This window comes from Saccostrea cucullata, unplaced genomic scaffold (genome assembly GCF_032062105.1).
Source record: "Saccostrea cucullata isolate Sc308-1 unplaced genomic scaffold, CSIRO_AGI_Scuc_v1 ctg335, whole genome shotgun sequence".
In the NCBI taxonomy this organism is placed as follows: Eukaryota; Metazoa; Mollusca; class Bivalvia; order Ostreida; family Ostreidae; genus Saccostrea; species Saccostrea cuccullata.
This window is the reverse complement of record NW_026923229.1, coordinates 2,716-74,804: the sequence shown is the minus strand read 5'-3', so window position 1 is coordinate 74,804 and position 72,089 is coordinate 2,716. Positions and strand designations below refer to the sequence as shown.

The 72,089-nt window shown below is 31.8% G+C and overlaps 3 protein-coding genes and 1 long non-coding RNA gene across 6 annotated transcripts; all 4 read left to right on the top strand.

Annotated features, from left to right (window-relative positions):
• Nucleotides 1-16,135: 16,135 nt before the first annotated feature.
• LOC134263485 (uncharacterized) lies at nucleotides 16,136-28,431 on the top strand. Its single transcript, XM_062745835.1, has 4 exons — nucleotides 16,136-16,237; nucleotides 17,461-17,631; nucleotides 26,701-26,825; nucleotides 28,235-28,431. The coding sequence occupies exons 1-4, from the start codon at nucleotides 16,177-16,179 to the stop codon at nucleotides 28,400-28,402; spliced, it is 525 nt and encodes a 174-aa protein (XP_062601819.1). The 5' UTR covers nucleotides 16,136-16,176; the 3' UTR covers nucleotides 28,403-28,431.
• Nucleotides 28,432-36,893: 8,462 nt separating this feature from the next.
• Nucleotides 36,894-43,330, top strand: LOC134263483 (uncharacterized). Its single transcript, XM_062745834.1, has 5 exons — nucleotides 36,894-37,015; nucleotides 41,701-41,883; nucleotides 42,090-42,363; nucleotides 42,457-42,547; nucleotides 42,764-43,330. The coding sequence occupies exons 1-5, from the start codon at nucleotides 36,971-36,973 to the stop codon at nucleotides 43,317-43,319; spliced, it is 1,149 nt and encodes a 382-aa protein (XP_062601818.1). The 5' UTR covers nucleotides 36,894-36,970; the 3' UTR covers nucleotides 43,320-43,330.
• Nucleotides 43,331-47,407: 4,077 nt separating this feature from the next.
• On the top strand, nucleotides 47,408-62,771 carry LOC134263489 (uncharacterized). 3 transcript variants are annotated; one of them, XM_062745840.1, is made up of 8 exons: nucleotides 47,408-47,508; nucleotides 55,226-55,330; nucleotides 56,520-56,675; nucleotides 58,698-58,825; nucleotides 61,107-61,248; nucleotides 61,653-61,754; nucleotides 62,075-62,152; nucleotides 62,292-62,771. In XM_062745840.1, the coding sequence occupies exons 2-8, from the start codon at nucleotides 55,279-55,281 to the stop codon at nucleotides 62,525-62,527; spliced, it is 894 nt and encodes a 297-aa protein (XP_062601824.1). In that variant the 5' UTR covers nucleotides 47,408-47,508; nucleotides 55,226-55,278; the 3' UTR covers nucleotides 62,528-62,771. The 3 variants fall into 3 exon arrangements, with proteins under 3 accessions (XP_062601824.1, XP_062601825.1, XP_062601823.1); XM_062745839.1 differs by lacking the exon at nucleotides 47,408-47,508 and adding an exon at nucleotides 53,476-53,623; XM_062745841.1 differs by lacking the exon at nucleotides 55,226-55,330.
• An 8-nt stretch (nucleotides 62,772-62,779) lies between these two features.
• Nucleotides 62,780-67,423, top strand: LOC134263490 (uncharacterized). The gene is made up of 3 exons (XR_009991276.1): nucleotides 62,780-64,869; nucleotides 65,415-65,535; nucleotides 65,935-67,423. It is a non-coding gene; the product is annotated as an uncharacterized LOC134263490 (long non-coding RNA).
• The last annotated feature ends 4,666 nt before the right edge of the window (nucleotides 67,424-72,089 follow it).

Genomic DNA, 72,089 nt, shown 5'->3' with positions numbered 1-72,089 from the left:
CTTCCTATCAAAGTGCAGATTTGAGCCAAAAATCCATAAAAAGTATTTTTTTCTCTCTTAGTAAACGATCAAAACTTTTTGTTTGTGTATCATTTTGTACATTTATAAGACTACTTTATTATGTGTGAAAATAAGAAAAAGTTAAATATAGGAAGCATATGAAAATAGCTAATATATCCTAAAAAAATTAAGAAAAACAGAGAAAATTCGGATTAGCCAATATCCGATTAACTTAAATTATTTATGTAAATTTGGTAATATCATGCTATAGACCCGATATAGTAATATGTTTTTATGCAAAAAGAACAATCATTAAACTTTTGAAATAGAAGTAGGTATCACATGATTGGCAACAGTTTTTTTTTTATTCTTAATGACAAGGAGAAAGATAATGACCTTGACCTGACCTTGCCTCTAAGATAAAACGGTCAAATTTAATTTCACTGATACTATCACTTACTGATATTGTCTTTTGATTCTGTGAAAATTTCATTAATTTTCAAATATTAGAAATATTAGAAGAATCCTACCTATATTGTCTTATCCGCAATTAGTACATGTGTACTTTTTTCCGTTTTGGCAATTGATTTTCATTATTCCATATACCAGTAAATGAAATTAACAGTCCAGACCCCAAGCTATTATGTTATGTTTTTAAAATTTAATACCCACTAAAAAACATTTCAAAGAAATTCTTGCATATTCTCTATTCAATAAGCCTTTTTTCATAATTTAAAAATTCAGGCTTAAAATAGTTAAATTAATACACATGTGTATTTTATAGACTTCCTTTTCCTTTCAAACAAACAGTAATTTTATCGCCAACTACATGCAGAAACACTGATGCATCATGTACATTGTTAAGCGACTTCACGTATGTTAATTCTTAAAACTCCTATTCACTTTACTATTAATTTGCTAAAAACCAAAACAAATTATTATACTTCTGTTAAAATGTTTCCTATATAAAGTTCAGAAGATAAAATAACTTCTAAAATAACTAATAAAATGTCTTCTATAGTTCTCGCATAGCAAAGCTTTACCCCGTGGTATGGTTTTTGCTATCCACCATCGGAAAATTTTCATGCAATATTTGCCGCCTATTTTGATTTCCAGCAATAAATCTGTTGAATGATGATGTCAAAGTTACTTCAGTAGCATTGTGACGTCATCAGGATTTAAGATTATTCTTGTAGTATTTTCTTACTCCGAAAAAAATTAAACCTCAAAAATTATATCATACATCAGTATATTAAAACGCTTATCCACTGTTTGTGAGTGGGATAGCTCTTTTATCAAACCCTTGCCAGGGACTATTCCCCTCGGGCAAGCCATCGGGGAATAGTTCCCTGTAGCGTGTTTGATAAAAGAGCTATCCCACTCACAAACAGTGGATAAGTGTGTGATATAACCACTAACAGAACATCGACGAAAACAATATTAAACATCAAACTCTTCAACAGTTTTAACATTTCGAAAAGCCTGCACTATTGAAAATAGTTCGGTTACAATGTGCATCCAGCAGCGTATGCGCACAAATTCTTACATCAAGATTATCCCAATAAAGCAAATATATAATTTTTCTTTCAGTTTAATTCTCAAGCAAAAGTAACGATTATTTACTTTTCCATGTTAAAAATATTTGTTTGAATATCGTCTTGCAATGGAACTATATCCAGATAGCAAGCTTATATTGGCCCAACATTGGGCCACTGTTGTCAGTTACGTTGGTCCAATGTCGGAAAATTATATTGGGTCAATGTAAATTTGCTCATCGGCGCAATGTTGCGACATATTGGCATTGCGTTGGCCCAATGTCATACATTAAGGTCAAGATCTAGTAAATGAAATGTGCCTACAGATTTATCAAATTTGAGAAATAAATTCCTTTATTGATGCTTTACAACTTTAGCTTGGTCAAATAAGGTGTTTCGGGGCCTAATTTGTAGGTAAACAAGATGAAAAACTGTATTTATAACTGTCATTTTCAATGCAAAATTAAGAAAACCAGTCATAAATATAGTTTTTTATATTCGACAAAGGAAATGTATCCAGATTGCCTACAGTCTCTCAGAAAACGGTAATTTATTTGTTCATGGCCTCTTCTTTATAATAATATCAAATTTAATATAGGTATCCGCTTTACTTTTCATATGATTTCAAATTGAATGTCATAAAAATACCCTATTTTCTACATAATTCTGCTTAAGCCGTAAAGTACGGGAAAAAGAAAGTTGAAATTGATTATGACGTCATAATGGATCTAACACCAAAAATGTAGTCTAAAGTCATTTACTAGATCTTGACCTTAATAGTTCTGATGTTGACCCAATGTAGGCCCAACATATTTATGCACCTACATGTAGGCGCTACGTTGGCCCTATGTCAAACAACGATAATTCTTATCTTGGCCCAATGTCAAACAACGATAATTCTTATGTTCGTCCAATATTGGTCCAATGTGTTTGTGCACCTACTTGTTGGCTTTACGTTGGTCCAATGTCAAACAATGATAATTCTTATGTTGGCCCAATATATTTGTGCACCAGGATATTTGGAAATCTATGGAATTCCATAGAAATCTAAGAAAATCCAGGAAAATACAATGAAAACTGAAATGATAAATAAAATAATTGGTGCTAAATAATTATACAAAAAATGATAACATCACAATATTTTACAGATCAAATTTATATTTTCAAAATAAAAAAAAAATTTTCGTTTCTTTTACAATGTGTTCTGAGGCAAGTATTACATTTACACTTAGATTTACACTTAGCACACTTTTTCAAGTATTCTCACTGATTGACATTTCTTGGTAATAAAACAAACTACATTTAAAAGGGTATACAGTTACAATGAACTTCCAGTTGTCCATGAACATTTACCGTGCAAATTTAATGTTTAGACTAGAGTGACAAACACATGTATTAAGTACAAAATATCTACTACACAACTATATTAATATAAAGGTCCAATAAAATCAACACATGCTATGCATTCCCCAAACATGCCAAAGATTCTAATAAACGAAGATCAAAACTTTTCAAGTGTCTGCTTGAATTACTTCCTCACTGATATTCCATGAAATTCACAATAATAAATAAATAAAAGATGGCGTTATGTTCACTGGTAGCCTGATTATTGGTGTCACAAACAGATTCACGTTTAGTAGGAAGGATCAGTAAGTTCGATGTTGATCATTCCCACAGACACTTCAAACTTGTCTTGCACAATTTCTGAAAGAAAAAAATGACCATTAGGATGTATTATTTTTTATATGTGTTTCATATAGAAATATATGACATATAATAAAGTAAAGCTCTACAAAACTGTCAAGAAAATTGTTTCTTACAACCTGGCAGATCAGTTAAGTGTAGAAAACAAATTCACTATATTGCAGTTTTTTGTTTTTGTTTTGTTTTCTTTTTGTTCTTTTTTTTTTAAATTGGGATAAATTCCGATTCTAAAATATAAAAATCTCAAAAGTTCAAAGTTGACAGTCGAATACCAGACACTGATCAGAAAACTCGCTTTGGCCTTAAAATGGCTCAGGTGAACTAAAAAGAAAAGTTTAGAGCTAAAGCTCTAAATCCTGACTAACATTGAATGCGATATGATTTCAATTGATGTGATTTTATTGATTTAATCAGAAAATTTAAGAAATCTGACCTTTGTGTTAATTTTGATACATGTACAGCTTTTGTTCTTCTTGTGAGCGTTCAGATTCCTTTAAATAATGCTTGTATAATTGTGCATCATTGAAGATGATAGCTATTTTTAATAATTCATGCTTAAGTACATATATTTAATGTAAAATAATTATACATAGCTGTGCAATGTATAGCATGTTTAGATTACCTGTCAGAATCCATTGCTATGTATTATTAGGATTTAGGAAATTAAGAATATAAACCTCTTGTTTACTTGGTATTGTTGCAATATTTTTTTCTTAAATTGTATGCTAAAAGATTCGATGAATAAAAATAATGTAAGTTCACTTGTGTTAAATGAAAATTTGAGCTGGTTCTCACCATTTCCAAAAGCTGATGACTGATTGGCTTAGCACCTACATCATGTACATCTACTTTCATCAAACTACTATACTCCTGCCCTGAGGGAATCGTCTCGGGCACAGTCCACTGCAACTATAAAATAATCAAAATAAGTGCTGAAAATGATCATAAACATGCATTAAAAAATAAATATAATCATGTACATTGCATAACATACTCTGTAAATATTGAAGAAAGGATCACTTAAACTCTTTAATCTTAATTTACACCAGTTCTGGTTAAAATCCATCTTTATGAGAGATGTGTAGAAGTGTTAAATTATTGTTATTTACAAAATTGAAATAGCGCTTGCCCAAACGATTTTACTGCCGGTGATTTTATGTGTAGTGCCCTGGCTAAGGAACAGTAGCAGAAATAATTATTCATTCAAGGACACCTGATAAGATATTGTACATTGTACCTACCAGGTCGTAAAGCATGTAAAATGTCTTCATCTTCTGTCAAAACAGACATTCCATCCAAAGTTAATCATGTTTCTCCTCTTCGTGACACTCTCTTTCGAACTTTCCTTCTCACTACTGGACGAAAAAAGTGCTGAGAATCCCAAATTTTACTGATAAAGTTTGATAATTACTGATACTGTGCTGTTGTTGCTGATAAATACTGATATTTACTGTTATTATTACTGTTGTTGCTGATATTTTTTGTTGTTTCTGATAAATACTGATAATTACTGTTGCCTTTTACTGTTGAGTCTGATAAATACTGATAAATACTGTTGAGGTACTGTCGTCGCTGAGAATTGCTGATAATTACTGTTGAGGTACTGTCGATGCTGAGATTTACTATTAATTACTGTGGTCATTGTTTTTAACCTGGTAATTGGTTTAAAATAAAACAGAGGGCTATAAAAACCTTCAATTATTACTTTCTTTTACTTGAATTATCATGACAAAATTTTCATATTTCTTTAAATGTTCTGCTTGTAACAAAATTACATGACTGTACGTATGTATGTATGCTGATCTCAATTTCTACATAACGTTAACTTTGTGAAAATTTTGACAATAATCAAATGAATTATTAATAGAATGAATATATAGAAATAGAATTAATAAAAAAAATTAACTGCAGAAAAAATGGAATTTTACTTTTGCATAAGATCTTATTGAAAAATAAACTGTAAATAAAAAGAAAATTATGCTATCTTAAAAAAGATCCATCGCCGCCTTTCCTACTCCCTAGAAAATTATGTAGGGAGATCGGTGATCTTTTTTTTCAATAATAAGAAAAAAGTTCTTAATGGATGGAAAAAAAATCGGGATAAAAAAAGTTTCTTGCAGGTTAGAAAAGTTCAATTTGTTCCGTTTTCACTAGGTCAACTGGTCGAGTTTGTACAACATTTTGTTTTTGAAGACCTTTTTTTCTCGGAAACAATTATATTTATCTTGTTAAATGTTCAGTTTTCTGGTCTCTTTTTGTCGAAATATTTGAAAATTTGCTCGAAAATTAGAAATTTTATCCCTTTTAAAAGTAACTAAGAGGTGAAAACAGGTTTGAATATGTTCAATCTGTGGGCACTGATTTTAATTAATAATTTATTTATTTATTCTTTTATTTTAATGTTATGTAGACGTCTGTAGATCGTCCAAGAATTAAACTCCTCCACATGTACATATGTACAAGTACACACTGTATGCATGTGCAACCGGCAAATGGGGCGAGCTGATTAAAAATTAGAGGTTAAGAATCCCTAGTACAAAGGTACATGTGTTTAGTTTGTCTCTTAAAATTTAAATACAAAATCATTTTTTATTTAATCAGTTTTGAAATCTCATTAATTTTTTTTTATTTGATTTTATGGAATGGGAAATAACCCTAACAAAAAAATACTATAGTTAACTATAGTTAACTATAGTTTACTATAGTTAACTATAGTGATAACTTTAACACTTTGAAAACTTTGATTTACTATAGTGATAACTTTGACACTTTGAAAAACTTTGACGAAAACTTTGACACTTTGACGAAAACTTTGACACTTTGAAAAACTTTGGCGAAAACTTTGACACTTTGAAAAACTTTGGCGAAAACTTTGACACTTTGAAAAACTTTGGCGAAAAACTTTGACACTTTGAAAAACTTTGGCGAAAAACTTTGACACTTTGAAAAACTTTGGCGAAAACTTTGACACTTTGAAAAACTTTGGCGAAAAACTTTGACACTTTGAAAAACTTTGGCGAAAAACTTTGACACTTTGAAAAACTTTGGCGAAAACTTTGACACTTTGAAAAACTTTGGCGAAAACTTGGACACTTTGAAAAACTTTGGCGAAAACTTGGATGCTTTCAAAAACTTTATCGAAAACTTTGATACTTAAAAAAACTTTATCGAAAACTTTGATACTTTGAAAAACTTTATCGAAAACTTGGATGCTTTAAAACTTTGAAAAAGTTTATTGAAAACTTTGACACTTTAAAAAACTTTATCCAAAACTTTGACACTTTGAAAAACATTACCGAAGTCTTTGATACTTTGTAAAACTTTATCGAAAACTTGGATACTTTGAAAAACTTTGGCGAAAAACTTTGACACTTTGAAAAACTTTGGCGAAAACTTTGACACTTTGAAAAACTTTGGCGAAAACTTTGACACTTTGAAAAACTTTGACGAAAACTTTGACACTTTGAAAAACTTTGGCGAAAACTTTGACACTTTGAAAAACTTTATCGAAAACTTTGATACTTAAAAAAACTTTATCGAAAACTTTGATACTTTGAAAAACTTTATCGAAAACTTTGATACTTCAAAAACCTTTATCGAAAACTTGGATACTTCGAAAAACTTTATCGAAAACTTGGATGCTTTAAAACTTTGAAAAAGTTTATTGAAAACTGACACTTTAAAAAACTTTATCCAAAACTTTGACACTTTAAAAAACTTTATCCAAAACTTTGACACTTTGAAAAACATTACCGAAGTCTTTGATACTTTGTAAAACTTTATCGAAAACTTGGATACTTTGAAAAACTTTATCGAAAAATTTCACTCTTTGGAAAATTTTGTCAAAAACTTGGATACTTTAACACTTCGAAAAACTTTATCAAAAACTTTGACACTTTAAAAAACTTTATTGAAAACTTGGATACTTTCACAAATCGAAAAACTTTATCAAAAACTTTGACACTTTAAAAAACTTTATCGCCAAACTTGGATGCTTTGAAAAACTTTATCGAAAACTTGGATGCTTTGAAAAACTTTATCGAAAAGTTTGACACTTTGAAAAGCTTTGGCGAAAACTTTGACACTTTGAAAAACTTTGACGAAAACTTTGACAAAAACTGACGAAAACTTTGACAAAAAACTTTGACACTTTGAAAAACTTTGGCGAAAACTTTGACACTTTGAAAAACTTTGGCGAAAACTTTGACACTTTGAAAAACTTTGGCGAAAACTTTGACACTTTGAAAAACTTTGACGAAAACTTTGACACTTTGATTTACTATAGTTAACTATAGTAAACTATAGTTAACTATAGTTAACTATAGTATTTTTTTGTTAGGGAAGAACTGAAATGAGACTTAATTTAATATGTTACTATTAGTATATGATCAAATTGATCGATTTCAATTTTGCATGGTAAAAAGTTGAAAGGAAAACACCTTTAAATTGATTTCAATTGATCAGAAATCGGTGATCGACCTGTGATTTGGCTGTATTGTGTACATATCTTCAGCCCCGGGGTAGAACGGGGTACAACTTGTATATTCCATGCAAATTGTAGTGTCAGCGTAACAATGGGCACTAATTACCTATTGTTCTTCGTCTGCGGCTACCGGTGTTTTCAATAAACAAACTACCTACACTGTACATGTACTCGCTACTTTGGTTAATGGTCGCACGAAAAAAAATTCCGTAATATTGAATTTGATGACGAATAAAATTGATAGAAAAAATATTTAGAATAGAACACTTTGGTACTATAATAATAATAAAAAAGATATATACATGTACATCATGTACGTTGTACAGACTTATTTCCATTATTATTTCAATTCTCAAAGATCTATCTTTCTTCAGTATTTAATTTCATTTTTTAGTTTTACGCATATGTCTTCAATCAATCAATCATTTATTTGAATCTTCTTACCATTTTACATTAGTATACATAGACCACAAAAACAAATAAAATGTAGGTGATTTTATACATAACAGTAGGTCTAAAAGGCATGCGTGAATAAGAATTTCAAACTAAACAAAAAAATTTTGTAGGTTGCTATAAATGCGAAGTAAGGGAATTTAGGCCGGGGAGTATATTTTGTTTATCAGATAAAAGAATATCCCGGGGGAGGTGGTGTCATGTATTTTCAGTTCTGAATCTCTACTAATGATGGTTTGGGGTCGGTAAATACGTAGACGAGAAATTGACTTCACTTTTTAATAATAAAAAAAGTGTGCAAAATATACAATCATATAGATATAAAGAGAAAGATTGTTTAGTGAAGCACTTTTTTGAAGTAATATTAGCATGAATTGTTCACAATTCAGATGCAGGGAAACTCCACTTCGCTTAATCCGAGAAAAAAAAAAAACCTTAAATGTATGGATTTTGAATGTCAGAAACATGGCGTTGTGTATCGCACTCATGAATAAATGTTATAATTACTTCAGTTCTGAAATTTGTATGGTTCATTGCAATTGATTCTCTAAAATAATTTTATTCATGCATATAAAAAATTCGATAAGTATAATATCATAACTTGCATGACTTTTAAAACACTCAAATAAAGAACAGACCTTGCCCTATCGGCTATCACTTAATTAAACAGTATTTCACCCCCTCCTTTTTGTGCTACAATCAAGTAAAATCATACAAATAAGCACCAAGTCTGTACTGTTCGTTTATACAAATGTCTCGGACAAAAATGGAATTAAAAAAAAATTAAATCTCTGCACAAAATTCTAATTTTACAAAAACGCAAGCCGTAACGATATCCCTATGGCAGAATGTACTAATAATTGACCCGATTCTAAAACGAAAGTAGAACTTTTACACGTGGTTGACATGTATGTTCCAGAACAAGCACAAAGTTTGCATTAATGGAAAAAGTTAATTCAAGTTATGATTTATTTTATTTTGTTTTTTAACTGACTTACCGCATATAACATGTTAGAAGCCATATGCCCATAGACTTAAAACTGTATACAATGAAAAAAGAATTAGCCTAAAGAAAGACGTGTATTTCATTGACTGAAAATCACACTGCATAAGATTTATGTCATGTAGTGTTAAGTATTATTATGTAGTGTTAAGTATTAAGCCTTAACAAATAATTTAAAAGAGAGTGAGAGAGAAAAGGAGAGAGAAAGCTAGAAAGTGACACGATATAAAATTCGCAGGGAGGACATCGGAGAACTAGAGCGCGCTGTCTACATAATATATATATATATAAAATAATTAAAGATGCTTCAATTTAATTTTTTAACCCTGTCACATTCTTCTATAAAATAACAAAGTGTATGCTTCAAGACTAGATTTTATGACAACTATTTAATACTGTCTTGTTAAAATGAGAGCTTAATTTAAAAGTAAATGGAAAAGGGGGGGGTGTTTTCAACTTAATGTGCTCATGCATTTTCAGTTCTCCACACGGTAAAATAAATTGATATTTACAACCATTGACTGTATTGAAGTATTAAAGATACCCACAAAAAGCTTTTGATGCCAGTACACATACATGTGAGAAAAAATATGAAATGAGAATTTTTTTAACCTTTATGAACAAAAATTAAACTTTTTGAAAAAGTACTTGGGAAGAAAAACCACTGCAAATTCAACAGAATAATTTTCTTCAGATAATGTCATCTACGTGTAAGGAGAAATTTAAAGAAAAAACATAAGCATTTATGAAAGCTTATGTTAACATTATGGTCTAAAAATAATTATAATGAAATTAGCAGATCTATGAAAACTGAAAACAAATTAATAAAATGTGACTTTTTTATTTAGAATAATTTATTTTGTAATTGACGGTAATGAATTTGTTAAAATACTTAAAAAAAAAACAAATAATCATTTCTCAGGCTATTTTAATCCATTCCCAGGTTAAAAACAATGACCACAGTAATTATCAGTAAATCTCAGCATCGACAGTACCTCAACAGTAATTATCAGTAATTCTCAGCAGCGACAGTACCTCAACAGTATTTATCAGTATTTATCAGACTCCACAGTGAAAGACGACAGTAATTATCAGTATTTATCAGCAACAACTAAAATTATCAGCAACAACAGTAATAATAACAGTAAATATCAGTAATTATCAGCAAGAACAGCACCGTATCAGTAATTATCAAACATTATCAGTAAAATTTGGGATTCTCAGCACTTTTTTCGTCCAGTAGTGTCTGTACATCAACATGGCTGCGTGGAACCCCAAACAATTTTAATTTCGGCGCGGTGAGTAGTTTAAATAAATTGCTTATCGAGCCTGACTTTGATCTCTATGTAATTGTACTATTAGTCGACAGTTTTAGAGAAAAATTTTCCTTCTTTTTAAAAATCTACATTTGGATAAAACAATTAAAACTAAACAAATAAATAGAAATTAAAATAAATTAATAAATTTCAAAGAAATGTTTTAACAAAAATTTACATATCAACATTGGTTCAACAATGTCGGGCCAACATTACAACGATGTCCATACTTCAACATAAAACATAAAAAATAACAATGTCAGCCTGATGTTGGAACAATGTCAATGCACCAAATGTTGTAATAACAATGTTGGACCGATGTCGGTACAATGTCAATGCACCAATTGTTGTAATTACAAAGTCGGACCGATATTGGAACAATGTCAATGCAACAACTGTTGTAATGACAATGACGGACCGATGTTGGCCCAATATCGTTCTGCCAACCGCGATATGTAGCCGATCTACCAACCATATACCGACATCGGCCCAACGTAAGCTTGCTATCTCGGTATTTTGTTTATCGGAAGCATCTGCTTTGACGCTGTTTGGTTTTTTGTTGACTGTGCTATTTAGTAGACAGTCGATCGTGATGCCAATAGCCAGGACTTTGCTTTCAGCAAAGCCCGGCTAATAAAAAATAATACATGTATAATCTGTATACATTAGTCACATGATTGTGTGCTTGCTTTTATTAGTTATTAGATTTAATCTCACTGAAACAAAAGACTCTGTATGTCAAGTTTATCAAAAACAAGATTGCTTTTTTAGGAAATCTGTTTTTTACTTGTATAAATACATTTACAAAGAAATTCAAATACGATTTATAATATCTGACAGTCAAAATGTTTTCAATCTGCATGTCGAACCCATATAGCGTTCGTGCAATCTCCAGTGGTTTCATATACATGCAGCTCCCTCTGTTTTGACACATTGACATAATTTGACCTAGCTTCAAACTAACCTCATGCTTTTAAATTGTTACATTTGATTTTGTTCATATGTGTGTGATTGTTTGTCTAGATACATAATAAGAAAAAGATGAAAGTTCATAACTATTCATGATTGAAATGTATCTACATAATCACTGCGTACATACGAGGGGTTATCAAAAAGTTCGTGGACTGAGGCTTTAAAATTAGTACTATGTAGTCTGTGCTTTCAAAATTTATATGGAACATAAAACAACACAGAATAAAGAAATGTTGAAAATTTCAGCCTGATACGTTCATTTTTTACCAAATTATCATAAAATAAAAACGACATTATACGATCACCCGGCGCTGTCGTCGTTTATTTTCATGACGTCCGATAACGTCATTTTTTCCAATGTCCTCTTCTCCTACCTCATACACTTTTTTGATGAGATTCCCTGGAGCTGAGTAAGGACTTCAACCGTTTGTTTGGACATTCCGTGTAAAATTTACAATAAAATTTCATAGGACTTTCAGAATGAAGTGAAAATTTCATATTTTATAGAACAATTGTGTCCCGACGCATACCTGAATTAACGGGTTTTTTGGTTGTCAAATGATCATATCAAAAGAGTTTTTCTCAGTTACACATAGGTCAATAAAACGTCGTTTTTTGAGGTTGCGCCGCCTGGACATACCATTGCTTACAAAAACATTACTAATTTATCTAAAAATAAAATTCATGATTTGTGGTTTATTCTTTGGATAGAAAAGATGATGCTAACTAGATATTTCAAAATTCATTGATGTACCTTAAGCGGTTTTAATTTTATGGCGCTAGTCCACGAACTTTTTGATAACCCCTCGTAATTGTATCTAAAAAATTTAAGTCAATAAAGTTCGGAAAGAGGTAAATGCAATCGCTTTTTAATTTACAAAAGAAAAAAGCAGAAAATTTTCAGCGGATTTAAATAATTTAGTCAAATCAAAGAATTAGTTTAAAAGTGTAAATTTCAAAGTATAGGTACCGGGGTATGCTCGGTATAATATATAGGTCCTCTATACACGGAAACATGTAGAAATGAAATATTTGGTCATCTGAAAAAGATTATTGATTAAAGATTTTTTTTTTTCAAAAGAGGCCGTTTAAATCAAATTCTTGTCTAGGCCTTTTTTTTTTATTTAACGGCGTGATATTGGAAATTTCACCTCAAAAATGCTTACACAGAAGTAACATGAAAATATAAATATAAAATAAAACTTTGTTGACAGAATTATTATTAATAATTCAGTGATTTACCAGAATTAAGACTTTCTATTAAATTCAAAACTCAATGTCAAAAAGGACAGGGTAAAATTGTGCCCTACAGTAATGTACAGTAATGTGTACTGTGAAATACTGTTTATATGTACTGTAATGTACAGTATATGTGTGCAGGGAATATTAGTAATGTACTGTGAAGTACAGTAATCTGTACAGCAAAAATCTGTGACATACAGTGGAAAACAGTGACTGCGTACTAGGTAGTATTGTAGAGTACTGTGATGTACAAAGGAAATGTACTGTGAAGTACAGTGATGTGCCAGGAAATGCAGTGATTCTGTACTGTAATGTACTGTGAAGTACAGAGGCAAGTACAGTGATTTACAGTGAAAGTACAGAGTCTATCAAAGATTCTCAGAGAATAATCAGAATGTCAGGGAATTTCAAGTCCAGTAGTGAATCATAATAGACTACTTTTTTTTCTTTATCCTATAGAGCTCGAATCTGACTATGCTGCAACAAAAATTGTGTGAGGGTGGGGGTTTCAGGGTTGCATCCAGACTTTCAATGCCCCCTCCCTAGCGATTTTACAGCGACTGGAATGGCCAATATTTTTCTTTAAAAGAAGAAATATTTGTGGTTGTTTATTAATTCCTTTCCTTAGAGTCATGTTAGGATTATGATATAAACAGTATCTCGATTTCAGCGAAACTTTAAGAAATTAATGTCGTGATATGCAGGGTATTTTGATTCATGTATCATTTAATTTCTATAAAATACTTGATTCTGATTGGATAAAAAATTCTTTTGATAACTGCATCAATAAAATCTAGAGTTCGGTTGCACTAAGCAGCCGGAACTATTTGACAGTCGGTAAAATGTATATTCCCCGCTTCCAGGTTACTTTTTGAAGGAAATAATTAAATACCTTTGCTTTAATAAATATTTTCCTGAATTTCGGAACCTGTCCGTTAGGTTCCTGACTTATTTTCGTTTCATTTTGAATTATCCCCCTTTCCTAAACAAATTAAAATCGTCTGCATGACGACAATACAGTTACGGGAAAGAAGGGAAGAAATCGTTTAATCGACATACTTTTCTTACATGTTTGACTTTGAGATATCTGGTATGAAACAATAGAACTCTGAAAAAATGTTTTATTATGCTACCAAAGCGGGGAAAACCGAAAATCTGTTAAATCGTGGGAAACGAGTGATCGAGAAAAACGACACTGCATGAATTGAGGATGGGATTCTTTAATCTTGAACTATCGGCAGCAGACTCTTTCAGGTATTACAGCATTGACAGGTTATGATAGTATTTATATATTCGGTTTGAAATTCAAATGAAAAGATGCGCAAATGAAATCCAAAATTTCTGTGACGTAGAACTGTTAGGGTATTTGAGTAGCTTCCCTTTACATTTACGAACTTAGATAACTTACCGGGGAAAATATACCCATAGGGGATGACACAACAGGTATTTTTTGTGTTAAAGAACTGTAAATTACTTTGGAGACTGTTGGTAATCACACGACAATATTTGATAACTTTTTTCGTTAGCATGGTTAGAGCCATTTTGAATTTTCAGCAACGTTAACGTTATGGTGATGTATTCGTGCGCACTGTTTTTGATACATAAATTTAATAGAAAATTGAAAGAAACTTTCATTTTATTAATTTAAAATCATAATTAAATGATAAGAAATGAATGTAATAATTTTTCCTTTGATACATCGATCAAAGAAAAAATTATTACATTCATTTCTTAAATCAGAGTTGAAGTTTTCAACATAAAACGTTATTTACGTTTTTTTTAACTTATTTATTTTATATTATGAATTCAATAGTCAGTGAAATATATTTCACGCTAACTAGTTTTTTTAATGTTTTTAAACTCTTCATCACTTTTAGAAATTACACATATAACCACTTGTCACTTATACTTTTTGCTCTATCAGTGATGTATTCTCAGAAGATGTTACAGTAGTCATATTTGACATAAGCCAGAAATTTGTACATTGTATGTCTTTTCGCTTAATCTATAGTGTTTTGTTTTCTTCTGGTTTATAAATATCCTCATTCATTATACTGCTGTCGATGTAATATCGTTAATTTCTTCAACATTGGGAAAAATGCTTTTGGGAAAAGTCTACAATAACTGTATTTAAGTTCTTAACATATTGCAATTCAGGTTCGAATGGGATTCAGTCATTTATTTCATCGGAACAACTTAAGAAAAATTGAACTAAGAGTAATTTTTACCCTACAATTCCTTTGAATATTTTTGATACTTGTCATGATTGGTGAAATAACGGAAAATTTCAGATTAACATATTCATAGGCGACATGTTAGTTTATATAGAGAGAGCTTACATGTACATGTGACCTGCGGATAGGGGATACCTACGCCTCCTAGGCACCCCACCTCGCTTCTGAGAATTTTTTTAGTGGTCTGCATGATGTCATGTTTACAATTTTTTGTGGTTTTTGTTGTTTGTGTGGGCATGTCCTTTTTGGTGATCAATTACTTTACATATTATTCCTTGTCCCTAAACTTAACTTTAATAGTATATCGTGCAGGTTTTTTTTTTCTTTAGTTGTTTGTATATGTCTGCATTTCTGTATTGGAACTTGTATTTACTGTGTATCTCCAATTATCTTCAACTGATTACAGGAGGGTGAATCACCGAAATGGAACATGACATTTCCCCATTTCTCAACCTTTTTCAATATTTTGTGAAATCAATAATCTTTTATTGTGCAGGCAATTATATGCACATGTTTATATAATGTCATATCAGGAAACATAAATATTGTGTTACAAAGTGCATTAAGAAAAAATACTTTTTAAAAGTGTTTAACAAGGAAGATTTTATCATGAAACATACAATTGATTGGTAATAATCGGCACTGGCTAACTGGATATCATTGTTTAAGATTCGCTGAAAAGGTAAGTTGTTTTTCCCCAAGAGAGCAATTTTAACGTAATGTTATGTTATCTTTAACTTGAACAGATTTTTCAGAAAGTTTGAGATTGAGAACGATGTTAATTACATGTACATGTATTACCAGAGTTCTACCTGTAAAGGTGTGCCTATAATGTACAAAATTTCGGGACAACAAAAGCATTTATAGATACGATATGGAGTTAATATTTTGTTTTAGTAAGAGAAAGTGCTTAAAAAGTGTTTGAAGCGTTTGCACTTAAGTTGAGAAGTAAGGAGTTACTCCTTATATCTAGCGAATCCCACTGCGAGGTATGGAGAGTTGTTTCTTTTTTCGGTTGAGGCCTTCCAATCGATGTTCCTTGTCGTTGTAGGTTGATCCTTAGTACTAAACGATCCTGAGTGCTGAGTGCAGGTTTAAATTCTCAGCTCTCCACAGACAATGTTTTACCATAACAATTAAGAGTTGATAGCTAAATTTTTTGGTTAAAAAATAATCAATTTACAACATTTTTACAGGGTATATATTGTTTTCCTTACCAAGCAGCTACACGGATATGAAATTAACAAACCCTCTTCTTGTCTGCCACGTGTATGTTCTTCTTTTGGCCAGAAGAGGTATTTTACTTTAGCACACACTTTTTAACAAACCAAAAGTAAAATATATATCTTCTTTAATTTTATAATATACAGTTTCATACCTATTGATTGACATCGAATGAAATTCTGAATCTGAATGCATCTGAATTAAGTGTATATTATTTCGATAACAGAAAGAATTATTATCAGGATCATTATAATCTAACTCAAAGTTAAGTGTGCTTAACTTTGATTTAGTCATGCATTCACTCTATGAAATTCTACTTAAATTTCAATATTATAAAATATTTTCAAAAGATTTCAATAACTCCAAAAATAATGATGAAATGTTTAAAAAAGAAAAATGAAATTCAGTAATTTGCAAACTGAAGAAAGGGAGAAGAAATATGAATACATGATAACCGATTTTGGTCTATATGTTTTCTGTTATAAACATTTATAATGGTAATGTATGTAGTAATGATAATCATCAATGATGGCAGTATGCCCAAATCGGACCAAATATATAATAGGTCGAGTTCTCAATTAGCAAAAGTGAAAACACATTTTGAATTTATAATATTACAGACACAAACTATTTCGAGCAAAGTCATACATTACTAAGCAATAAATTTAACTTAAATCTCATACATATTTTCAATGATTATTGAAATGAAATTTAGATTTGCAGATGTTAATAAAAATAGATGTGAAAATTACTTTTGATTGTAACTGTGTAAAAACAAAGAGATGTATAACACTGATGTACATATCACCACGTCACAATTTTCTAAAAACAAAAATAAATAGATAAATACATAAAATAAAATGTTTGATTCTATTCAGTAAACTGCTTTGAAACCGAAATCTACTATTGCAAGATTTAAAACAGTACAATAATTCAAAAGAACGATATTGTTTTAGAATATTTTTTTTAATTTAAATTTTATTTTGTTGAATTGTAAGCTCACCTGAGCCGAAGATTTGAGTGAGCTTTTCTGATGGAAATGTCGTCGTTGTCGATGTTTTGACAAAGATTTCAGAAATTAATGTAATATTTTTTTTGATCGGTGCATCAAACAAAAATTTGAACGGAAAAGTTAATCAATATGCTCAATGCATTGATGAAAAAGTTTTTATCCAAATTTTAACCCCAAAGTTACAAAATCAATCGAACTTTCTTTGCATTGATCACCAATGTCCTTTAAAACTTAATATATTGTATAGATCATATAAACAATATAATTTTAATTCTTATACAGAAATATTATCATTCGAGCAAGAATCGTTGGATTGGTTTGGCGCACAAAAGAAATGTAAAGCACAAAATAGTAGTTTACGAACCGAATCTTTTAAACAAATCAATGCCAAAGGAACGTTTAACTTTTGGAGAGGCCTATATACACGAAACTCAGCTTGGATCAAAATTGTTGGTGAGTATATTTAAGACTAAACCTAGAGATTACAAATGAAAAATAAATAAGGTTACTTTAATATTATAACACCAATAGAACTACATGTATATGTACTAGCCCCATAAAATTCAGACCGCTTTAGGTACATCAATATGAATCTTAAAATGTTTAGTAAGCATTCTTTTTTATATTTTATAGAATAACCACAAAGAGTTTTACTTTTTAAATAAATATTGTTTAGTAAGCATTGATATGTCCATGCAGCACGACTTCAAATATTGATATGTTTTTTCAACCTAAGTTATCTGAGGAAAAATCCTCATGTTTGATATACTTTTGAAAGCACAGAGTACATAGTCCCCGAACTTTTTGTTAAATCTCTTAACACTGCAAGAACAAAGCTGCAATAAAAAAGTTTTATATTACACAGACAATACAAAATTTAATGATTTGGTGTTTGAGGGTCATTCATTCCATTTTCATCTTCTCATGAACAAAAATTTTTAGCTCGACTCTATAATATACTGAACAAATAAAGAAAGGTATAGTAGAAATACTTTATTTTCAATTGATTAAAATTTATAGAATCTAAAACATTATTGGGTTATAATAACAAGATACAACTGTCAGACAATGTTCTTTTTAATAAGGTCATTTTAATACACACATTTGCCTAGAACAGTTCTCCGATCTACCCTGGGGGTTTAATTGCATTTCACAAGTCAGTACCGTGTGTGACCACCGCCTGCATTCAGTACTGCGACACATCTGCGACGCATAGAGGATACATATCGTCGGATTACGTGTCCCGGGATATTATTCCACTCCTCTTCCAGTGCTGTGGCCAGTTGCAAGAGACTCTGTGGCTGGGGTCTGCGTATCTATCCTTACTCACCTACCCAACTCATCCAAAACATGTTCAATTTGCGAGAGATCCGGAGATTTTGAGGACCAGTCAAGAACATTCACGTTGTTTTGAGTCAGGAAATCTCTGGTTGTTCGAGCTGTTGCGTTGTCCTGCTGGAATGTTAAACCAGGACCAGTGCGAAGGTACGGCAGTACAACTGGAGAAAGAATTTCATCTCTGTATGTTTGAGCTGTCAGCGTACCGTTCACTACAACAAGTCTTGTGCGGTTTCCTCCACAAATTCCTCCCCAAACCATCACACTACCACCCCCGAATCTGTCTACTTCCGTCACACAGCAACCACCAAAACGCTCTCCACGTCTCCTCCAGACACGGGTTCTTCCATCGGCAAATTTCAAACTAAAACGAGACTCATCACTGAAGAGTATTTTTGGACCAGTCTTGCAATCTAAAGCGTCGCGAGGTCTTGTGCTTATCTGTTAGTCCTGTCCCTCTGTACGGTCTACGGGCTCTCAAACTGCAATGCTTCAGTCGGTTTCGCACTGTCTAAGGGCTAATCCTCCTCTCTAAAGCATTGTGCGCAGAATCTACCGCAGTTAAAAATCTGTTTCGAAGATGGAGCAAACGGATTTGACGGTCCTCCCTAAGGGTGGAAACTCTAGGTCTTCCACTGCGGGACCGGTCATTAGTTGATCGGTGGTCTGGAAACGTCTCCAGAGTAGGCTTATTGTCTTCTGAGTTGTTCCGACTGTCGCCGCAATAGCGTTTTGGGACATGCCTGCTTGGAGCATCCCTATGGAACGCTCACGTTTATCTTTGGACAATTGGGGCATTTTAAAAAACGCAGAAACTTGATCAAATTTTAGATTTTCTTTGAGGACTAAAGACAAGGATTTTCTACGCCAAGAATTGTATGGATACACGTGGTCTGATCTTCTAGAGCACGGGCGTTTACTTAGAGTTAAAATGTGTTCCGCTTGAATGATCAGGGTTTTTTCATCACAATTGACTGTTGCTTAGGTCTCATATATAGGAAGTTTTGTTGTAAAAGTCTAAGTAAAACATCTAAACGAATTATTTTTTTAGATATATACCTTTCTTTTTTTGTTCAGTATATAATCAAGACTGGTCTCCAGTAGTACAATCAAGTAAACACCGTTCACGGTAGTTCTGTCGGTAGAGCGCTCGCTCCGTGTTCGGGAGGTCGTGAATTCGACTCTCGGCCGCGACTGAATTAGGTCGATATAAAATGGGAAGCAACTAATCCTTCGCCATGCGCTCAGCACTTCGAAATTAAAGTTGCAGGTCCTTCGGATGAGACCTTTTTAAACCGAGGCCCCGTGTAAGCGGCAGACGTTGGCACGATAAAGATCCTTTACTGCTCAATGGCCCTGAGTGCCGAGTAAAGGTCAAAATTTGATCGGTACCTTCATCGGTATACGGTTACGTCTCCATATAAGTGAAATATTCTCGAGAGGGACGTTAAACAATATACAATCAAACAATCAATCAATGATTTTTTTAAGTTGGCCAGAGGCCAACATACAAAGACAACACTCCGGGCAGGCCTCATAAGTGTAAATCAATATATGCTTCGGGCTGATCCCGGCAGGCATTTATATGAACAAGTGACTATGCCCGGGACTGAACCCAGCAGCAAGATAACAAGTGTAGTATCTACCTTACCACATAAAATAAATAAAAAAAAATACAAAAAACAAACATCTACACTGTAAAGTTTATTCAGTAAATATCAACCTATGTTGTACAACTAACCCGATCAAAATTAATACATGATAGAATTACAACACATATCGTTTCATCCCCTTTTTCAAGATTTTTTCTTTAAAATTATGAATGTAATGAAATGTAAAAACCAAGCCTTTTTTAAAATGTAAGAAATTTTACATTAACATTATCAAAATCCCATAATAGTCTATAGTGTCCAAAATTTGAACGAATGAGTGTCAAGATTATTACTGGGCTTGCAATAACACAAAAACATACAAACAAAACGAACTGTCATGCAACTACAAGCAATATGGGAAAAATGACAAGATCTCTTTGGAAACCTGAGGTAGACAAGGTATTATTATGATCTGAGCACTATCTACTCTACTACACAAAACACTCAACATAACACACAAAACCCTGACACTTCTGTGGAGTTTTGATTTCGTGTCCACTCCTTGTATGACGTTTGCCCTATACTTCAGATGTTGCACTTGGTAAAGGACATGTTTTGGCTGATGTGACACTCTTGTCAACAACCGGTGTGTTCTGTGCTTGTAATGTACTCTGAACTGGGGTGTCCACTCTATCCATGTCTTTGTTACATGTAGCAGACGCACTAGTCTCCAAAAAGTATTTATTTACATAAGGGAACAAACTGGTGGTTCTTGGTATGTCTTCCTTAGCAAATGATTCCCTGCTAAGCCGTAGATGTTTTCATGTTCTCCTATATACACGCCCATCTTCTGTACAAACTTCATAGGAATATAATGGATATCCACTTGGTCTCTTACTTGTGCTTTTGTCCACCACTTCTCGCTCCCGAATGGACGAATTCTTACAGTGTCTGCCGCATGTAATTTCAGCATTTCTTTTGTGCCGTGAATATAGTTCTAGCTTCTTTTCCTTTCCTCTTGTACAGCTTCCTGGAGATCCCACTGGAATAATGAGATTTCTACTGCTTTGTGGATAGTGTGAGTCTAATCCTGGTTCTCCTGACAAACAGTCTTTCTGCAGCTGAAAATCAAATGGTCTCACTTCGTATATTTCTCCAGTCTAAAAGTGCTAAGAAAGGATCTTTTTTCTCAAGAACACATTTGCGCATCAGGGGCTTAGCAATCTTGACTGTGTTTTCTACTTTTCCATTTGACTGCGCGTAACGAGATGATGTTCTGTGCTCAAAGTCGTACTTTTCAGCAAAATCCTGAAATTCTCTACTGTTAAATGTCGGACCATTATCCGATATAATAACATCCGGAATGTCATGATGCGCTATCTGAGCTTTCATCTTTGTGATGACTTCCTTGCCAGTCTTTCCATGTAGTCTGTCTATTTCGAAAAATCTGAGAAATAGTCTACACATATAAGGTAGTCACTTCCGTCAAACTCAAATAAGTCACAATGCAACCAGCTCTTTCCCAGGCTTTCTTTGGGATATCGTGTGAAATCGTGGCTTCTTTAGGCTGGTCAGGCTGACATGAACTACAAATCTCACAGCGCTGTATAAAATTCTCAATGTCACTGTTCATATTAGGCCAATAAACTGTCTCTCGTGCCCTTTTCAGGCATCCTTGTACTCCAATATCCGTTTCATGAACCCTCTCAATAATGTCTCTGCGAACTCTATCAGAAATTACGACTCTCTCCCCTTTAACCCCTTTAAATACTAAGCTGTTCTGGATGACAACTTCATCTCTGAATGGAAAGTACCACTGTAATTTATCTGAAAGTTCCTCCTTGCAATCTGACCATCCAGACTTGATGACATGTTTAAACAACTTCATTGTTTTATCCTGATCAGATGCTTCTTTTATATTTAGGATCTTTGTTTCAGATATTGATATGTAGCTTTTCTGATTAATGTTGAATATGCTTGCTTTCTCCATATCTTCTCCTGATGCTGATAGATAAGCTCCGCTTAGAGTATCTGATACATACATTTCCGCACCTTTCTTGTAAGATATCTCATAATAAAACTTCTGGAGTCTCAATAGCATTCTCTGAAGTCTTCTTGGTGCCATTACGAGACTCTTCCTAGAGATAATTTCAAGACGCTTATGATCTGACTCTATTTTGAAGTGACGACCATAGGTGTAGTTCTAAAAACGTTCAATTCCAAAAGCTACAGCCAGCAATTCTTTTTTCAATTTGCACATAATTGCACTCTGTTTGGGTCAATGCTCTCGAAGCATAAACAACCGGATGTCCGTCCTGCATCAAACATGTCCCTAATCTATTCTGCGATGCAGCATACTGCAGTATTATTGCCGATGCTATGCCAAAGGGCATCCACAACCAACGGTAATGTCCCCAGGGTGTTCCAAATGTGGTTAAGAAACTACTGGTTTTGTCGAGCAGGACATGCCAAAATCCGTTCTTAGCGTCATCCACTGAAAAGATCCTGGCCTTCGCTGAATCTGGTAGAATATCTTCTGTTGTTGGAGTGAGGTAATGATTCCTCTGAAGTGCTGCATTTATGGGTTTAGGATCAATACACAGTCTTATAGCCCCATTTAACTTCCTTGCTATAACCATAGATGATATCCAGTCAGTTGGAGTCGTTACTGGAGAGATAACTCCTAGTTTCTGTAGCCGATCAAGTTCTTTCTTTAGATCCGACTTGAGCGATAGTGGTTCTTTCCTGGTGGGAATCTTTGTTGGTTGCATGGTGGTGTCAATCCTAAGGTGTAACTCTCCTTCGAGCTTTCAAAATCCATCAAATAATGTTGGATACTGTTGTTTCAAATATTCTTTGCCAAGAGGTTCTGTGGTTTCACTATACTTTCCACCAATCTGTGCAAAAAAGTTCTGTTCATTCACATTGATTAGTTTCATCGATTGTATCCCCGATATTCATCACAAACTTAATGCTGTACTTTTTTTCTGTTTCTTGGATTACGAATAGTCAACCTTCTTTTCCCCTGTGGCTTCGTCTCACTCTTGTTGTACATCACTAAGTAAAGTCATATCAGTTTCTGTCAGGTTTTCATGGTCTTTACACAGCTTCTTATACATCGTCTATACTAGATCCACAATCCAACTGAAACTGTACGGTTTGGATATTGATAAGCATTTGAGCTGTAATCTTTATTTTCTTGTTGACGTTGTGTACTTCTTCGAATTCGACGGTGAGAACATATTTTCATACACTGGATGATGAATAGTCATTCAAATCATGTAATGATCGATTATTTGTTTGCATGTGGCCTTCTGCCATGTCGGAACCTTTTCTGCTGCTTAGTGCTCATTTGTTTACACGCACGGGCAAATTTATTCTTGCGTCCGCATGATGAACACTCTTTGCCATAAGCTTGACAATCTGCTTTATCCTTACGGTGTCGTAAACCACAGTACTCACAACTTACTTCTTGTTTGTCTCTTGGACTTTTTTCTGTTTATCCGACACTGTTTTAGATTTCTTTACGAACTGAACTTCTTCTATCGCCAGAAGCTGTGAACTTGACTTCTCACTAGCTCTACAAATGTCAACACAACGTAGTAAGTCTAAGCCTTTCTCTTGTAACAGTTTCATTCTTGTATGATTGTCTCTAATCTCAGGCACAATCCTATCTCGATTCATTTCTTCTTCTAGACAACAGAATCGACAGGTTTTCACAAGCGTGCGTAATGAAGCAACATAGCTGTCAAAAGTTTCATTTAACTCTCTTTCGTTGAACATGTATCGTTCGTATATCACATTCGTCTGACTTTTGCAGAAGTTTTCCAGTACTTATAGTACTTTGATGATATCTTTATGATCTTCATCGTTGTCAAACTTGAGGCCATCGTAAACAGATAATGCCTCTGCACCTAAGCATGTCAAAAAAGTTGCTAAACGCAATTCATTATTCTTATCTTTCAGTCCTGTTGCAATTTCATAGTTCTCCCATACCTATTTAAAATGGCGCTAATTTGTAACTAAGTTGCCTCGAATGTCCAATTTCGCTGAAAACGGAATATTTGTTGGGACATACACTCTCTGCGGGACCGCTGCAACACCTTCTACCTGATTTTCACCATCTCCGTTATTTATGCCGAAGAAGAGGGACAGCATTCACCAAAATATAGGGTGCACGTGTACTTCTGACACCATGTAACGTTTATACAGTAAACATTAACCCACATGTTTCTTGTACAACGAACCCGATCATAATTAATACATGACAGAATAACAGCACATATCGTTACACAAACAAACAAAGAATTGGGGTAGAAGTCTCCAGGAATAGACATAAATGTACGAAGTATTGAGTGGATATGGAAAGTCAACATGTTCAAAATTTCAAATTTATAATTGTTTCAAATAACATTACGTTTAAATTTGTAAAATGTCCATCATAATTTCATTATTAGTCATTTTTATCACTACATGTAAAAAATTATAATTCCCTTATATTATAATTACTGGCATGTATACATTTAATTGCGTCAATATTGCGTTGTTTGCAGACTTGCAAATTGTCAACTTGAACCAAGTGCATTTTACTATTAGCAAATTACAGCGGTTGTGGCAAATTTTAGCTTTTGCAAGTTGCAAGGTTGATATCAGTTTTCAATTCTTTTTCCGCGGTCTCCATCATTCAGTGGAAGAACGTGTTAAAATAAATGATAATTCGGCAGGTGATTCCCCAAATGCAATGTGTTTTTTTTAATGTTTAACACCCCACATGTATACATGTAAGTTACGCATACTTCGAAACTTACCTTAAGCATTACACTCAGGCACTTAAATGAAAGATGCAGTACATACATGGTGACACAATGAAGATGAATCAGGTTCGAAAGTAAATTGAAATTATAGTACAAATCGGGACCTGAAGGATGATTGAGGTACAATATGACACACATTTCCTTTGTGATCGGTCACAACCGCCTTAAAAATGTACATAAGTTCCTTGTCATTATCGATAAGTTATTTCTGTTTGGAAATAATATACGAAAAATTTGTATGAAAAACGTCAGCTATTATTCAACTTGATGATGGATTGTATATAAAGACAAATGCAAGGTCATTATATCAACAATAGAACTTGCAAAGAGATGACAAAACGGTTAATATATTTTTTACTAATTACTACTTGTTTGTAAAAGATTTAAATTGTCCTTGTTTCAAAAAATGTTCTTAAAAAGAGCATGCGTTTGTACATTAAATTATCCCCATTTTTGTGTTCAATGAGCTTTCATGATTTATCTAATGACAATAAATGTTTGGGTTTTGAATGCTTCATTTTCAATCCATTTTTCTAATTGGAATTATTTTAATTATGAAATTTATATGCACATTTTTAACGAGGCCCGATCTAGTTGAAAATTACGAAAACGGAATGATAAAAAATTTTAATTCTTTGAAATATATACTTGTATGTTTTATGCTTAGAAAAATTAGAATAAAATTGTGTTACCTTGCCTTTATTGTAGTGAAATGGGGGCACCGTCAAGATGTGGACGATTTTTCGTGTTTTTATACACAATTACATACTAAAACTTTTCAAAAGACAAAGAAATTTACAAATTAAAAAAAATACATGATGAAATTCTTTGTTTTTCACATATATCATGCAATTTTCATCATTCTTATAAAAAATGAAAAGAAAATTGGAGGTAGCCTTTATTGCAGTGAAAAGGAGACATGTCAAAACACAAAATTTGGATTTATTCTATCCAACTACGTATTTTATAGGTTGCAATGGGTTTACATAACACCAACACACGATTGCAATACTGTATTAGTTTCTAAAAAATAAATAATTCTTACATTATGAAATAATTTTCTCGCAATACTTTATTTTCTTCTAAACACGTGACGTTGTTTTACGTGGAAAAAAGGGGTAGAGGGAGGAAGAAGGGGGGGGGGGGTAAAGGTGACAAAATTGCGAGTTTTACTAATATCATGTAATATATAGAAAAATAAAATATTTTGGGAGTTCAATTTGAATGATTTATAGACTTATTTTATTTTTAAAAAACTGAAGATAATCCATGCATATTTAAGTCCGCAATAAAAAGAGTGTGTATAAACACTTCAACATGTTCAAAGAGAAAGACTAAATTCGTTTACTTTTAGTTGCAGTGTTTTTTTTAAACGCACAATTTGAAATAAAACAGGATAAAATTAATGAATCTGTACGAAAAAATTGATCCCTCAAAATTAACTAGGATCCAAAGTTGTTTATTAATTTAAATATTAAAAAATAATAGAAATGCCAGCTATCAATGCATAGTCTGTAAAGCTACCAGGTATGCGAGATCGGCGAAACATTTTAGCGCAATTTGACGTCATTTTAATTGTGACGTTATCGAGTTCAATTGTGACGGCAGTCAAGGGTATTGTGACGTGCATGAGTCGACGCTGCGTTAAAACGTATGCGCAGATCAAGTAGATCGGGCCTCGTTAAGTAATTACTATCAAATGATAGATTTGGAATTCAGATTTCAATTTTCAATACAACTCAGATATATCAACGTTTAAATATGGAAATGTTTTCTAGGGTGTTATGCTGACAATGTAACGGAGGCATATAGTCCATTTTACAAAATGCGAGGGCTTTCTACTTCGGTTGGATTTTGCCAAGAAATTTGCATGTCTTTCAATTTTACTATATTTGCAATAAAGGTAGGTTACATGTACTCCTTGTCTTAAGGAGGCTCATTACACCCACAGTTTATTCTATATTTCATTTTCACGACTTATGATATCAACTTTTTTGTGATTTTAGTCAGATTTAAAATTTTTAATTTCAAGTTTATTATTACTAGAATTGCAGACATTCAGTATCAAAGGATGGACATTTTCTTTAGACATGTCCACATATTGAAAAAACAGGTGTACTTCAAAAAACCGGATATTACTTTTATAAGAAAAAAAGTTTTCTTCTAACAATAATTAATGTCAATTTCTTCTTTATTCGTGTATAAATTATTAGGAAAGTGGGCTCTAAAGAGAGAGACAGAGAATGTATTTTAAAAGAAGAGCATACATGTATGAAAAATTGAATGAAGAATGTATAAACGCAATGAAAATTCCAAATTAAAAAATATTTGGTACAAAAAGTCCACTTTCAAGAGCTATCTTTCCTAATTACCCAATACTCAAAACACTAAGGAACGTTGCAACATTACATCTAAGATAAAGATGCAAGCTTTAAATTCCTCGATAAAGCAAGTACATAAACAACAAGAGTACAGCAAATAATGCAAGTAAATTATCTTTTTTTTTATTTCATCAAGGTTGTTGATTTTAACTCGAATTGCTTCCATACAAACACGATAGTGACAGACTTCACTGCTTCGCTATGACATTGCACATTACTTGTTTGGCGCAATTTTTGGCTGTTGCTTTCTTTTTGTTTCTGCTTTAAAACAATCCTGCTTGGTTTATGCATAATGAATCAATTACTTTGTTTTCAATGTTTCATTATTGCATGTTAAGTTTCATGCATGTAAACCCTCTGTTCACTTATAAAACTATTGCTTGAACCTTATAGAATTTCCGTAACAAATGCATTTTATAAGAAAAAAAAATTCTAGCAAAATTGGACAAAAAAAACATTTCAAACTGTCAAATCTATAAAGGAATAATAGGCACTAATATCATTACGAGTTAGTGTCTTTTATTCGTTTATAGATTTGACATACTGTAAGAAATTATCTCTCTTATAAGAGTATCAATGAACCTTAATCTGTTTCTTAAGCGTTTTAAAGATCTGGTTCATATGATAAAGGTACCTGAACAATACGTCCCACGAGAAAAAAAATGGACAAAACAATGGATGTTTAAGTTTTGTGTTGTACGCCATCAAAAAGTGGTGTAAAGAGCCTCCTTCAACAAAATTTTTAAAGGTAGAATTACAACTAAAAAAGAAATATACTGTAATTAGAAGTGACAGATTTAAAAGTAGTAAAAAGATATGATATATATACTTCCTAAAATTATTATTATTTTTATTTCTTTTGTTTTGTTTCATTTCTTTCTTTTCATAATATGCGTTTTGGTTATGCCATTAACTTAAAAATGTATTTTAGGGTAACCTGTGTAGATGCTTAGAAAAACTCCCGACAGAAAGTGCACTTTTTCCTTTATTCTGTAACGCATCTTGTTCGCAACCTGGTACTCGTAATTACAAGCCATATTTTAACGAATGTGGAGGCATTGGAACTTATTCTGTATATATATCTGGTATGTATAAATAAAATTCATTTAAAAATTGTTACAATATAACATTGAAATATTTATGAAGGAATATGTCTTCTCTTACATACATATATGAGTTCAGATCAGTGATTTGATTGTTTATCTTTTAAAGCAAAAACGTATTGTCACCGTTATATATAAACAACGGATGATTTTTTAAAATATTTTATAGAAACAAGAAATGTCAGAAAACCAGGTATCTTTTGTGTCGCTATACAGTGTTCAGAAGCTTCAAACAATTCATTTTATTTTGAGGAATCTTGCTCTCAATCACACCCTCCAATATGTCAAAAGGCAGATGGTATTTATTTAACCACAATTTTACTGTATTTCAAAACTATTCCCACTGAAATGTGGATAAAATATTGCTGAGTTGGATTTAAATAGTAATTATCTAATCTAAACTATTTCTAAAATTATCTTTTGTTGTGTATTTCATCGAAAGGGACAAGCAATTCCGGCACCTGGTCAGAGACAATGGAGATTTGTAAGTCAATGCCTCAGTCATCCTATCTCCTAGGGGAAGTATTTTTGTATGACGTCAACATGTCCTGCAATTTAACAGGCGAAAAACTATTTAACAAATCTTGGATTGGCGTGGCAAATGAAGTATACTTTGGAAATGATCGAGGCAAGTAAAAAAATGAAATGAACAAGTTTAAGCTGCCACGAACTAAGTTTGCATCAACTTAAATCACCAAACATGCAAGGTTCGGTAATCGGTGAAAGCTCACATATACTTGAACTACGTCACCTCATTAAGGACATACGTAACGCTCCTACATTTAACCTTCTGATTACTTTTCAAGATTTTTTTTATTAAGGGTTATAGTGCCTTCCGATATTCGTCGACCAAAATAAAGCATGCATTACCAAGGGTATTAAACGATACCAAGTGATACAAATTCTGTAGTAATTCAGAGAAAAATCCACAAAAATCACTTAACATATATTCTAATTGTTGTTTTGTTTATCCAAACTTGTTTAAGAATAAGTGTAGGGTAGACTTTACTTTACCGGTCCCCAGATCCGCAAGATCCTTACACTCAGTGGAACATGACGTACTGTAACATTTACGTCACTCAACTAATAAGTGTAACATTTGCACACTATACGACTAATAAGGGTTAGTCTTGCATCCACCTGAGAGATTAGGGTTAGTCCTTGCACTAATATTCGACTGATTTGGGTTAGTCTCGCATCCATCCGAGTGATTAAGGTTGGTCCTCGCACATTATTCGAATGATTAGGGATAGTCTAGCATCTGCCTGGGAGATTTTGTCTAAACTTCTTAGTCCTTACTTACCATCCGCTTGATTAGTTTAGTGACTCGTTCTCTTAAATAAGTTAATAAATCAGTTGTTTTTGTTATTTTTCTAAGGTCATAATCCAGCTTCAACGATATTTCGTTTGCTTGTTTGGATTGAAAGATATGACACTAAGCATGCGTCGCACGTGCTTCGTTCAGAATTATTCTTTGTCGAATTTTTTTCAGTTCCTTTTAATATCGCAATTCTTCAACTCCAGAGAAAAAAATAAGAAAGTTCAAATTACCTTGTGTATGTCCTTATTCATTTATGGTGACTATTAAAGTGACTTAGACGAACGCTCAGTTATTGCAATAAAAACTGGGTTAAAAATTAATCAGGTCAGATAAATAAAATGTTTGAGATCTACCCACAACTCTTGCCAGGAAAACAATGAGGAGTACTTATCACAAAGCATTTGCGAACTGATACAAAAACACTCTATTTTATCGTTCACATTACGATGCGCGTTATCTCTCTTGTTAACACAAGCAAAGCATGTGCACTACAAAGAACTGGGTACGGTATGTATAACGAGGCGGCCCTGTGTCTAAATTTGATTGAAGTTTTTTACAAACATGCCCACAATGTGTCCTTTCAAAATCATTTCATTTTTTGGAATAATCTCATACCGTTTTTTCGCCAGAGGTTTGGGAAAATGGTGCATTTTTTTCAGTAATTACAACTTTTGACGTATCGACGTCATCACGACGTTACTGATCTTAACGTTACGTTAAATAAAATCTGTAATTTCTTTTAACCGAAAAATATTTACTAAACCTGCTAATATTCCAGAAAACCCAATTTGAACTTCCTTTCAATTCATCGTATATCGATGATAGTTTGAAATAGTTTAATAAATTTCAGAAATATAAAAAAATTTAAAAAAACGATTGTACCAGACAAGCTACGAAACTTGATTCATCCAAATGAAATGAGGTGAGTACTTTAAAGTATTGTTCAATGAAAAAGCTATTAACAGAACTTTCTTTTCCGATGCGAACAAATGGCGGCGCTATCAATGTCGGTTTTTTAAAAGTATTGATTACTCAGTCCCTATTTCGGGGTTATATGATATGCCTTTTTTAAATTTTCTTTGATTTTCGATTTTTTACCCCCGCTTGAAAAGTGGGAGGATATATAGTGATCGGGGTGTCCTTTCGTCTATTGGGCTTTGGGGTACCTCTCTTTTATGTTTTGCCGTTAAAAACCCAAAATATGGGTCGGATCAAAAAGTGAAATAAAAGGTACACAATTGCAATATGTTATGAAGATTCAGTGAAAGTTTCATTGAAGTTCACTCAGTGGTATAAAAAGAGTTGCGGATAAGAGATGAGTACCCCAGAGCGTAACAGACAGACGGACTTAAAGCTGGACGGACGTATAGACATACAGATGACTATACTCGTATACCCTCCTGATTTTCAATCGAGGGTATAAAGACTAAAAAACACACGAATTTTCGGGAATGGATCACAGAATTTAATAGTACAATTTAGTAGTACTGTCATACTGGTATAATTTTCTAAAACTTGTAGAAATAAATATACAACATTAAAATATCATGTAACTTTAGAGTATGATGTAGATGGTTTATCAACGTAATTTAAGCTATGGAAGTCTGTGCGTTTTGTTTTCAAAGCATTGATGTTGGCTGTAAACGATCGATCAACGATCAGAGTCGAGTGGAGATCAACAGAAAATAGGAAAGGACTATCTCTACTTTGAAATCAAATTCTTTATATAAACTTGTTCAGTTGTAGGTATTATAATACATGCTGATAATTAGTGACCCCCCCTCCCCCCCCCCCCACATACACACTTCTTCATATTTTTCCAATTTAAATGCAGAAAAAATGCAAATAATCGTCATGCAGAATAACAAATCACTTGCATTTTAAAAAAAAATTTCAAAATTCATTTCACGTCCCTTTTCTTTATTAATCTTTCTATACGCTACATATTGAGACACTTTCGCAGTTCTGTTTCTAATCTATGAAAATTGATATTACTTGTGACTTGTGGGCATCGTCACTACGGCCTGCTTTTTTGGGAGTTGAACTATGTTCAGACTCCTCCCTAGGGCGTCACGCGGTTTCTAGCGCAGTAATTTTACAATGAATTATATAGCGGCCGTCGTGTTGTTTCTGTGTCGGACAATTTACTCCCCTGTGATATTCAATACAAACTCGTACCAGTCTATATAAACTCGAAGAAACTTCCGAAAAAAATAGTCCATCTCATTTTTCTGAATTAATCTAATTTTCATAAATGATTTGAAAGTAAATGAAAAAGAATTTTATTTTACTTAATTTGAATAGCATATTTTTGTCATCTCTCTTGAGTAATTTTTGATTTCCGTATGAAAAAAAGTCCCCGTTTTGCGTCATTTATCATTCGGCAATCCTCAGCTGACTCCACTACGCTCCATTACAAAAAATGCGAGGTCTTCCAAGGAGCAACAACTGGTTTAACTGGTTTGACAGTGACGCGATTGTCTAGATATAGAGATGTAAACAAAGATGTAAGGTCAATGGAACGCCAAGGTTTAACCCAACTTCTTTCAATTTGTTTCAGCAATAAAGAGACAGAACAACGTTTCTTTAAAAAAAATACTGCAGAAAATATCACTGTTAGACATTTATTTGCTCTAACAAGTAAAATGATCTGTTAGTCTGGAAAATTTTTGTCAGACCAGATACATGCAACTCATATTTTTTACGTTGGTAAAGGGAAAAATAATAGCATTAAAGTTTGTTGAAATTCGATTTCACAATTTCAAATAACATTACCTTTGCTTCCTTAATTTCATGAATTTATCAGCATTCGGTTGGTCACGTGTACAACACCAAATCTGAACTTGAAAAATGTATGTACTCAGTATCACCTTATAAAATGTATCATTTGATTTTATTAAGTAATTAAAACAGTTAAAATTAATGAATACATGCGGATGCACGGACACAATGGTATAATAATCCCAATGATCGATCTGTGAGAAAGATCGTTCCTCATGATAACAACTGTTTTTTTTTCTTGTAGTAGCTCGTTAAACTATGTCTGATTTTTAATTACATTTGAATCAAATCAAAATCACAAACTTTAAGTGTCACTCGCGTGGCGCAGTTGGGAAAATAGTTTGCTCTGAAGATTCAAAATAAGGTGTTAATTGATCCTTACGTCGCAGGTTCGAATCCTGTGGGATGCATTTGGAGATAAACTCTTTTGATGAGATTATATAAACCGAAATCCCATGTCGCAGTATGTGCTTGCACAAAACGATCTCTCAATGTTCAATGGTTTTGAGTGCCGTGATAGGTAAAAATTTGTAGATTTACATGTAGCTAGCTCCATCGACAAGTGGTAGTGTCTCAACATGATTGAAAAATTATCGAACGTAAAACAAACAAAATGTAAAGTATTCAGATACTTACTTTTATATAGAAATTACTTGAAATGAAATTTAAAATTATGGAATAACAAAACTTTACGATTAAGTAACATGTATAAAAATAGATAAATTTGATAAAATAGATAAGCACGGAGTTCTATAAAAATTAATTATTGTGTCTGAAAAGAATTATTCATACCCAAAAGAGAATAGCAAATACTTGTTTTAATCAGAGGAAGAAAAATGACAATCCATTGTCTGGTGATGGTAACACCGAATATAAAGAGTGTTTGTTTGTTTCTTGGGACCAAATATATTGTACACATTCTAAAGAGAGTAGGGGGCATTTTGATTCAAATGCTTCAGAAATATAAGGGTAGTGTTTGAGTTTAAGTAATAAAAGGTACTGAAAGAAGTTTGAAACCTACCCACAAAATAGTATTTTCGAGTTTGGAAAAACTATTTTTTGGTGGTGGGGGTTGTTTATTTGGTTTGGTCACATTGTTGAGGTAAGAATTAGAAAGAATAAATCCAGAACTAAACTTAACTGTTCTTGCGCAATAAATATACAATTTTTTCAATGGATGGCACTGTAGCTCTCCGGTCTGTCAACATCTTTTTTTCGGAGAGCTACAGTTCTGCGGCTAATTTAAGAGCAGTCCCATGATCTTGGCTATTCAAATGCAATAAAAATTATCTTTAATATTTCGTGTTGTATCTGAAAGCATGAAACTGTTCCTATACTTACTGTGAGATCTTTCAGATAACAATGTTCAACTCCCATGAGTACGTTCAGTACTTAGATTTTTTTTACAGAGTTTGGTTTGCCATTCCCGGGTTAGGATTTAAGGCGAGATTGTGTTTCTAACTAGATAAGTTTATTTGAAAGTTGTTTTAAAGACAGATGATACAAACAATTTTTTTCTTTGAAATAGATTAAATATCATGTCACAAGTTTAGAAAAGTGGATGGTTCTTAAAAATTTTTCTCTGAAGAACTAGGAAATGAAATAGACTTGGAAAATATTAGTAATATTTCAATGAAAAACCGAATATAGACAAAACACATTCAGTAAAGGTTTACAGGTGAAAATAAATTTCAGAATATGTTATCTTGGCACTAAAAGTGTAATTTAAACCTTAGAAAAATATAGCAAGCCAGCTGAATTTATAGAGGAAGATCAAAATGACAAAAAATTAGCAATATCACATAGGCTGATTTTTAAAATTTAGCTTTTCCTAATAAAATTCACCTGGCTTGGTATATTTTTCTAAGGTTTATATTACACTTTTAGCGCCAAGATAACATATTCTGAAATTTATTTTCACCTGTAAACCTTTACTAAATGTGATTTGTCTTTATTTGTTTTTTCATTGAAATATAACTAATATTTTCCAAGTCTTTTTCATATTCCAGTTCTTAGGAGAAAAAATTCAAAGAATCATCCACATTTCTAAACTTATGACATGATATTAAATCTTTTTCAAAGAAAAAATTTGTTTGTATCATCTGTCCTTAATGAAAAATTCTTTTAAAATATACGTAACAAATGACATGTATTACGTGACTATACAACTTTACTTAGACAAAAACTGATAAAGCATAGACAATTATTTTGCTTCACAATACATCCTTAATATAAATGTTTATGTATATTTGATTGATTTCAGTGACAATAATAATTTTCTGGAACGAATAATCATCATAGAAGGACGTTGATATCTTCAAAATTCAGATCAGATGTGTACCATTTTTCCTAAAGTGATAGTGTACTGGACACCTCACCCACCTTCCCAGCCTTGATGAATGTCAATTTTTATCAATATTTATTTCCCATGACATATTTAATATATTATTTCATGGATAATTTGCTTGAAATTCTTTTAGATCTTAGCAATATTTTGTCTGATACATTCGTTTTAACAAAAATAATTTTTAAAAGCAATTTTATGTCTTATAAATGTCTTAATTAATTTCTGAAAAGTCCTAATCGAGCTAAATGCATCGACTGTACCTAGCGGAAGGGGGAAAAGCAGTGTCTTTTGTCCAGAAATAATGCATGAATATGCGTCTTTTCATTTCTAAAATAACGGATTCATAATTATATTAATATGTTAAAATTGCCTTCACTTTTCTGTATAAAGAAAAGTTAATTACAATTGCCATGGGAACATTTCGTAGTAATTGCCGAAAACGCTCACAACTTTAACCTTACAAAACTTTGCCAAATAATATTTTTTTCATTATCTAAAGTTCTTTGTAAACTACAGTTGCGGATACAGGAATTTAATAACGGGGAAGGGGTCTTATATATTGAAGACAGGGTGTCTGGAGCTGCGTTGAAGCCCCACGGGGGTTGAGGGCACAATCCGGGTTGGGTTCGGGGAACGAATTACTACTAATATAAATGTGTTTCCCACTTTATTTTAGAAAACCAATCATGACCTTGCAGGAATTTAAGAATACATAGGTACATGTTTGGCAGTAAAATAATATTTCGGAATAACTCGTACCATACATGTAGACCTTCATGTTTGTGTTTAATGCTAGTGACAAAAAAATAAAATAAAAATAAAGCATTATATACTAAACTGTACAAAACTGAAGTTAAATGCTTGTTTTACTAATTACAAACATTTTTTTTAAATCAAACGGGAGTGGGGGGACGCCTGGCGCATCGGCCCTTGATCCGCCTTTGAATTGCATGTTTATAGTTTAAACCTGTCTTGAAAACACTGATGTCAACAATCTGATCAGCATGATAAACGTGTAACCTAAATCATACTCAAGAAAGCTGTATGATAATTTTCAATAGATCGTCTTAAAAAAAAAGATTTTTTTTCTTGAACAGTAAAGTCAATATCATGTCCATTATGAAGGAGACGCTCGTTTTAATTAGAGGTACATGCATAAATGTAAATTAATCCTCTGAACCATACTAACTTATGTCGTTATAACTGTTTTTCACTGCATTTATTGATTGGAAATTTTTCATATTAATTCTTTTAATATGGAAGACTAAAGAATGTGGATGTTCAATATGATGGCTCATTATGACGTCATGTTTTTCAATATATTGCGTCATTAAATTACATGTAATGTCCCTTGGTAAATTTTATGGAGAAAAGTTTATGTGGTTTTCATAACATAGAGATACAGACTTAAATAATATTTTTTTGTAAAAGTATAGATTAGATAATAACACTTTTAGATTCAAACTTAAACAATTAATTTCTTTATATGTATAGACTTTATTATGGAGGAAAAATAACATATATCCGAAAAAGAAATATTTTCAACTGCAATTTTTCGTAAAAAACGAACGTGGCCGCACTTTTGTACAGTAATTTTTTTTTCTTTCATATTAGAAACCAAAGTATACTTGTTCTTTCTGCGAAGTTTTGCATATATATTCGAATGCGGCCACGTCGAAATTTAGACTTGAAGAGGAGGAAAAAGTCCAAAATAGGTGAATTCCGGAATATTAGACCGGTTTTGAACGTTATATACACAAAAGGTCACGTGAGTTAAGGAAAATGTTGATACCAATTTTTCACAAAGGGGGACCTTAGCAATAAATTGACACAGTTCAAAATATGCTATCGTGCGTTTAATTTTTGCCGATTTTACAGGGCCGCCTCAGAATACATACCGTACCCAGTTCTTTAGCTTTTTTTAGGTGAACTTCTATAAATTGTCCAAAAATAAACCAAAATGTCAATTCTTTATTCCCATAGTAGAAATATATTTTTAAAAATATTTCACACTCTGTTACTAAAGGTCTTGCAATTGGAGAAGAAGAAAAAGACTTTTTTCATCAATGTCAGCTATGTACGTACGTTAATGGTACTTACAGATATTGTACCCTCATGGGATGCAAAGAAACAGAAAAGGTCTCCTTGATCTGTGTGCAGGTAAATTTCATTAAAGCAAATGGTTGATTCCAATATCTGAAAATTGAGGTGGCAATCTTATACAAAATTGTCATTCGATTATCAATCGATTTTAGCAGGTAAGATACAAATTTGAAGTTTTTTTTTATTTCAAATCTCTCTAAAATATCCCGACTTATATGTAGCTATTAAAATATTATTTACATTTTTAAAAAAAAATTATTTTGTCTCCTAATTAATGAAACAACGAATTTTGGACGCGTTTAAGGACAGATGATACAAACAATTTTTATTTCTTTGGAAGAGACTTAATATCATGTCAAAAGTTTAGAAAAGTGGATAATTCTAGGAATTTTTCTTCCAAGAGGTGAAAAATGAAGTAGCCTTGGAAAATATAGTAATATAGTAATATTTCAATAAAAATCAAATATAGACAAATTACACTCAGTAAAGGTTTACAAATGAACACAAATTTTAGAATATGTTATCTTGGTGCTAAAAGTGTAATATAAACTTAAGAAAATTATACCAAGCCAGGTAAATTTTATGAGAAAAAGCAAAATGAGAAATCAGCAATATTATATAGGCTGATTTTTACCATTTTGCTTTTCCTGATAAAATTCATCTGGCTTTGTATATTTTTCTAAAGTTTATATTACATTTTTAGCACCAATGAAACATATTCTTTTTTTTTTTCATCTGTAAACCTTTACTTAGTCTGTTTTGTCCATATTTGTAATTTATTGAAATATTACTGATATGTCCAAAGTCTTTTTTTTCATTTTCCAGTTCTTAGGAGAAAAAACTCTAAGAATTATCAACTTTTCTAACTTGTGACATGATATTAAGTCTCCTCCAAAGAAAAAAAAATGTTTTTGTCATCTGTTCTTTAATTGCCACATACTTGAACTCTCACATAGTAAATTTTATTCTACATATCGAAGAAAAGTTGAAATTGTGTTGTTTATTAATCAACAAAATTAAGTTTAGAAACCTGCTATTTTTAAGCCAAACAAACTCACAAGCATTGTATATCCGTGCTTAATGATGAGTGCAGAATTTAAGAAATCTAACAAACCCACTGACGTAAATTAATTTTAAAAGGACACGAGTTCTGTTAATTGTTACAGCTTATGTTTCATCAGGTTTGTACAATTTGTTACTCTGAACACATCACTGAGCACGAACTGACAATACCAGTGTGTCATTTTTGCTTTCTCACATTTAAACTCTGAGTTGTTATACGCCCGAATCGATAGATTCGGAGCGTATATTCAAGGTATCACACCGGTAATTGTTTTCAATATATAATTCTATATAGAATAAAAAAAATCGTTAAAAATCATTTATTTGTTTACATGAAAAAATATTTAGTACATGTAGGAGGTGTTAAACATTTCCAGTCACATTAGCTGACACCAAAAAACAGGGTACTTACACTGCATTTTCGGACTTTTTCCATCTGCAAACAGGGCTACCCTCAAATCCACGTGTTTTCATTGTGTTTATAAGCACCTCGAGTGCATCACAGGAAGTAGCCTCCTATGCCCTAAAAAAAAGTTCCTGTCAAAAACCTTTATTTATTCGCAAAGTACATAATATTTACTAGGCACAGGTACCAAAGCTGTAAAAATGGCTTGGAAGAAAATAGAAAAAAGTCTCAAAAGAAAAGAAAATTAATTTTATATATATGGACCTACATTTGACTAAGTTCATTTTGATTGGTCAAGTACCGGTGTGATACCTATATTGTTTTCGTCCTGTTTATCTGTTTGTCTGTCTGTTTGACTGTTTGACTGTCTGTTGTCAATTTTAACCTTCGCCATAACTTTTGAACCGTGTGAGATTGAGAGTTCTTATTTTGTATGCATACATGTACTCCACTAATTCTAACACTTTCAACTGACACCAAGGACAATGACCTTGTGGCCTTGGCTGTGATCTCTATGATAAAAATATAGTATTTTCGAACTTTGGGCATTACTTTTGAACCTTACGAGATAGAGTCTTTATAATTTGTATGCATATTCCATAACTAGATGCTTACAAATTAAACCGAAGACAATAACTGTGTGACCTTGACTGTGAAAACAGAAAACAGAAGAATTACATTAGATGACAAATTAAAGTCCTTGGGGAATTTAAGTCAAATCTTTTGATACGTTTTTTTTTTTCAATTTAAAATGTCCATTGTCAAGAAAATGCTTCTAAATCAATTATAACATAATATATGTTTCTGAAAATGGAAACTAGAAGGCATAACTGCATAGTTCTGATCATTTAAAAAAACTACCACGCATTGAGAATTAGTCATTTTAACAAATATTAAATAAATTTCTCGGACTAGCTTAGCTTAAAAAAAGGAACTAGAGAAACTCTATTTCTATTTTTTCCAGAAAATAAATTACCAGTGAAATTGGGAGAAATGTTGATTATAATGTTGTTATTATAAATACACTCCCAATTGACTTCAAAATACATTTTTAACACTTAATAAAATGATATGAATTTAACTTTTGTTCTCAATTCCAGTCAAATAAGGACGACACACATCATATCAAATAGATGAAAATATTAATTAGTTTTCAATTCATGCCTGAATAATCCTTACATAGATATTATGCCTAGTATATATATATATATGTTTAAAATTCTGTTTTCGTTTAAGAAAAAATACCTTGAGTAAAAATATTTATTGTTACTGAAAATAATTACAAACACGGCAAATGCACGCAGAGGATTCTTGCGTGATTATTAATCTTGAATAAAAGAAAAAAAATAAAATAAAAGATATACACTATAATTATATACTTGGTCATTGAATATTAACTAGGGTCGTGGTTCCGTAAATCAAAAATAAGAAATGCTATAAGGAAGAGAAGGTTATGTACAAGAAGAATTATCTGTCTATTCACTTTCAATCTTATTCTATTCTCATATTATTGGATTTTGAACACCTCAGTGCTTCTCAGTATGTCCTCAGTAGCCTCAGAAAAAACCTCAGTATCACTCAGTATCAGCTCCGTTCCCTCAGAAGCACCTCAGTGCCCCTCAGTACTTCAACAGTATCAACAGTGCAAACCTCAGTGCTCCTCAGTAGCACAACAGGATGCACAGTCAAAACCTCAGTTCATCTCAGGAATACCTCAGAATCTCAGTAGTAGCCTCAGTACCACTCAGGGTTTTCTCAGTACAACTCAGTACTTCCTCAGGGTTTTGTTGGATTCTCAGGGTCTTTTTAATACAGTAGTATATACGCTAAAAATTGCTTTTTTCGAACTTATTTGCCGCCGGGCGCACAGTGTTTCACAAATTCATCTTGTTGAATTATATTTTTGACAAATGTTTCATTAATAGACAACAAATTATTTTTTTTTTCATTCATGTTGATTAAAAATATCCAATTTCAATTCACAAGCCGAAAAAAGATATAAAATATAAAGATACAAAAAATTTATGACATATCCCACAAATTTATTTCATTGCCACCGTCATTATTACATGTACTAAGTAATATCCAATACACAAAGTATAAAGATAACGAGCTGTAATCAAGTTTAAAAGTACATTTGAAAGGAATGCATGATTGTATTGATGTTTCAGTATATCATGAATTTGTTTTGCTGCATTTGTATCGTAATTCAAATACTTAAATACTGTATTAAGAAGATTATTACATATATTTCAGAAAAAAGTATGCTATTCAATCTTTTCAATGACCACAATTTTTGATAAAAATGATATAAATAATTTTACCATGATTTTCAAATCATTTAAAAGAATATATTATTAACACACATCTACATGTGTAAATAACATATGAACATTTAAAAATCAAGTAATAATGAAATGTTTTTACAATGCAATTATATTGAAATAATTTCAATCAAAGTATGAATTTCGAGTAACAATATAATTATAATATCCTTAGGTTTTTTTTTTGGGGGGGGGAGGGGGGGGGAGGGGCATTATATATCACAATGGCAATAATTGTTCCTACCATCCAACCAATACAGATCAAGGGCAAGGAAAATACTGATATTTAAAAAAATATCACAGAAGTTAGAACAGGTACACAGTACCAATAGAGATGGGATAAGCATTTAATGACTAGTCACATCTGCCATTAACTCTTAGACTTGATCTTGCAAATGCAAAAAAAAAAAAAAAATCTGTCGACTGTTTAGTTGCATTCAAACACGTGAAACGAAAACATGTTTTCAAGTTCGTTTTAAGAATAAATGAAAATAGTTGCATCTATATCATACATTGACAAATTTGGATGTTTACCTGTTGAGGACAGATGATATAATCGAAAAATGGATGCCTGGCTTGGTATCTATTTTAAGGCTTAATTTCATTGAAAATTATGCAAATAATAACTTTCTACAATGTAAAGAAACTGATGTAAATCTTCTATGATGTTCAAAATTCTACATCTCTGAAACAGTCCTTATTTATCCTTAAAAGTATTTTTCACTTCAAATCCCATTTTTGTTAAAAAAAAAAATTGAATTAAGAAATAACTGTCAAATTTTTCGATTTCATTATTTGTCAATCAATCAGTTTGCGCGAAAATTTGAATAAACGCAGATACAATCAGTTGAACATGAAACATGAAAAAAACCCAGCAAATACAATCTTAGAGTTTTTCATTAATTTTGATTGTATATGATGGTATGTGTTCTGCAAAATATTGTAAACAGATGGATCAAGACACAGAAAGTGAATCAACTTCCGGGTCAACAGCTATGGTACGTACATCAACAGTTGATTCTAGCCCAGAAAAATCGAAACTTACATCAGATTCAACACAGTCAGTTCAAACCATAATACAAGCAACAGAAAGAGCATTTACGGGAAAACAAAACACAACAACTGATTCTATGGTAGGTAACTTTTTTCTACTTAAACAGACATTGTCAATATAAAACTACAATGCCTATTACAACCAACATCATTGTCATTAGCGAGTTGTAGATTAGATTATAAGCTAAATTTAGCAATTCACTCATTTACAGCGTGAATAATTCCTAAGCCTTAAAAAAATTATAGTGTTTTTTTTTATATGAGCATGTGTCTTGTTTATAAACAGATGGATCAATACAAAGATAAAAAATCGTCATCGCTGCCAACAGATATGGTTCGTACATCAATTATGCAAGACAAATCACAACCAACATCAAAATCAACACAGACTTCAACAACTCAGAGCATGAAAGTAACATCTGAAAGTTCATCTTCTGGAAAACCAAACACTACAACCGTCTCTATGACATATTCTTTAACTAATACAACAGACATTATAGAAACCATAACGCCAATTCCAACAAGAGAGAGAACAACTCTAGTAGGAATGCATTCAAATGGTAACTTGGCAGATATAAGCAAAGATTACATGATTTAAATTTTGTCTTTTTAATACGTTTATGATTTTAAAAGAAAATGTTAAATATTAAAAGATAACGATGAGGCATCTAAAACCACTATTCCCATTTCCATTGCTGCTGTTATTGGGGGAATTTTCCTGGTCCTTATTTTCATATATTTGTGGTGAGTAAACAGAAATCTCTTCTTAGAACATTTAAGAATTTTAATTTTATAAATTTCATATTATTCGTTATATGTTTGAATTTTATTATAAATGCATATTTTGAATAAAAATAATATTTAATATATATTCCCAGTAACTTTTTTGTTGTTTATTTTTTTTCCTGCATTACTTTATACCTAGTACATTCTTTTTATTTCTTCATATTATATTTCTAGCTATTGGAAGAAGAGACACCAAACCGGCATACAGACAAAGAAATCAAAACACGAACAAATAAAAGTTTCCAATGTTGCAGGGATTGTTAACGCCGCTTATTTTACAATAGAACTGAAGGAACAGGGAATTATATCATCAGATATGGAAGAAAAAATAGAAAATCTGTACACACAAGCCGATAATGAAACATATCACCATCTTCGAGAAAAAGATTCGAGTAAAAAGAAATTTGATAATGAATGTAATTATGACACAACAAAGAACGCCATAGAAAAGACGGAGAAATATATTCATTACAGTGAAGGTACATATGATCGTCTTGGAGATAAAAGATGTAATACAATTGCAGATGATACATATCATCATGCATGTACAGTACAAAAGGATAGGTCCGATTATGACGTCACAGAAGTAAGGAAAAAGTATATACTTGACAGTCCCTATAATCATTTCGAAATTATCCCAAATGAAAATGACACCGAACAGGACATGATCAGCAACCTATCTGAGACACAGAATGAAGAGCATACTTATTTTATACTTGAACAAGACTAAAAAATAATAAAAAAAAACTACGTTCTTTGGATGTTGTTTACACATTTGTATTTGCTTTGAAACAAATCGTTTTAACAGTCTTTTTGTTCTTTTTAACAGTCTTTTTGTTCTTTCATTTGTAACAACAAAAAAAAAATAACGTACATGAATCTAATACTTTTCTTAATTTAACAAAATATATAATTAATGGTATTAAAAGGATGACTTAAATAAAGTAATCTTTTTACCGTATCCCTCATGTTTCAGTGGGTATTAATAATTTGACTATATTTCACTTCTATTCCTTACTGTCAATGTTATTACTTTATAGTATTTAGTACACCGTTTCGATAATCCACTTATCTTTGTGTTGAAATGTTTTGTTACGAAAAGAATAAATAAAGTAAAGCTTTAATAAAAATTTTTTCTTAAAAAAAAGTATAAATAAAATTGGATATGTTTTTCAAAATCAACTATGGTAAGCAATTAAAATCTTAAATATGTATTTTTCGATTTAAGCAAGAGTTATTAACCATTTTTCGCCATTTTGGAGATCAACAAGCATACTTGATTTCTTTATGATACGACCTATTTAAACTTATTATGCAAGGCAATGGTTAACAAAGCCTTCTGTTTTCCTACTGTTATCATTTTAATTAATTTTGACCAACTCTAGTTCTGTTCTACGTTTTTTTTTCTGGTTGTGATACATACTAAATATTTAATAAATAATTTCATTTTAGTGAATCTTACCAAGATACCACTTCCTTCCTTTAAATTAGCTCTGATAACTTGACCAGATGACTTTTTTGTTTACGTTCGAAATTGAACGGTCGTATTCAGAATGTTTCGGGCATACTCGTATACGCAATGCAAACTCAGCTTTCAATAAACCTTCAAGATACTGAAAGCTAAATTTCTCTAGATTTTTGGTAGTATTTTACTATAGACTATTTACCAGCTATGTTATAAATGTAATTACACAAAATGTCGGATCGCCGGACAGCAGGATCCACTACACCCAAAACCGTTTTAGCAAGTAGCATGCTTGGATGGTCATAATCATGCTATCGACACACCAACAAATTAACAAATACATATCTCATATTTTAAAATGTTCTATTTAAAAGTGTTTTTTTAATCAACAGTCAACGATATATTTTCACACTTTTCATGAATTTGTCAATGTGTCTTCATCTAACACCTCCTTCACCAATAAAATCACCACTGTGATGGGATATAAGACTAAGGATTCTTGTCACTGTTAGTAAAGTTCATGATGTCTGAAATTATAAAACTTAATAGGAAGAAACCGTAACAAGTCCGTGTAATTTAAAATTGGGGGTATTTTCAACAGGACTGACCGAATTTATCAACTATCTGCTAGTTACAAGCGTAGACTGAAAAGGGAATGCGGATGTTGTATAATTTTAGTATAAAATGAGATGCCTTGAAATTCCCTATTCAAATTTCCGGATCATGTCAGCTTGACACACAAAATTGTTAACTACGTAACAATTTTTGATTTACACAATGTATAAATTATTGAAAACCATGGTCCTGAAGCAGGAATATCAACAGTCTCCTTTAACCTCATCATATCGTAGTTTTATGGTTGATAAATTGATCCTTTCATTCTACAAAATTTATCAGTCATTCAATTACCGATACCTCATGTCCAGGCAGGCGTTGGCACGATAAAGAACCATAAATGCTCAATGACCTTAAAGAATGAATTCAGTTTAAAATTTGAAGCCCTTCATCGGTGTATCTTGAGCTCACTATATCATTGAGAAACCGTTGAATTGACCTTCAAAAATGCAATCAATCAATCAACCTTGTCCCCCACTCCCTTTCTTGATTTGTTTTAGTAAAGAAGGTTATTTGTTGGAATTCCCATTGGCACCAATTGCGCTCCGTTATTAACAGACTTATTTTTATATTCATATGAAGCAGAATATATGCAAAATCTTATGCGTGAAAAGAAGAAAACACTTGCTGTGGCCTTCAACTCGACATTTAGATATATCCATGACGTATTGTCAATTAACAATGCTAATTTCCATTCCTACGTCGATACGATATATCCTATTGAGCTTGAGATAAAAGATACCACAAAGTCTGACGCCTCTGTTTTATACTTGGATGTTTTAAAGAAAAGACGTTGATGGTACTCTAACAACCAATCTAAATGATAAACATGATGACTTAACTTTTCTATCGTCAACTTCCCTTACTTATGCAGCAATATACCTTCATTTTCTGCATACGGAGTATTTACATGTGTATCTCAGTTGATTCGATACGTAAAAGCATACTCTATGTATGAACAACTTCTAAATCGAGGTAAATTATTGATAAGCAAGTTGATGACACAAGAACATCAGCAAGCAGTCTCGTTTAAAGTCATTACTGTAAATCACTATTTGTTCGCGAGAACTTTATTTTCGCGTAATTACGTGAGACAATGTGCTCGCGAAAATTTCATACTCGCGTTTAATAGTATTCCTTAACATTATATAGAGCAATGACCACAGTTCGTGAAAATTTTGTCTAGCTAATAAAGAGTCAATAACTATCTCGCAAAAATAAGGTGTCGGAAAATTAAGCGATCTACAGTATATCGTAAGTTTCTATGGTCTATACAATGACCTTGTCAACAGATACAATTTATCATTGAGTCAAATGCTGATGGGAGTTTTTCATACTAATTGTTAGACCAGTATTTATAGTTACACTGAATGAACGACGGATTTTCCCGTTTTTTCCAATTACGACAAGGAGAACACGGCGGATGTGACCGATCAGCATGGGACGATCACTTTTCCATGGCACCTGATCCCACCTCTATTGTTTCGAAGGTCCGTGGTTGCTTTGCTCATAATTTGTATTGCTTTCTGGACTTTGAGATAGAATACTAGTACTGTTCGCTATCTCCATAGCTTTCTTAAATAATGATTAAGGAAGGGTATACTGAGTCTCCAATTTTCCGATTAAATTACGTCTGAATAAATCAAACATAAAAAAAAAACTTTTGGGATCATTTGAAATTTGATCTTTGTGTTACGTGTAAATTTAATTAAATTGAATAGAGATGTAGTGATATTTTTACTCTACGTTTTTTTTTTCCAATATGATTGGAAAAAAATAAATGTGTTATTGTCATCATTCATTTCTACCGAAATTGCAGTTTACTGATTCCGACTTTGCATGCAGCTGATCTCAATTTATTGAAAAGTTGACAAAAAATATTTGATGAGAGATATAACTTCATATTAGAAAAATATAATTTAAACCGATCCGATAATTCATTCTGCAAATTCCTTAATCAGTCGTTTTATTCACATCTTGCATCCATACCAAATTTCGAACACTTTGAATGTCTCAAAATTTCACTTGTTTTCTTTCCCATGATTCGAAAAAAGGTTTTTAAAAAGTAATTTCCGGCCTAAATAAGGTTTTGACCACAGTTATTTCATTTATGCCTTCCTGTTTCATCGTGACCGAAATGTTTTGCTCAGTAATTGCTCATTTACCCTATAATGAAGTAGCAAAAAGACACAACACAAGACTGTATTTAAAAGTTTACTCAAATTGAGATAAAAAATTTTAAAATCATAAAACGTGTAAAATACATACATGTAAAATCCAAAACTATGATATAAGATTACATAATCAACTATAACTAAAAAGACAACAAAAAATCATGCAAAAACCTTTCAAGGTAACATACACATAATCTCCATAATGCAAAAATACAAAGTTAGCTTGGCCTTGTAAGGGGTCAACATCCCACCAAGAAAGAAGGCACTTTCCTACCCCATCGAGGCCAAGCATTGGCAAAAAATCAAATACATGAAATATAAAAACAAAGGAGACAAGAATTTATATCCTCCAGATCTGATATCAGTATATACAAAATGTATCCTATTTCATTGATCTTTTATAGATCTCATGCACATGCAAACACGATAAAACACCCAGTCCAGTTCAAAATACCCATAATGTAGAGCAGGGCTCTCAAAGATCATCAGTCAATTTTAGTTTACATCTGCTAAATTTCCTGTCTCTGATTCAAAGATTTCCATCAGTAGTATTTCCCAGTTCAAGGGAACCTACATGTAGTTACAAATTCTCCCACAATCAAATTTCCGTGTCACACATGAAAGACTGTTTTAACATGTGAATGCATATCTGTTTGGAAGCAAAGGTACATGTATATTTCTTTTTAAAATTTTATTTAGTCCATGTGTGTCTAATTGTCTCTCTGTCCGTCTAGCTACATGTATCTGATTACCAGTCCGTCCGAATGCTTTTCTACACAATTTCCTGAAAAGTCTGAAAATATTTGCTGATTATTGATATGTCAATGTAATATCTAGCGTTACAGAACAAGTTATAATTTTGCTGTGATTATATTTTTTACGAAATGCTAACTTTCTTAATTTTAAAGAGATTCTAATGTGGTTTTTTTTAATTTAAGCGGTAGTTGATTTTTAGAATATTTTTGCTATGTAAGTCTAAAATATAGAGAACTGCTTTAAAATCACTGAAAAGTTGAAATTTTAAACTTTGTTTGGTTTAAAGCATGAAAATTGACAGTGTAACCATTCGAGTGTAAAAGATTCTGTTTATTATGTTTATTTTTGTTAATACACTGTACTTATGATTCAGAAAAATAACTAAAACCTATAATTCTGACGTAGTTTATCTCCTATCCTGTACACAAGATATCTTTAAAATCAAACGCAACAATATATAACCTATGCATTTTAAAGAATTGCCCAAAAAACATTTGATTCAAACACATTTGCAAGAAATATTAAAATGACTTATCAATTTATCCACTAAATATTTTCCTTTATTTCTTATGAAGACCATTGTCACTAATCAGAGCATGAACAACTCTAAGCAGGCCGCGTGCGTAGATGCCTTGAACAATGTCTGTTCCATCACTTATGTATAGAATGACATTCATTCTAAAAAAAATATTTCAACAAATCTAATTTAAATTTTAATAATTTATAATGCAAATGTAAATATAAACAATTTAATCTTTCTTTGGTTTTAAGTATGGGAATTAAAGTCGCAGGAATGGCAGAGAAAAAAATATGCTTCCCGGGGTTTATGTACTTTTTCTGCACCAGCTGCGACATTAATTCCCGTACTAACAAACAAAAAGAGCATTTTATTTTTGAAGTCATGGACTAGCATGTTCTGATATTATATCATTTGTCATTATTTTCCTCTTGACTAAAATAACTTTTTATATGTGCATTTAGTACGATATTAAGTTAATTTCCTTGTGAAAAAATCTGTTTCCTCAAATATTTTGCTAAAAAGTAGTTATTTTAATTCAATTTTATTTGCCTGTATTTAATGATGCTAATTCAATAGTTTATATTATGCTTAAAGTACCGCAACAATTTTCAATTCTTTATCAACGTGCATTACTATTTTAAAAGTAGAAATGAATAAAACATTGAAAACAAATAATTGCCTCTGTGCATTGATACTTCCCTTTCGGAAATAAATGATAGAAAAATATTTTACAATACACTATATTATAACTGTTGCACTACTTGCCTTTGAAAACTTTTCCTTGTACCTTGTGAGCTATATTTAATTTATATAATATATGAAGCACTCATGCATTGTTAACAAAGTGTGCATAAGCAAGTTTACAATTTCCAGATGTCAAAGGTGGAATCAAATGTGATCAACCAAAGCCGATTACAACAAACATGTCTAAATTTTCTCACACTTCCGAACAAAGAGTATTTATAGCCTTACGTCAAATGCAAAACTATTTATTAGCCTGAAAAGACATTTGTAACACACTGCAGTAGTATATATTACATGAATGAGTTTGCAAAATGACGGCGTCATTACAGCTTCCGGTCTCGCTTCGATTTTTAGTGATGTATTTCTGCGTCAATATTTTAATATTCACGATTCAATTTTATCCAAAAGAAATAATTTTTTTATTCCATGTAACCGTATCTTATAATTTTTGGGGTCATTCCCCTTTGATAAACAATTTTGTAGTCTGCCTGGAAACATGCCTTCTCACGGGATAGAAATGACACCCCAATTAGACAGAAATCATAATTAATTTATCTTCTAAATTTGTCTGGAATTAATTGTCGAAAAATACAGACATTTTTGAAGATGGTAAGAGAGCGATAGAATGTAGAAACATGCCGAGAAATAGGTGGGGGATTCTAGAAAAACAACTGCGCGGGATGACAGGGTGTTCGTTTGAAGTGTAAAGTAAATAATAGACCGACTCTGCAGGACCTTACGAGTAGATTTAACAAATGAAAACGATGCCAAGTATCTTCTCGAACAGTAAGTCGAAGATTGTTTGAGCTTGGTTACAAACGTCACCCCATTTCCAAAGCCATTACGATTTCTAGAGTTAACGGTGCGAAAACTGTTACATTTTGTAGGAGAAAATTACACTGGACTGTTCAGAACCACTGGTCATCAGTTATAATTAGTATGTTTTGAAAAAAATATGTTTGGAGACGATCCAACGAGAGAATGCGTCAAAATTGCTTGAGTGAAATATGCACGGCAGTAGTGATGTTTTTGGGTGTATTAAGTTCTTTGGAGTTGCGACACTTGTATGAGTGGATGTAGGGACGTAGCATCCGGGGGGGGGGGGGGCAGGGGGGGCCTGGCCCTTTTTTCCCCAACAGAACCTTTACTATAGTAAATGTTCATTGATAGGATGGTTGTCCCCCCACTTTATTACCATAGTATAGTGATAGGAAGGATTGGAAGGAAAAATTGAAAGTGATAGTAAGTTGGCTTTGAAAAAGTTGGCCACTACCCCCCCCCCCCCCCCCCCCCCCCCCCCCCCCCCCCCAAAGAAATAGGATTTTCGAGTTTGGGCAACAACTTTTAATTTCCGTTTTTTTTTTTTTTTTTTTTTTTTTTGCTTGTCAACATTTTCAGGTAAGTAAAAAAAAAAAAATTTTCTCAGGTTGCCCCCCCCCCCCCACTTTCAAAAACGATGCTACGTGCCTGGGATGGTAATATTAATACAACTAAATATATTTCCGTTTTGGATGGTAAATGGCCAGTTATTACAAGACATTTTGTTGACAGGCAGTGGATATTTCAAGACGACAATGCACCTTGTCATGTTCAAAATCGAGCTCTTCAGTGGAAAGCAGAGAATGATATTAACATCCTTCAGTGGCCAGCACAAAGACCTGGCATTAATATAATAGAAAATGTATGGAAAGTTCTAAAATTGAAATCAACGTTTAATGAACTCAAAAGCACTGATAACAGTAAATGCTTCGTGTCTGACATTTGAAGTAGCCTCCCGGTTCATTGCATTAGAAGTCCTTATAACAGTCTACCCAGGAGAACACACACTGTGCTGTGTTCAAGAGAACAGATTACCAAATATATACTAAGCTTTTTAAAAAATGGAAATTTACTTCGTTTGATTAATAAACACCTTTGAAAATTTTGCATTTTTTTTATTTACGTTTACAACAACAGCCATTTTGAGAACTCATTCATGTCACACTACTGTATATAGAGTATGTAATCTGAACTAATTGTGTTAAATGGAATAGTCACTGCACAAGAAAAAAACTCTTTCCCCTCAAATAATGTATTTATTGGTTGATTGACTGTACATTGTTTTACGACCCGTTCGAGAATTCTTCACTCATATTTAAGGAGTCAGGGACAACAAATTAACCAAAAGTTAAACACTAGATTTTACCTATTTTTTTAGATACGGTATCTTAGGCTGTCAACTATCATTCGGCAAAGAAAAATTTTTTTTAGTTAAAAAATTTGATCATTTTTGTATATCTTTACATGGACCATTCCTTTAAAGGAGATCGAAATAGTCTGAAAATAACTGCAACCCCCAGCCTCTTTAAGGCATCTTATGTATACATACAGTTTAGGGCTTCAGATCTGGATCTTAACTCGGCACTATGGGTCAGTAAGCAATGAGTCTTAGCTTTATAGTGCAAACGCCTACATGCACATGATCATGAACACGGCGCCTGGTGAATTTAAAGGTCTCATACAAAGGACCAGCCACTTTTACTTCAAAATACCGATCGTTTGAAGGACTAGAGTTTAAAGGAGTAGATTCAACCTCTTTTAACCAACTTAGCTCAGTCACGACCGTTATTCGAACACACAACCTTCCGATCACGGAGTTCCCTCTCTAATGTCTGATATAATGAAATATATTTTCTTCGCGGGGACTATTTATTTATGTGTTGACTAAGTGGTGGTGTACATTTTTTGACCCGTACACTTTTTATCTTCATGCAATAAATAGTTAACATTTTATCAACAGTTTTCATTAGATTTATCCCGTTGTATTATCCATACCTTGTCACCTAATCCATTTGCAAACACTTTCAATCAATGTCAATATAGCGACTTCTATTTGCCATTGATGATAAAATGGAAATTTCTAAATAGTTTTTTATCAAAATAATTTTATTATTTACACACACGACCAATTTTAACTAAAGAACTTTAAAATAATACATTTATCATTTTATTTTGCACTTACCATTGCATGATTTTTAGTGGTGCTCAATCACTTTAAAAAATTAATTCGCAGGTACCATATTTAGATTAACTTTGCTTTTTCTTGTGAATGAAACATGCGATAATAACGAACAACATTGAAGATCAAAAGACGATAAAACAATAAAAAACAGGAGCAGACCAATTGCCAACACGGACCATTAAATCATCATAGGTCAAATCAGGGGCCATGGACGAGTGAGCATCCCCTGTCGACCGGTCACACCTGCCGTAAGCTCCTTGTCCTGACCAAGAAATAGCGGAAACATCCGTCGTCAATTCAGTGTATAAATAATGGACTAACAATTGGTATGAAAAATGTCCGTCAGCATTTGATTCTATGATAAATTGTATTTGCTGACAAAGTCATTGTATCGACCATAGAACTTACGAAATGATGACTTTAAACGAGACTGCTGAAATTCAACTGTCTTTTCCATTTATTAAATGATCAACTTTTTTCCACTCATTGTAATACTTATGTTCGAATTTGCACTTTGGAGACAATGACTGTATTTTAAAGAAAACATATAATTATGTACAGCTGAAAGGCTCTTCGCTTTCTAAATGAGATATTTATCCCTATCTAAATAAAAGCACTTAGTCGGATAATCAATAAAAAAGCATTTTATAGTGCGGAACATACATACCAATTTGACCGTTCAAGAGCAAATAATTGTAAAACATATGGGAAACAAGTTTTAGAATTAATTTTCCACATGTTCTTCCTACATTTGTATAACACGATATTTACAGATGTATACAAGAAAAAAAAATACAATATATTCGTTGCGAAAACTTTTATTGGCAAAGTTGTGCACCTTGGCGAATCATTTGTTTATCAATCACTATTGATCAGTATCAAGTAAGTTTAAAAGTTACTTAATTAATATTGATTTATTCTGCATTGGACAATGTACACTTTACTTGTATGTCATGTTCTTACAGAATACTACATTGATCTTAGTTTATATAAATATCATAGAACTGATACTTGATTTAAGAAATTCATCACATTATATAAAAGTTTGTAAAAACATATGCACATGTATGTTCATAATTATAAGGATTGTTGTCCGCTTCACTCTATACTGATGATTCTAATTAAAACATGGGATTTGCCAATGTGACCAATCGAAGTTAAGAAATTATGCTCATTATTGTTAAAACCTTTAATTGAAAACAAATAATAAACCATAATTAAGACTGTTTCACTGAACATCATGAACTTTAAAAATGATTATTTTTTTTTTCTTTCTAGACTAAAATAATATCTCGTATGCGTGCATTTAGTACGATATTAATTTAATTTCCTCGTTTTAAAATCAGTTTCCTCAAATATTTTCCATTAAAAAAACCGGTTGAAAACAATATTTAATAGTTTAATTATATTTATATGTATTTAATGATGTTTATTCATTATTAAAAAAAATTAAATCACGTCAAAATGTTCATAGTTATTTCTTTATCAATGTACAGTGAAATGTATTATTTTTAAAGTAGAAAGATATAGATACATTTAAATCTTAACATTTGTTTCAGAATTTCATACATACTTGAAAAGATTTCAATAGGTTAATCTTGTATCTAAAACATGTTTTCCTGTATGTTGCTTAAAAAAGATTTCCAGTTCTTAGAAACCAGAACACTTCCATTTCATTAAAAATAGTTCGAGTCAGCTATGGAAGTCAATACATGTAGCGATATTTGATCACACTATTGTTCTATCACGAAATATTAAGGTTTTTTTTTTCAAATTTTACACTCTGCTGATATCAAGATCTAATTTCATAATGTCAAAAGCATACTTTCTGCATATGTGTTACTTTATAATATATATAGGAATATATGCTTGAACATCTGATCAACAAATTGTAAACATGTATTCGTTATATTTTATGTCCCAAGAAAAAAGGAATTTGTCGAGTAAGATTAAAAGAAGAAAATGAGTATTATATGTTTTCTTGCTTTTGTTTTTAATTCATTAGTGAATCAGTGATTTTCTTCTGTTGTTGTAAATTAAAGTCCACAAAAACTACCCAAATATTGAATGGAGTTAAGGGAAATACATGTATTCATTATGTCAGCTTCAAAGAGATGAAATATTGCTCAAAGCAGAGTGTCTTATTTTTCTTAAATTTTAAAATCCCGTAATACTGTACATGTACCCCATGCAAAGAGATGGATGAATCATTCATTTATGATAAATATTAAGTATGTCAAACATTTTTTAATTGCATTTTAAGATAGATGTTTAAGGGGACATGAATTCCTTTGAGGGTTGATGTCAACGTCCATAGGTTGAAGTCAGTGCATTGCTACTTCAATTTAAATACATGACAAAATGAAAAAAAAACTTCTTTCGTACAAATGGTCTACCCACTATAAACATGTAATGATGATCTTCAAACTGCCTGAAAGGTAACTCATATTTCAACTCCTCGCAAAAAAGACCCCTAAATTTTTGTTTCTTGATTACTCTTGCTGTTAAAATATCAAGAAATTGATTTTTTTTTAAACAAACAATTTGTATACTTGTTTTTGTTTGAATAATATTTTTTTTTTTCGTCTGCCACAGCAAAGAGAATATTTTGAATTGTTTTGAAATTTATAAAATCTAAAATATATTATCATTGATTTTGCTAAATTTTACGTGGATTCAAGAATAATGGATATTAAGTGTTTATCCTTATCCTCCTGTTGGAAATTGCCTCTTAAATTTTAAAATCAAATGTTACCAAGGAGAAAGAAGAACAATAAGCATAAATATTTATCAAAATCATCTTCTGTAAAACATCTTCTTTGGTAGAGGTAACAACTTGTGCTTTAGTTAGGGACGAACTGCAATAAGGGATCTTGGTTTTTAGAGACTAGATTTAATGTGAGTGACATACAGTTACTTTATTTTGTAAAATTAACATTACGTCGAGGCCGTTTATTTATGGTACTGTAATAATGAGTGAAAATATAAAGTGGACCGAGATGTAGGGTTAAAATGGAATCAGCTCTCCTCCCTTAAAAAGATAAAAACGAAACACGTCTTATCCAATATCAAAAGTGACCAGGGGAAAGATACACGTTGCAAAATACAATAGGTACAGAATCATTTGAATTCACCCAATTTCAAATATTCCGTTATTAAAGATTATAGAAAAGTTATCTAGGCTTCGGGGATTATAAAGCATTAATTGACCCAAACCATGTTATATCGAATAATCTGGCCAAGAATCAGAGTCATTCATTAAATATCCTTATCTAATTTATTGCATTTAGTTATTTTTAGTGTTTCAAATGGAGAAGAGTACTTTTAACCTTTTAAGATAGCTTTTTTTAATCAATAACAGGACTCTTCCATCAGAGGAACTGGACTATTCAGGGTACCATTTAACATGTAAAAATGTTTCAACACTTATGGAAATATCAAACAACGAATGTGTTAATTTTTACAGGTTCGAATCTCTCTCTCTCTCTCTCTCTCTCTCTCTCTCTCTCTCTCTCTCTCTCTCTCTCTCTCTCTCTCTCTCTCTCTCTCTCTCTCTCTTACTCTTGCCTACATATTTAAAACAACTCGCCTGTACTTTTAAAATGTTTTAAACAACTAATTAAACTGTCTTGTCCTAAAGGCAGTTTAATTTTATATATTTTATTTGTATTATGATCAAAATCATGGTTTTTTGTCATTTTTCATGCTAAAATGTCTGATAAATAAACAACTTTTCTTTGCCTTCAAGGAGAAATTGCCTTTTATTGCAGTTGTCTTCACGTGTGATTATTCAATATATATAAATATTGAGAAAATAAATGGAATAATCATTTTAAAACGAAAGCAAAACAGTGTAATCACAATTAGAATAATTGGCATTGAAATCATCTCAGAAACACGAAAAAATAACGAGGATTCGAAAATGTAGAAAATCGTTATTTTGATATTTCAAGGTGAGGCGTTATTAGCCAATCCAAACTGCAAATTTGTGCTTACATTTATAATCCAGCGACTCTTAAAGATTTTATAGGATACTTTCTAAAATAATTGTAGGGAATGCTCTTTTTAAAGTCATTACATACTTTACGGTTCGTCGGCATCGGTGTCAATGAAATTATAAGATTGGACGTCAATTATTGATTGATGGATTGATATATACTGTTTAACGTCCCTCTCAAGAATATTTCACTGATATGGAGACGTCATCATTGCCGGTGAAGGGCTGCAAATTTAGGCCTTTGCTCGGTACTTACTTTGAGCAGGGAGGGATCTTTATCATGCCACACCTGCTGTGACACGGGGCCTCGGCTTATACGGTCTCATCCGAAGGACCACCCCATTTAGTCGCCTTTTACGACAAGCAAGGGGGTACTGAGGACCTATGTCATACTTTATAAAAATTGCTAGAATACTTTTATTTTGAGAAAGAAACACTGCCCAATAACCTTTTAAAAATGCTTTGAAATGAATAAGAGCCGTCCTTAAAACGGGGTGACTTTCCAAAATTGAGTTGTCATAAATTGTACGTGTATTCAGGACGAGTTTTCTCGGGGTAAATTGCCGCTGATTAATAAACCTAAAAATCTTGTACTGTTAGTTACTTTTAGAAAAAAATATGCATTTGTGATATTTTTCTTGTTATTCAACTTATCTAGCTTGTTATCTTGGTGTTTTTGGTTTTTCCTGGTTTGAAGCCCAAGACAAATGTCATAGAAATGGAGAAAAAATGGCGCATCGTCCTGACTCTAAGCCAAGCACATCTTATTGGACTCCATACCATAAACGCACTTCCCACTGGATAGGTAATTTAGGTATGCTTAGTAGTAATTAATATTATATAATTATAGCTTTTTGATGAGGTCAATCCCTCGTTATATAGACCTTAGAGAAAGCATATCGACTGAGCACGAAGTCTATATATCGAGGAATTGTACCATATCAAAAGTATACAATTGTTTTATTATCTTTTATCAGTTAATAAGAAATGTCTTAAAATCCTTCTTTCTTATACTCAGTACCTTCTCATATAAGGCATCGTTATGTCATTTGCATTGTGACGTCATAGTACTGAAAACCAGCTGCAGTATCTGTTTTTAAAAACATCCAGTTTATAAAGCCTATTGTTGCTTCACAGAAGAATGTTTCCAGTTCTAGAAACAGCAGATTTATAAAAATTTTCAAAATAGAAACATCCAGTCTGTAACACTTTCTCATAGTTGATCATGTGATCCAGTTTGAGCCAATCAGATAGTTGGAACAATAAAGAAAAATAATAAAGAATACCATTGGCCGTATTTTCAAAACAATATTGAAAAAAAAATTATGCATGGGTAGCGTACATGTACTGGAAGGAAGCGTGTATTTTCAATTTAGTGGATTATATAATAACTTAAGTATTTCAATATCATTATAAATCAATAAATGAGCATCCATTGTTATATTTTCTAAATACCATTTACAGTACTAGTGATGTGTATCTCATGAATTCTCAGAACTTAAAATAAAAAAAACATCAAAAATTTCATTTCTTATGATTTGCCAAATATTTTGTTATTCAGCAATCATTTCTAATTAAAAAAAGGGGACTTTTAATTTTACTTCAATAACATTAAAATGCAATTATATTCTTACTCATACAACGGCAGTTCATAAGAACGTGCACGTTTTCAAAATCCAAATAGAAATAAAAAACATAAGAGATGTAAATGAACATGGATACCCTTCCCCCCTAGAGGCATGTGCCTATGTTCTAATTGTGCATTTATTTTATAAATGGCATTGAGTAGATTATAAAGTTCTTTATTTTGTAATGTGATCGACAAGATAAAAATGTTTTCTTTCATTTACGTAAGGAGACTTACTACATACCTTATACAATGTATAATAGGTACATAAATGATTAGATTAATTTCATATCTTAATTATACTAAGGATTTTTTTCAAGTATAATTGTGCAGTGCATGTAGCAATGGGTATAGTTCTTCAGCCTAATTTGTTAATAAAAATATAGTTGTGAAATAAAACAGAGCAATTATTCTACTCAAAATAATTTCCTTTAAATCCCAAACTTTTATTTAGTTGCTTGAGTTTCTGATTGGTTATATCTATGATGTTTTTTGGCGACCAGGTGTTCCAACAATCTATTGAAATTCCCATGGGTACTAATTACGCCCTTTTATTGGCAGACCTATTTTTGCATTCATATGAAGCAGTATTTTTGCAAAATTTTGTTGAAAAAACACATCTGTTTCATATATTTGGATACTTACCTTTAAAAAGACTTTAATTTTAATCTAAAAACTAAACTTTATGATAAACGTAATGACTTTATTTTTTTTATCGTCAGCTTCCCTTACTTATGCAGCAACATACCTTCATCATCTGCATAGAGAGTTTATATATCTCAGTCGATTCGATGCAAAGAGCATCTTGATGAAAGCAAGAATATCAGCAGGTTCTATGATCAATGGCCTTGTCAGCAAATACAATTTATCATTGAGTCAAATGCTGACTGAGGTTTATCATACTAATTGTTAGTCAATTATTTATACACTGAATTGACAACGGTCTTTTTTCACGTTATTTCTCAATAATGACAATGAGCACTTGCGTGTGTGACCGGTTGACAGGGTATTGCTTACTCCTCCATGGCACCTGATGCCACTACTAATGTTTTGGAGGTCCGTGTTTGCTTTGCTCCCTCTAGTTTTAAATTGTTTAATTGATCTTTTGATGTTGAATACTGTTTGTTTTCTCCATATGTTTTATCATGTCAGACTAAATTATACAAAAAAAATTCAGTTACTGTTAGATATGAATCTAATATTTTGCAGGATGTTACTCAGATCAAGATCTTTCTTTCAAAAGAAAGAACAATTATTCCCTGATTGTTCCATCACCTGGATTATGTCAAGAAAGATGTACTAAAAGAACGCCGAGCACATATCTGTTTGCAATCATGGTTTTTGTATACTCTATAATGTGTTAACAGCTAAAAGATGTTCTATTAAAGAACTGTATTCGGTAGTAATCAATATTTGCCCCCAAAATCAAACTTTGACGGAGTAAAATTTAATTATGTTTTAAAACAGGGGGATTCATGCTGACTTTAAAGTACTGAATGTTTTCGTCAGCAATGACGTCATATGTTTGAAATGACGTCAGGAAAATGACGTAAATCTAAAATTTCCATCAATTCTATAGAATAATGTAAAATTGCGTCAATATTTTAAGTAAAAATAACCGAGCGCAGGTGTGTACAGGCTCAATATTTTGATATAATGTGTAGAATAATAATATCAATTAAATATGCAAATATTGTTCCTGAACAGACATGCGCTCTATAATTTCTATCAATAAAATTGTTGAAATTTTGTCCATTTTAACCTTTTTCTGAAAAATGATGCAAAATCCGACAAGTTAATAACGTCATAAAATAAAAAAAAAATTGTCATTATAACCTATTTTGAAACTAAAATATGTTTTGTTAATTTATATTTTTCATACAATTTATACAACACATTTTAAGAATTTTTCAAAATTTAATTTTTGTGGGGGCAAAGATATGCAATATACCGAATATAGTTCTTTTGAAATGTAGGATATTATAAACAAGTTTTGGAACAATAATTGTACAATCGATTATGACTGCTGCTCATAAAATTCTTTTTTTTTAATGAAAAAGATGTGAAATTTCTGATACAGACACATTTAGATTACAGCTACTTTTGCGACAACAATACCAATAATTTGTATCACTTTTTTTTTTCCTTTTTTAAATTCACTTCATTTACAAATTCTATCTTCCAAGGTAGTTAATCGCTTAATGGATCTGAATTTGAGTTTTTTATCTATTTTATATTAATAAATACGATTTATTACCTTTTGTTCAGTTTTAATTAAGTGAATAAAAGACCTGGACTTACTATATTTTAGCATAATAAAAATACGAGTGAAAAATACGCGGTTATGTTAAGGAAGCATATAAGTCATTTTTCGGGAAATTTAGACTTTTTAAAGAAAATTAAGTTTGATAATTTACCAAAACCACTGATAAGCGGAAACTATTATTATCTATTGCATAGAGATAAAAGAGTGTCTAACGCAACAACGTGCACAATCACCACGGCATCAAGTGACTTCTATTAATAGCCAAATTTCCCTTAATAAAAAAGCTAACAGAACAATATCCTGGAGTTTAATCATTTCTTTGAGTAAATAATGCTTTTGAAAAACATCTATTTTGCTAAAAAGTGCTGCTAGAATCCCACTGTCCCATCAGTAAAATAATTATTCCACACATTCGAACGAAACCTTACCCGAGGTTTTGTATTTTTTGCATATGAACCGAGATTTTTCGTAAAACCATGCTTATATATAACTCGGGATTCTAGCAGCACTTTCAAAGTTTGTCAGAAGGCAAACTTTCCATCTGTACAAATCTTATGTGTTGAAATATCCAGCTTATTGTTTTTCTATTGCATTATTTTTGTCACAAATGACAGAGGAAAGGCCGACCGGGATACGTATATAGCTGACTGTCTTCGAAAGAGAATATAATCGATAAAAATAAATTAGCATACCTGGTTTATTAACTGAACTCCATATGAATTTCACAAAATATACACGATATTTGCTTTTTAAATCCATTTTACGTATCTTTGTACATGCCGTCATAGCCAGATTCTCTTTACACGACATGATCAATTCCTATGTTACTTGATGTACACATATGACGTCATCGGTGGTAGATTTTAATTTAAATGACAGAATACAGCATAACGAAATAAGAACATTTCATTTTTATTAATGTTAACACGTTTCTATACATTTTCTTGAGTTAAATTACATCTCTAAATACCAGTATTACGAAAACATGTGTTCTAAAATTAACGTCATCTCGCCAACTATGACGTCTTAATGTAGCACTGATCTAGTCAAGATAGAATATTTTGTATGCTTCCTTATTCCCCCTGTGTAATCATAAATAATCAAAGTAAAATGCATGTTAGCTTATTGTAAGATATTGTAGATGCACCTAAATGAGAAAAGAAACGTCATCAAGATTTTAGCAATGATATTGTCTTGCAACGATAGACATCAACTATATACATGTATTCGTTTATCTTCAAATTTTGCACCATATAAAAATACCTAAATTATTGATTTAGGGAAACGTCAACATTTTGAAATTATTAAGTGTTTCATTTTTAGCCAAATATATATATTATATTTATCGTTAGAACAAATCATGCATCTGTCTGAATGATCCTCCCAAGATCCCATCAAGTCAACTTAGCAACTGTAAATTCTGCATGGAAAACACTAAATTCTCATTGGAGCAAGACTGTGATGACAAATTGCCTTTCAGAATATTCTTCTCCAGTAAGCAAATACCAGTCACACTCAAATCACTTGATTTTATATTTAATTCTGGTAAGAATTTAACCAGGCTCAATACAATTTATATTGAAGTTTGAATCCATATTATCTATCATGAATTGATGATTTTGGCTAAAACAATTCACAAGAACAGTTGTACCGATGTATACAAATTGCAATAAAATGATAAATAAAATTTACATATTAAAAAAAAATGTATATTCGGTTATGTAACCAAAAAACTGACAGAAAATACTTCGGAAAATTAATTGCAAAATGCGGATAACTATGGCTTAGTTCCAAAATTTCATATTTTGGTGTTTCCTTCCAATTATCGAATATATTTAATTTGACGTATAGTTTTCGTCAGAATTCCTTATTTACATATATTTACTTCCTTTATATAGTTTTAATTCAAAAGGACTTCAATTTATCTGCATCAAACTGTGACAAAACAAATAAATGCTGTGAAATACATATAAATCGTATGAATGAACGAGAAAATCTAAGTGAGTAATTTAGTTTCTATATTTTTTTTCTATTTATTATGAACATAAAATCAACAAGTTACAATCGCTTAAAAAGTACTTTATTAAATTTCGCTTGATTATACCTGTCTATAATTATGTTAAGTAAAAAGATGTAATCAAACTGTATATGATTTCTTTTATAAAAATAAGATTTATTTCTTAAATATATTTCTGAGAAAAGTCAAGAAAGATTATACCTAAATGATCAATGTTCATTTTCCTTGATTTTTGTGAATTTCTCTATAGAACAAGTATTTGCATTTTTTTTTTTACTTTTTTCACGATTTTTTTTTATCTAGAACTGCTGAAACATCCGTTAAGGAACAGGTCCAGTTGTATAGTTTTCATAAGGCAAATTTATACAGCTTTTGATCAAGGTGTTTTTATTCTCTATGTTTCCTGTAAATACACTTTTAATCTCAATTTGGAAACTTGAATTGATTTGATTTCGAATAACGTGTGGCACGTCTATTAAGATAGTAATAATTAAAGTGCATGAAACATTTACAATTGCAGGTGATAAGTTTACCGACTTCGAGAAATGCAAGAATTCCTCCTGTCAACAGTGCCGTGTAAATGGATGTCCATTTGTTGATTGTTTTGATTGTGTGGATACAGTTTTTCTGCTCAGAAGTATGATTAATAATGTTTTTATATCATTCAAACAGTGCAACATGCAAAACATGAATGTCCAGAAAGAGTTTCGTTTTCATACAAGAAGCGTAATTTGCAATAATTATTATCTTCTTTAATTATCTGGTTGTATAAGTTAAAAATGATGCTATTCAAACCAGCAACCATGTTTTAGCACAGTTCTGGTAAGTGTTTACTCTTATGTCTGTGGTATATGCGCCAGGGTTTCAAAATATTAAATAATTGCAATAGACGACATGCGAAGCTGTGTTTTGAAGGTCGGGTCATTTGATTTTCATGAATATTAAAAGAAATTTGTGACAGTTACACACTTTATAGCTTTCGTAAACATCGAGCACAGGTTTTTTTTTTCAAAGTCGAGATCGAAATATAATGTGTATATTATATTTATAAAGGATGTGTGAAAATATCTTTGTTGAACAACCTTGCGCTCTATGTTTTCTACATAAAAGTAACTTGATTTTGAATCTGTTTGGTGAGTACATTTACATAGAATTAACCTCTTGTTGACCTACTATAGGTAATAAGTCACGTAAATCTATACCGTCACAGGTGAATACCTCCGGAAAGCTTGTTTATTTTATGAGGCTACACATGGAGCTTGTATTTGACCAGTACAATTAACCAATTTCATTTTTTAAAATCCAAAACAAAGTTCTCACTAGACTTCGATGAATATCATTTATGTTACACTGTGGGCCTTGATGATTTTCCAGGACATTTTTCTTAATTCTAAGGCGTGTAATCGTAATTTTCCTGGGCATTGCCATTTCGAAGAACACACGAAACAATATATATGTACTAGAATATGTATATAAATACACATTTAAACATTTCCTTCCGGAAAAAAACTAACAAAATCCACGCAAACTATTCCAAAGAAGTTACAATTTCATTTAATATAAACAAATACATGTACACTATACTAGCTTCTTGAATATCCAAAGAAACTTTACACTTTATCCACGTTTTGGGCTCATAAATTCGGACAAAATATTCGAATGTGTTAACAGAATGCAACAGAGAAGATAATAATTAAGTTCGGATTTCATCTCCCAATCTTGTGAATTTTATCATAAGACAGAAAGAATCCGTGTGAAATATAATGAATAATATTTCTTTATTCCAGCAACTGTATTTGAAGTGTATAATTATGTATTTGTACACGTCATGCATTGATCAATTATCGATAAGCAATGCAGAATATTAAATATGTACAACATTTAGCGCGAAATTCAGAAATACACAAGTCATACATGTCAGGAAGGTAATATCAGGGGGAGGGGTGAGACTTTGTTTCGGAGATAAATCTTACCCCCCCCCCACCCCCTTAAGAAAATTAAACGCCTTTACGCTGTACGATATGAATAAGATATATATACACATTGATTTTAATTTTTTTCAAATCAAAATGAGTAAAATTTTGTCTCCTACATAAACAATTTTTTTTTTCAAGTTTGGAAACTGGGTTCCTCTTTTTCTTTCGCTTTATCAAACTTTTTTCTATGTATTTTTTTTTCTATTTTTTCTCAAAACAACAACTAAAAATTCCTCGAGAACGAAAAGAAGAACCGCACCCACTACAAGTTAAAAAAAACGAATAATATGCAAAATAAAAGATAAAAACAAGCATTAATATTATCATATTTATCCTATCTCAAGCTACAGCTCACAATGTATTTCTTAATATAGTACCTTATTTAAATGTCTCCGCCCATTTTCTTGTAATAAAAAAACATGCTCTGTTCGAAAGAAAATGTTCCGGAATTTGTATGTGCGGTAGGTGTTGGAAAATGGATTGTATTTCTTGATATTCAATGTTACAAATTATGAGTCACCATCATTTTGATTAGAAATACTATGTTATACATCATGAAAATTAAAATAATGTTGTAACTTTAAGTATATTCTGTGATATAAGGGCGAACAAAGGAACCAAGCTACTATACTTTAGTGGAATACTCCTTTTTAGAAAACAATGAACTGACGTTAAATGATTTTCTTTTCAAAATCTTGATTTGTGCATTCATATTTTTAGTTTGTTCTCTTTGATTCAAAATCCATGCAATAAGTTCTTGAGAAATATTTTTAATGAAAATATGAACAAACATTCTGTGTCTTATTTAACAATGAGATTTTACGTCTATTCTTATTTAGAAGTCCCGCAGTTCCGTCTTTATTTCCTGAATCTAATATCAAAAGAGGCATTGAAAGATTTTATTTCAGTGTATTTCTGACGAATGATTACAATCTAAATTTTTATCAGCTTAAAACGTTTTCGTTCACTCTCTAGACCATATTTACCGCTCGACCTGCAATGAGCACAACACCAGAAAGGGAAACAAATCTTACCACAAACATATACCACAAACAAAATTGGATACTAACGTCAGTTACAGCATTTATAAATCAACCAAAGACGACAAAAATCAACAGTGAGGTAAAATAAAACTCAAAAAGATTGTTTTCAACATGCATATAAATGATACTTGATTTTACAAGATAGTCTACTACTGGAGAATAACATTTTTTGCAATACTTTATTCCTTCATAAATTTGAAATCTACAATATCAGTTGTGAGCCGAGCATATAAAGATCTCTCAAAATCAGAAATGGGATCATGATCAGTTGCCACAAATGAGTGATGATTCCCTTCAAAAGGCCACATCTGCGTCGTGCCTTTCGTCACGATGAGCTAATCAGGAAAATCTATAGACCATTCAATGTGAGAAAATGGGCTACCAGTTCCTTTAACATTTTACTAAATGACTGAATAATGTGACATAAAACATTTTGTCGACCACAAAATTTGAGAAACGTTGGATTTACAATTTTTAATATCGTTGTATTAACAACATATTTATCTATAGATTATCTTATTTTTAACACATATACTTAAACAAGGTAAGGTGACGATAGAAATATTGAATCAAAATTAATTATTAAACTGATAACTTTTTATTCCTTATTCCTTTTTTAAATAGACCGCAGTTCCTCCGCATACTTCATTAAATATATCACTTGAGGGTAAACCAACAGTCATAACAGACCAATTCTCATACGCAGCAACAACAATGAATCAACTGAAAATAAAGGAAATTAATGGTAATATTACATTGCATTGGAATAACTCGACAACGTTAACTTTAGATTTTACAAATAACAAAAAAGGTGCATATTATTATCCTTCACATTCTCTTGATTCTCATACTTTTAAATAACTGTTCTATTAAATTACGTTAAATGTAAGTACATGTAACACGCGCAAGATGATTTCTTTGTATTTTACTTGACGTGTTTTTTTTATTACTAACAATAATAAAAATATGATTGGGTCACATCACACCCCGCATGAACGATTGACCAATATCAGCCCTTGGGCCTTCAGCCCTCCGGCTGATATTGATGTCTCGGGCTATTGCTTAATATGGTAGAGAAAAGTGTTTGTATCATTCAATTATATTTTATACTAAGTATTGATTGAAATTTACTTTTACATTTTAGGTACTACATAACAGCTAGGCCAAAATTTCCCTCAAATTGAATTTTCTGAAGCGTTGATATTTTGTTCTAGAATACAAAATCTATCTTGATATATCATGAAAAAGAAATTTAATCATATATTTTTGCACTCACAGTTAGAAACATGCCCTATCAGACCTCTGTAAGAAGGTTCTGGAATCAGACATTCGACTTGAGAATGAGCTTTTTTACAAAATCATCAATTACATTTTAATTTATTGCACAGTTTTGTAAAGCAATTATCAATTAAAATTAAAGACAACACTTCTGATACTTAATTTCAGTAAAAGTATACTCGTCTGGTAAATTTGAGTAAAAATAGAACATACATAGAGTTATGCTTGAAATTTCACCATTGAAATACGTCACAAAGATCGAGTTAGAAGTAAGAATTGGTATTGCGAGTTAGAATTGGTATTACGTCACAATGGTCGGATTCGTAATTCAGACTATTCTGGGTTTTAATATTTCAAAGCGAATGTCATACCGGTTAAATAAACTGCGCTAAAAATAATGCCGAGAGATAACAAGGAAAGATTTATTAAAGAATCTCGTCAGAAAGAAGGATTAACGATGGGAAGAGAGAAAAGCAAAATACGTAATAGCGGTAAAGTGAGTAATAGTGAGAAATCTCTTTTGTTTTGTTTATTTAATCATTTTTCTTTATTCATATATTAATATTATTATTTATGTTGTTTGAATGTCCAAGCATATGTATAATTGATACCTATGTTGCTTACTTGATATTAAGTTTTTTCTTTTCTGTCAGTACTAGTAAATGTTAGGTACTTTTCTGTGCTTTATAGATGTCCTTACTCGTGAGAGTCATATATTATATATTTCTCTCTATTATTATTCATTCCATCAGCATGTTCGATTCAGTGCTTACTAGAGTTACAATAATCTGGGGCGTATTGTACTTTATATTTCTTTTACCTGTGATAGTCATAAGTTTGCAAAATAATTTATGTTGCTTCTTTATTTCTTAGTTTATTTAAATGGCAGCTAGTAACTGTGCTTGTTTACCCTTAAAGTGTCATTTCAATGGTTCATTTAAATTATCTTTTTCTTTTTACTAGAAACGTTTATTTTTACAGATGTCGACAATCAATACAATTTACTTGACTTACTTGACTAGTCTTAATCTTAAGAACATATACATGTAGTTGGAACAGATCACAAATATTTCGATGGTGATAATGGTGTTGACGATACTTGCCAAATCACAAAAAAAGTTGTATTGTCGCAAGAAAATGAAGAGAAGAAGTCCCAGTGGCGCAGTCGGGTTGTGAATTTGGGCATTATCGCAGACGGGTTGAAGAGCTATCAACTATGCGGTCATCCACTCAATAACTTGTTCAGTTGTGTGAGCGAAAGAAAGTTCTCCCTAGCACATGTTTAAATTGCTAAATGTAATTTTTCGGAATGAGCACCTAAACGAGGTACCAACAGACGGAAAACACAAAACACGAAGTGGTGTTAAAATGTGATTTTATTACTAAATTAGCGGCAGCTTGGTAGTGTTAAAGTTTCTCATTTGACACCCCTTTCCATCAAGAATTTGTTTATAACCCTGTATAGAACTGTTGCTCTTTATTAATTATTAAAATGCAAATTTAATGCCTTTTTTAGCATAGTGATTAATGAAGGACTTTGTGAAACTCAAAGCGAATTGTTTATTGGCTTCTCTGAGCATTCCTACAATTACCTTGAAGAGTCTGAAGGAGCAGGAAAGAGAAGTTTGGAACTAGCTGGATTTAATGGCTGAAGAAAGTTGTCTACAGATTCTTTGCTGAGAAATTAAAATGTGTTTTTATATGTTTTGATATATTTATATGTTTTATGTGTTTCATGTAAAGAAGAATCTGATAAAGGAGTTCTTTGTTTAGAATAGACCGTTTCACAATACCTGCGGTACTACTCTTTTGCAGGGCAAAATGATACATTTTAGCAAAATATGACGAAAAGCTTTTTTTGATATACATTATTTAATTATTTATGAACAAAAACTTCGGAAAACGTTTTTTTTAATTTGCCTTTCAAAAAAGTATTGTCGCAGTTATCGTGTAGTGGCTACATCCAATTACTTTGTATCGTATAAGGGAAAAATTATTCTCATCTTATTATATTATTCATATTTTAAAAAAGGAAAACTTTTAATTTAAATATATTTATATTTATATTTTCAATTGTGTAGTCTTGATATATATATTTTTTCTTTTTCTTTTTATACATGATAACTTATGTTGGGACATGTAATGGATTAATTTTGGGAGTGAAAGGAACCTTTCAGCCAGTTTTGATGGAGCATGGCAGATTCGGGGCACAGGGCGAGCATATAATAGCCTCGCAAGTATATTTACAATTATACAACATACTAAAAATTCTATTATATATGTAACAATTTGTCACTGCAATGCAAAAGTTGACATGAAAGAATAAAAGTCATTATAGATTATATTATATTAAATCAGGCAATCCATCGTTATTTGGGGAGAAAACAAAAGAAAACTTATTGGGAGTTCGGAAATGGCCAAGAAATGTAGAATTTATGCAGCAGCCAAAGTCAAAGCAGTCCACCAAGAACACACAAATGCAGTGTAAACTGGACGGATTCTTCTAAAGCGATCGAATCTGCAATGGCCTGCCAAATGCTACGTTGAAGATGAAGGAGTAAACGTATTAATGTACTTAATGGTATCATCCTATGCAAAGCTCAGTGATAATTGTTATGTTCAGTCCATATTCAATTGTTTTAATGAACACTTTCATCAAAAAGACGTTGGTATTTGTATGAAAGCTTCTCATCACCATGTATTGTCTACTAGGTTCAAATGCAATTTTTCCTACTTCAGGTGACAATTTTAGTAATGGATAATAATTTTACAATTCTTTTTAGCTCACCTGAGCCGAAGGCTCAAGTGAGCTTTTCTGATCACATTTTGTCCGTCGTCCGTCCGACTGTCTGTCTGTCCGTCCGTGTTTACGAGAGTGCATTTATTGGGTATTTTTCATGCCAAGATTGTACTTATTGGGTACTTTTTGCTTATTGGGTATACCCAATAAGAAGTGTCGCTGAATATGCTTAAAACACCCTAATTGGGTATTTGCAGGTTAGTACCCAACAAAACTTGGACACGACGATTTGTCCAAAAAAGTGTCCAAAAAAGTTGCTTTCACGGACGCACCTTGTTTTGTTGTTTCAGTTTTACATTCGGAACTCTAAATTCTCGAGAGTTCCGAAAATCAACTTCCGTTGATCCTGATCATAACAACGTTTTTTTTTTCATGGAGAGAAAAAATATGGCGACTAAGAACATGAAGAAACACTTAATGTCAACAAGATTTTCTGATTTTATTCGATTAACATTTATCCATTGCTGGTTTCTGTTTAAGGAAAATAGATTTTAATGTAATTTTGAAAACAATTGTGCACAAAATTAAAATAGATATATCGGAACAATTAATCCTAAGTTGCACTTGTTTGTATTTTGAATTTTCTCTGTCTTTTTAACTCTCTTGAGGGCGAAGAAGTATTTAGTAAATGATCGTATATTGTTAGATAGTCTTTAATAAATCGAAAGTGTTTATTATTTAATTTTAAATCATAACCAGCTAAGTATGTTCTGACAATGTATATTGGAAAGGGAAATGAAAATTTTAACAATCGTGTGTTCATAAATCAGCTGTAAACAGGTAAATTATCGGTTCATGTAGACAGTATTACAATCGCAAAGTGAGCTGAGATGATGATAAATGGGATAATTGACAACAACTAAATAATTGTACGTAAGTTTATCTCATCTGATATGCAAATTAAGAGATCCATTGTATTACTGAAAAACTTTCAGTCATAACATTGCTTCTTTCTGTCTTTGATTTTGACTGAGTGTCTGCTTTATTTTGATTTTTTTTTTTAAATTATTGTTTTTGTTATTTGTTTTAATTAATCTAAAACAATACTGAAATTGATATAGGGTTTCTATAACTATTTCACATGATGGGTGTGTAATAAGCATCGCGTTACACCCGGGGCTTCCATTTTTGAGGATGGGGCTAGTGGTTTTCTGCACTGAGGAATCCCCTTGGGCTATTAGGAATTTTAAAATACACATGTAATACATGAAAAGCACCACCGGTATTTTCACTCTTTTTTGCTATTAAATTCCCTAATATGGAAATATTCCAGACAGCATGCTCATATTATCCATAAATCTCCACAACTGCATCCATTTTGCAGTACTACAAGATTGATTTACTTAAAAACGATCTTTTATTTCCTAATTTGAATTCTTCCCTTTCCTTTGTTTAAGATAGCAATATGTGCTTGTACATGTATGCCTCACAGATATCTCATTATTAAATTATATACATTTACTCAATCAGCTCAATAATAAGTGTCATGCAATTAGGTAGCGTTTTTTAAAGCCATATATGGCGTAACTGATCAAAAAATATATTTTTGAAAAATACAAAATTAAGTAAAGAAATATAGTTAATACATTTAAATTAAAGCTTTTCATACAATTCGGAACACGGAGAACACCTCGTTTCAACTAATAACACGATTTTATCTTCTCTGTAATGTGTTATTTAAATCTTTTGTACTATCTTCCGAGTCGGAGAAAATTCCGAGAATCTAAATTAAAATTTGATATCTTTCTAACGCAATTGACTTAGATTTTGAAATTTACGGAAAATTTCTATCTTTATCATGTTTTTATAAATTAATGATACAAATAATAAGTTCTTATAATTTTAGTCTAATAATTTTCATTGTACATACGCCATATATGGCTTTAAATGATTCAAGAAGAAAACAAAATGATTTTTGCTTCGTTTTAATTAGACAAACTAGTGAATGACCAGAAAAGGAATATTTAAAATCTTTTTTTTCGTTTCTTTAAATCATAAATTTATATATGATTAAATTTTACTAGCGAAAATTAAATTAAATTTTGATTTTAAAAAGAATCATCTGTAGTTAATACCCTGACTTTTTTCACGATGAACTTTTTTTCAATGTTACTTTTTAATTTTTGCCTCTATATTTGGGCTTGTCATTTTTTACTCGGGGATGTTAACTTTATTGCCACAAAGCTGTGGATTAGTACTTGATTTCCTTTACTGCACAGCGATGACTATGATTTAATAGCACAAAAAGCTAATGGGTTTGCGTATGTGAATTTATATGATTAATGCTTACTTGTGATTTTAGGATAACTGGAGATAATGATTCCTTTTTCCATTGAAATTTCATAAATATTTTTCTAAGTATTATGTTACAATAAATTGGTTTAGATTTTTTTTATAAAAGTAATCAATAATTACAATGGAAATTAAAACCATAATCATGTTCAGAGGATTTTCAATATGTAACAGGTCAAACAGGAACTGCAATTGTGAACATTGCAGAGAACACACTCATCAGAAGATGACCCTCGGCCCTCAGAAATAGGACAATTGTAAGTAATCAGTAAAATGAACAGGAATACTTCATGCCAACCATAAGATTTTTAGAGACATTTTCCCTTCTTAAATTAGAAGAGATAGAGGGAAAACTTGTACACATTGTACATGCATAACTCACGGTGTAGTACCTAAACGGTTGCTATCAGAAAGAAATGCGCGTTCTTTGTTGCTATCTGAAAGTTGGGCGGTTTCTAGTGGAAAAAAATGGATGAACTTGCAGGGGCGTAGTATCCGGGGGGGGGGGGGGGGGCAGGGGGGACCTGCCCCCCCCCCCCTTTTTTTCCCAACCTTACTTACACTATAGGAAATGTTAATTGAAAGCCTGGTTGGCCCCTCCACTTTTAGAAATGTACCGAAAATGTAGCATAAGAATTGGTACTAAAAGTAGTTGACACTGAGAAAAAAGTTTACCCCCCCCCCCCCACGAAATAGGATTTTCGATTTTGGGCAACTTTTACCTTTTTTTTTTTTTGCTTGTCAACTTTTTCAGGTAAGTAAAAATTTTTTTGTATTTGTAAATATTTTTGGTTATTTTATATTATTGTCCAATTCGATAGGTTTCTGAAATGCCAGAGCTTTTTTATTAGGAGAATCTTGTGTTACGGCTACTATTAGACAACGGCACCGGTAACTATTGGAAAAGGTTTAAGTTTTCAAATTTCATG

Coding starts and splice junctions, on each gene's coding strand:
- LOC134263489 (XM_062745840.1), top strand. CDS start 55,279: ATGTTTCAACACTTATGGAAATATCAAACAACGAATGTGTTAATTTTT. Junction 56,676..58,697: donor CCACTGGATAGGTAATTTAG/GTATGCTTAGTA, acceptor AATATTTTGCAG/GATGTTACTCAGATCAAGAT. Junction 58,826..61,106: donor CATATCTGTTTGCAATCATG/GTTTTTGTATAC, acceptor ATTTATCGTTAG/AACAAATCATGCATCTGTCT.
- LOC134263483 (XM_062745834.1), top strand. CDS start 36,971: ATGGGATGCAAAGAAACAGAAAAGGTCTCCTTGATCTGTGTGCAG. Junction 37,016..41,700: donor TCTCCTTGATCTGTGTGCAG/GTAAATTTCATT, acceptor TATTGTAAACAG/ATGGATCAAGACACAGAAAG. Junction 41,884..42,089: donor ACACAACAACTGATTCTATG/GTAGGTAACTTT, acceptor GTTTATAAACAG/ATGGATCAATACAAAGATAA.
- LOC134263485 (XM_062745835.1), top strand. CDS start 16,177: ATGAAATTAACAAACCCTCTTCTTGTCTGCCACGTGTATGTTCTTCTT. Junction 16,238..17,460: donor TCTTCTTTTGGCCAGAAGAG/GTATTTTACTTT, acceptor ATTCTTATACAG/AAATATTATCATTCGAGCAA. Junction 26,826..28,234: donor TTACTATATTTGCAATAAAG/GTAGGTTACATG, acceptor AATGTATTTTAG/GGTAACCTGTGTAGATGCTT.